This window comes from Mustela nivalis, assembly GCF_964662115.1.
Source record: "Mustela nivalis genome assembly, chromosome: 14".
NCBI lineage: Eukaryota > Metazoa > Chordata > Mammalia > Carnivora > Mustelidae > Mustela > Mustela nivalis.
This window is the reverse complement of record NC_139033.1, coordinates 32,107,356-32,174,685: the sequence shown is the minus strand read 5'-3', so window position 1 is coordinate 32,174,685 and position 67,330 is coordinate 32,107,356. Positions and strand designations below refer to the sequence as shown.

Sequence of the window (67,330 nt, the reverse complement as noted above, 5' to 3'; positions counted from 1 at the left end):
TGGCAGAACGCACACGAAAGGAAAACTCAGTGGAGATAATTCTGGGGCAGTTGGCATCTGTTGAGAATCTTCTCTGTACAGGTAGGTACCAGATGCTTGTAGAAATTACTGTGTTTATTTGCAGCACGAAAACCCTATCGGTACCTGCAGCCTCACTTAGCTTCTTGAACTTCGGCTAATTGCCTTTTGCTTCCTCCTCAACCCCACCCCCTGCTCGCTTTCTCAGCTTGACGGGCCAGTTGCCTGGTTGTCCTTCCCCCTACGTTCCAGGACCATGGGGCGCATTGCTGCAATTCTGTGATGAAAACAAGGAGTCTCTTTTATGTCAGGGACGTGGGCTTGCTGGTGGAATCCCGTCGGGAAGGCTGGGTGTTGGTGGGCTTCTCATTTTCCTTGCTGCCATGAGATGCCTCATCGCTCATTCTCGCGATAGTAGAGATCTCTGTGAGCATCAGAACCTCCCCAGAGCCTTGTTAAAACGCAGATCCTGAGGCTCCATCCCTAGGAGTCCTGATTTGTTATCTAGGGTGAGGCTTAAGAATAAGTATTTTGAGACAAGTGCCAGGAGTGATTCTGAGGCAAGTGTCAAGGATCCCACGTTGAGCAGCTATGTTAGAGCCCGTGGGGGCTGGTGTCTCTTCAGAGACACCTCGCTTCCCCACTCCCTGACAGTCCCTGTGAGTGGTATCCCACACCAAGAAGACCGTCAGAAGGCTGTCTTCTCGCCCTGGGGACCTTCTGTCGTCCAGACCAACACCTTCCCCCTCAGCTCAATGCTGGTATCGAGTTCTATCAGTCAGAGGAATCAGTCAGCAAGTTCTTATCAGGCTGCCAAGATTATGGAACCCATCATGCTCCCAGGCTCAGGCCTTCCCTTGAGAGACAAGAGTATAATTAAATGAAGTGTGTTCACAGAAGGGCAGTAATTAGAACAGTATTTTTCAGAGGGAGCGGGGGAATGAGTTGGTACAGTCTTTGGAAGTAGTAGACTGTGAAGACTTTAGAGACTCAGGTTGTATTTAATAAACATTCGCTGGTTAATGAGAAGTAAGTGCCAGGCATTTCCATATACATTGTTTTTGTTATAAGAAATAGAAATTCAGGGTGCCTGGGTGGCTCAGTGGGCTAAGCCTCTGCCTTCGGTTGGGTCATGATCTCAGGGTCCTGGGATAGAGCCCTGCGTTGGACTCTCTGCTCAGCAGGGAGCCTGCTTCCTTCTCTCTCTCTGCCTGCCTCTCTGCCTACTTGTGATCTCTCTCTGTCAAATAAATATATAAAATATTAAAAAAAAAGAAATAGAAATTCATACTTATGTACTTATGAATAAAATTCATACTTATGAAGTCATATTCTTTCCCTTGGCAGAAAGAACCAAGAATCCTTAAAATCAGTAGGGTTCCCTAAAGCACTATAGACCTAAGGTTTTCATCACAAAACCATAGCCTGAAGGGTATAGCGAGCTTGCCCAAATGTCCAGTGGTTTGCTGGGATGACAGCTGGGGATTGCCAAACCCAAATCCTCAGCAGAGTTCGGTGTTTGTTGACCATAAGCCATCACATAATAGATTAAGAGCGCTTCCTTGGGTTTTTTAATTTTCTCTTGCCATGCAGCTCTTTGAGTTTGAAAACCTGAAGACCTTCTTAAATTCTGGTCAACACATGGGTCAGGTATTTGCACCGACTTCACAAGGACAAAGGGCAAAATCACCAAAGGCGCATGCTGAGTCTATGGTTTTCTAACTTGTGTAGGAGGGAACCCTCATACAATTTGCACTACTGTTTTTTGGGTGCAGAATACAGGCATAGGTTTTTGAGGCAGACTTGATTTCAGAGTAGGAAACACCTGGATTGGAAACACACAGTTCAGCGTGTACTGCTTAGAGACCTTCGGCAGTTTACTCAACCTCTCTAAGCTCCCGTTTCCCAGCCAGCGACATACAGACTATTCCCTGCCTCGTATCGAGGGTTACATGAGATAAACTAACAAAACATCTTGTTTACTGCCTGTGGTTGGGAAACATGCAACAATATGTTACTTCTTCTTCCACTTTCCAAAATTCAATACCATCTGATAACTATTTCTGATAGAACTAACTTTCAAGAAATGCCAAAGGTTGAAGAAATTATTTAAATCACATCTGCTTTATTTTATTTTATTATTTTATTTTGTATTTCTGTGAATGGGGAAGTGTTATTTAATCATAGTCGGGGGACATTTTGATCCATGTTGCAGCACCCAGGGCCCTGTGGGGACTCAGCTTGAGAATCTCCAGCCAAGTGTGATTTTATGAATGGTGTTATTTCATGGGATATGGATGTTGGCCCGCTCTGCAAACCTGTCCTCACCCGGCCTGCACTCATTCTCAAGGTTAGGGTTGTTTGAGATCGAAGATATCATCTCCAAGGTAGAGGCAAATATTCCGGAAAACCTAGTGTGAAAGACTTTGCCAAAGGGTTGCTGCTATGAACAGCACCGTGGTTCCACTAAGGTGGCATAGATTCTGGCTTCTGGGCTCCACTGGAAAATGAGCATGATTGCAAAATAAGGACAATGGCAACCATAGCAGCAAGAGCAAACCCCAGCACCCTTCTTGCTTTTCAGGGACCAGCATGTGCGAAGGGTGCCCCTAAACCTTCCTGAGTCTGATAAAGTTGACCTTGGGACTAACAGAATTCCTTGTGACATGAATTCTTGTTATAAAATGAGTCCGCATGTATGTTTATTGTATGAATGACTCCAAACTTAAGTTCTCATGGTTGAGGGTGTGTCAGAAGATAAAATCATGAATATGGCCTTTAATGAGATCTTTCAACCTTGACATCTCGGTATGATCACCAGTCAATCCAGTTGTTGTCTTCCCATTGCATTCTCAGGGAAACAAATATGGCGCCCTATCATAACTTACACCAATTTCAATTTCAAGGCTGAAATTACAGAATGTCAGGACTGAGAGTTCCCATTGCTCAAACCCTTAATTTTACTGATAATTAGATGGAGCATAGTTTTAATCTTTTTAAAAACATGTTAATCCAGATACCTCATGACCCTAATGAGTATGTGCTGATCATCCTTGCTGACCCAGAGCTGGGCTTGGAGAGGTTCCTTTGCCTACCTCCATACATAATGGTGTATTTATAACTTCAGCAGCTTCCTACCTTCCCTTTCTAAAACTGGTGGTTTCTTAGATTTAAGATAGGTTTATGCACCTTGTGCCAAATGATTGTCTTTCTTCCCCCACCAAAGGAACACCAGGGTTCGGGTTTATTGGCATCTATATAATAAAAACTTACTTGAAAAGAAAGGTGTATAAGCTCAGTTTCAGATTTACTGCTCTGCTCTCTTCTCAATGGCTTGTTTTTCAAGTTCACTGTGGAGGAACTCTAGAAACTGCAATATACCAACCACAACTATCAGTGATTTTTAGTTTTTTTCTTGTGTTTTAATTTTTTTCAAAGCTGTGGTTCAGGTCAAGCTTTTGCTGTAGGTTTTCATTTTGCTGTATGTTTCCATTTTTCAACAATCCATCTAAATTGTGATTTGAAATTTTAAATTTTAAAGCATTTTGTGTCCAAAAGCCATTTGAAAAATGATGCTAAAGTTGAAAAAAGAATTTTTAAAAAAATATTTTTCTATGACTGAGAACTCACTGTAGAATTAGAAACAGTGATCCAAAGACCCATTTGATTGAACCTTATTTTGGGAGGCAGATAAACTGATTTGTCGGAGCTCATGGTTCTTTGTGTCATTAAAAGCAACTGTAAATCCATAGTAATTCATACTCTATTTTGAAAGGCAATGACTCACTAAAAAAAAAAAAAAAAACTACCTGTGGAGACTGCAGGGACTTACCAAGTGAGAGGACCCTGACTCTTTCATACCATGTCCTCTGCCCTATTGCACTATTAATTACACAGAAGGACTAAAATTTCCAAATCACTTAATACTCAAAAACAAAAATTGTTTTGTTCTGTGAGCTTTCATGAACAAGCATGGTTTTGGCCAGCACAGAAGAGCTAGACTTTGCAGATTTTGATTATATTCTTGTGTCCTGAGGATTAACTCTACTGGAATTCACAAGCTTCTCTCCTGCCCCCCTATTCTTTCTTCCAGCACAAAGTATAGATGTTGAAGAGACTCACAGCCAAGTAAAATCTCTAATAATTTGTACTCTTTCCTTCATATTCTTTTTTTTTTTTTTTTAGAGAGAGAGAGAGAAAGAAAGAACATGTGTGCAGGAGTGAGGGTGGGAGGGAGGGCAGAGGGAGAGGGAGAGAGAGAGAGAGAAAGAAAGAACATGTGTGCAGGAGTGAGGGTGGGAGGGAGGGCAGAGGGAGAGGGAGAGAGAGAAGCTTAAGCAGTCTCCACACCTGTACTATGGAGGTGGGGGCTTCCTGAGACTGGGCTGGATCTTGAAATCCTGAGATCAGGACCTGAGCTGAAACCAAGAGTCCAGGCTTTGATTACTGAGCCATCCAGGTGCCTTTGTACTCATTCATATTCTAATATGGAATCTCTGTACTTCGTCATCAGTACTTGTCTTTTGAGTTTCTTTTCCAGAGTGGTATGACTTTGTAACAGCACTTTTGTGCTGAGATGACTGGGTGGCTCAGGAAGGCAAGTGCCTGCGAGCAAGCTTATTTGGAAACTGAAGCTGTAAAACAGATCCATTCACACCACATCATGACCAACAAACAAGAGCAGGCCAGAGTCACATAATCATGGGGGACACCCTTAGATTTCCTACGAACAGAGGCAGTGTCTCAAACAAATGGCAATCCTTTTTCTTAAAAAATTTCAGATGAGAAGTTGAAAGCAAAATATAGATAAGCTATACTCAATTAGGTTTTTCTTTTTCCTAATGGTTTAGTGATTTTAAGAATCGCATATTAGAATGCCAACTAATAAATAAAGATGAAATACCAATTAGAAAAATTACCATTTTGAAATAGTTGCATAATAATTAATTCAAGCAAGAATCATTAATGGTTGCTAAAATCTGAAAATGTTTGATGAAGACAAGGATATTTACAGTTTCTAAATATTTCCTTCCTTTTTGTCTCTATAATAACTGTGGCTTATGTAGGAGAATGTCACTTTTCTTACAATATAAAAATATTTAGGGGTAAAGGGGCATGTTTGTGTGGAGATATCTATATATCTATATAGATATATAGATATATATATATGATGAGAGAATTACAAAGCAAATGAGACAAAAGGTTAATGATTGGTAAAGCTGGGTGAAGAGTATACAGTTATTCTTTGTAACTTTCCCGCAACTTTCTGCAAATTTGAAATCAGGGTTAAATAAAAGATAAAAAGAAAACCCATTTTCCTAGAAAAGGTATAAAGAAGGCCAACTTGATTTAATAAAAATTAAAAATGTCTATGCTTTGAAAGTGTAATCAAATTTAAGGTCAAATGATAGCAATGGAAAAACACAATAGATAGAGTTCATTTTGTTTATAATATCAAACAAAAATCTGTAGGTCAAGAAAATAGAAATAACTCAAATTTTAAGTGTAATGCATACAAAAATGCATTTAATAGAAAAAATAAATGCTAATGAATGTGAACAGGTGCTTAATTTATAACTAATCCAAGAATTAAATTAAAATGAGGGTAATCCCATTTTTACCATGTTTAGCAAATTTATAAAAATGGATAATGTTAGGAAAAATTGGGGCTTCCTTTTTTCTACTGCCAGGAAGGAAACATGGATGAGTAACACATTCATATTTTTCCACTCCCAACTCATTGTGCCCAATGAGGATTGGTTAGATTGGACAGAACCTGATCTATATTGGGCTAAGCTAATCAACATATTCTGTTGAGAGCTCCCATGTACTAGACACTACGTGGAACACATTATATACATACATTATATCATTCAACCCTTAAAATGATTTTATAAGTTGGTACTATTATTATTTCTCTTTCATCAATGTTTTAGCTTTATCATATATTAAAACTGATTGGCCAAGAAGAGAAGTAGTACCAACCAAAGGGGAAGGAGTTGATAATTCACCCAATAGTTCTGGGAACACTGACTAAGTAGTTAGGGGGTATTTGAGTATTATTTATATTCCTACCCCACATCATAGACCAAATAAATTCTTTTTTTTTTTAAGATTTTATTTATTTATTTGACAGAGAGAGATCACAAGTAGGCAGAGAGAGAGAGGAGGAAGCAGGCTCCCTGATGAGCAGAGAGCCCGATGCGGGACTCGATCCCAGGACCCTGAGATCATGACCTGAGCCGAAGGCAGCGGCTTAACCCACTGAGCCACCCAGGCGCCCAGACCAAATAAATTCTTGATGAACTAAAAAAAAAAGGTAAAAAGAAAACCTAGAAGAAACTGTAGATGAGTAATTACCTGTTCTCTGAAAGGGGAAAGACCATAACTATAAAACACAAAATTATCAAGGAAAAGATACACTTATCAGATAAAAAGACTTATTTGTCAGTATCATCCAGTGCATGTTTATATCGTGGACTGATTACCAGCTAGGATTTGTTTGGAGAGAACAGCTAGGGCCCTGTTAGAGAGCTAATGTGCCAACCTCCGAAGGGTGACATTGAATGTACTCTGAGTCTCTCCTACTAAATGATGTGTTCCTCCTGGGAGGGACCATGTTCTGCTCACTTGTGTGTCCCTGGTGTCTTGTACTGACCTGGTCCATCCTGTGCATTCTATTCTGTGTTTTGATAGATTGAGTCAACAGAGGAATGGTATTCAGGTGTGGCCAAAGCAACGTGATAGAAAGGCACAGTAGGCATGTCCTAGACTCGTGACATACATGGGTAATGAGAGAGTTGGAAGAGTTTAGTACTTTAAAGCAATTTGATTGACTGAGTTCTACACCCATATTTCTAAATTCACTAGGAATGTGGATGAACTGTATGATTATTCTATTGTGTCTAATAAATTGCTATTAGAAGTTTGGGAGACTAAGCAAATCAATAAAACTCTGATTTTCTAGAGAGTCAACTACAAACAAGTTATCACATCAATTATCTGAATTAAATATTGTCCTATGGAAACCCCCTTGTGTGGAGTTTAAAAAACCCCATGAAGATAGATTATATTTATGGAATTACATTCAATGACTGACCTTTCAAAATATCTTATTACTACTATTTAAAAATAGTATTATGTTTGTGCACTGAAAAGTGAGGTTTAGAGCATCAAGAAGCCCTTTTGGCTGAGTCGAGGGAAGGAGAACAGGGTGAGAGATGGAGTGTTATGTCATTGTGGTTTGGATTTGCACGTCCCTAATGACTAATGATGTTGGGTACATTTTCACGTGCTCATTGGCCATTTATCTCCTCCAGAGGAATTTCTGTTGAAATCATTTGCCCATTTAAAAATTGGGTTATTTATTTTGTTATTGTTGAGTTGTAAGTGTTCTTTATACAAGTCCCTTACCAGATCCACGAGTTGCAAACATCTTCTCCCATTTTGTGGGTTGTCTTTTCCATTTCTTGAAGGTGTCTTTGCAGCTTAGAAGTTTTTAATTTTGGTGAAATCCAGTATAGCTCTTTTTCTTTCGGTTCTATTTTGTGTGTATGTGTGTGACATATAAGGAACCACAGTCTAACCTAAGATCATAAAGATTCATTTCTATGTTTTCTTGTAAGAGCTTTTGAGTTTAGCTCTTATACTTAGGTCTGATCAATGTTGAGTTCATTTTTGTGGGTGGTGTCAGATAGGGTCCAGCTTCATTCTTCTGTTGGTGTAATACTCTGGGTTTAATTCTGAGTTATAAGAAAATATCTCATTGCTATAATGGAAGCCCTAAGGAGGTGAGGCAAAAGTTAGAGGTCAAAGGTGAGGAACGCAAGGACTACTGGAATATGAAGCCTCGGCTTTCTAGACACATATTAAAAAACTCAACAAAATTATATCCTTTCCTGTGAGGCATTAAAAGGGAATATGTCTCAAGAGGACTAAAACTGAAGATTGTAGTGATAGTTTCACAGGTGTATAGTTATCTTCAAGCCCATCATGTTATATACATTAAATGTGTATAGCTTTTTTTAATGTCAGGTATAGGTCAATAAAGTGGTTTAAAATAAATTAATAAGTATGGAATTAAAAAATAAAAGAGCAGGTTAGGTCAAAAAGAATCTGATTTCCTATTGTGATCAGATCCCTTGAATTATTACTTTTAAAGAATTTATTTATTTGTGAGAGAGGGAGGGTGCAAGCATGAGCAGGTTGGGGAGGCAGAGAGAAGCAGATGCCCTGCTGATCAGGGAGCCCGATGCGGTGCTCGATCCCAAGACCCTAGGATCATGACCTGAGCTGAAGGCAGATGCTTAACTGAGCCTCCGAGGCACCCCTCCCTTGAATCATTGAGCAGAAGACAAATGCATCTTGGGCTCAGCAAAATAATGGTCATGGTTCTTGTTATATCATGGATGAAGCAGAGAGATGCGTTCTTCCCTGATCCCTCTGTCACCAACTTTGATTCGAGGCTCTCTTCTTTGCCACCCTAACTTCTACTGTTAGTGGCACCAAAATTTGAAGTGGACACATATTGTTCATAATTTTGGACTTTGCTTTTATCATCTGGCATTTAAGAAACCAGAAGGTTCAGTAGGTTTTGGTGAAGAGAAGGAGTTTCCATTTTTTTGCGGACTAGGTCAGTGTTATGCAATGGGGAAGAATTTCTGAGAGAAGAATTTCTGCAAATATCCTGATGCTTCTCTTAAGTTTGAGCACAGTTATTAGACTGAACCGACACATGTATTTCTGTTGTGGGGGTTTTATACATAACCATGTGCCTTTACCCTCAGTGGTTGTTGCCTATGGACCTCGCAGTATCTGAAAGGAGAAAGTTTACTTGAGAAAAATAGAATGAGGCAAATCTTACTTAACACATAGTTTATTCACTCTTTCCTCAAAAGTCTAAAGTAACTGAATTGAATTTTACAGGAAAAAGTTCTCCTTGAAAATTTTTCTTTTATTTCTGGCCAATATTTAAACTATGGACATTCTTCCTGGAGGCTGGGACTACCAACCATTCTCTCTGTAAGAAAAAGAAAATCAAGATTCCACACTTACCAGAGTCATTTCTTCTTCCCTTGAATTCTTTCCTTTTGGTGACCATGGCTCTCCTCAGGGGCTCCCATAATTGCCCATAGTAGCCACAGCCAAGGCCATTCCGAAGGCTCAGTCAGAGCCAGTAAGAAGGTGTGAAACCAGAAAGCGTGTTTTCTTCCTTCTTGCATAATTTTTCAGTACACCCAAAAAGGCTCTTTAAAAATCTATTCAAAAGGAGGGGGATGATGAGAGGATGCACAAAATAGTCTCACTTCCTCCACAAAACTGAGTAAGCACCAGGAAGTGCTGCATGTTGTGGGGTTTTGCCACCATCATCTCCAGAAATAGGGAAAGTTCTAGGATGTGGGAGAGCAGAGGGCATCAGGAAGGGATGTGGGCGTCACCAAAGACTTTGTCTTCTTGTCCGGCTGTGTCACTCACTAACGTTTGCCCCCTCCCTCTCCTCCCTCTCCTACTCCTCCCCTCCTCCCTCCGCTTTCAAACAAAATGCCACGAAATCCTGTCATTTTGTTTAGGTACTTACATGGATATCTAGTGCCCAGCTTTTCTAAGGGAGTTATATTCCCAAATCCCTGGGAGACAGATAGTGGTGGAGTGGTCATTCTCCCAGGAACCCTCATGGTAGAAGGGAGAACCAGCTAGGTAACTTCATGGATAACCCCCATGTACACGACTTTTTTTTCCCCCAGTCTAATTTTGTGCAATAATATAAGCAGATGGATTAACTTTTTGAGCCTCATTTTCTAAGTTTTGAAATGACTTATCCTACATACGTCATGGTTGGCCACTATGGGATGCACAGAATTGCTACAAAGTGGAAGATATCCAGGGAAAATACAAGAAAGCTAGGCTCCAGCCTGTCTTTGGTGTTTGCTTAGGAATTCTCTGACATTAAGAAGTCAAACCCTGTCCCCACCCTGATGGGAGAGACTAGTTGAAAGCTGATCAAAATCTGACTTGAAAGAATTGTAGATGGTCTAAACAGTCACTCATGTAGTTGCGCAAAGTAGTGATGTGTGTAACATGAGTGGTAGAGGATGCTGAGCTTTTTCAGTGTTCTCTCAGGGAGCGTTCTTAGGAGGGAGAAGGCTTGGTTACCAGGTTTTAGGAGAGGAAAAACTGGATAGTAAAGAACAGTGGAATGGAAGCTCCATCAGTGGTGGGATTTCTCTGGAGTACATTTGCCATGGTATTATCAGGTATAAAAATGTTAATACATTTCTTTTTTTAAAAAAAGATTTTATTTATTTATTTGACAGATGGAGATCACAAGTAGGCAGAGAGGCAGGCAGAGAGAGAGGAAGGGAAGCAGGCTCTGTGCTGAGCAGAGAGCCCAATGCGGGGCTCGATTCCAGGACCCTGGGATCATGATCTGAACTGAAGGCAGAAGCTTTAGCCCACTGAGCCACCCAGGTGCCCCAAAATGTTCATAAATTTCATCCATTAATTTATTGCTTAGATATCTGAGCTAAAAAGACCATCTGAGATTCAGAGAACAGGCTAAAACCAAATACTTTTAGTAGCAGTATTTATATAAATTAGAAACCACCTAATTGTTGAATTAATAAAAGAATAGATGAGTAATTTATGGTACATTCATGTAGTCCCTAAAAGTAATTGTTATGAACAGAATTTTAAAATATGGAGAAATAATTAGGGTGAAGTATTAAATGAAATAGATGGAAGATAAAAAACTAGAATGTAGTGTGAGCTTAACTATGTAAAAACAGGATGTAAAGAAAAAAAGAAAATTGTGATTTGATGAACTTGTAATTACTTTTTATTTACATGACTGAATATATTTAATTTTCTCAAATAATCTGTATCATTTAAAATTCATTTATAGTCTACTATCCCAAATTTCTTTCCTTTTTTGTTTTTTGAAAGATTTACTTATTATTTGTGATAGAGAGAGTCGAGGGGTGAGGAAGGGCAGAGGAGGAAGAAAAATCTCCAGCAGACTTCCTGCTGAGTGCGGAGCCCAGCACAGGGCTTGATCCCAGGACCCTGAGATCATGACCTGAGCCAAAAATCAAGAGTTGGACACCGAACTGACTGAGCCACCCAGGCACCCCTATTATACCAAATTTCTATTTTTTCTAATTCAAATTCACTCTAATTCATCTTTCTAATTCAAAACTTTTGTTACTTTTGCAGTTATCTTCTTAGTTACATTCTGTGGGCTCAATTTGACTTATATAAGAAAACCAATTTCGTACTTGCAAGTTACATGCTACTTTAAGTTCCTTTAGATTCTCAGATTCTCTAGCATATAGGTTAGGAGTTCACCATTTTAACATTCCACAGAATTTCAGAGTTTTCTTTTGTAATGGGATAAAGTCTTCATTTCTGATATAATTATAGATAGTATTTGCTCCTCAGTTATGACTCTCACTCAGTCACAGCTCAGGGGTGGGTTTTCATGGAAGATCAGGTACACTGCCCTTGAATTACGTAAAGAGGAAGGGCCTTTCTATGGAAACTCAAGGCCACAGCTTTGCTGTAACCTGCAAAATGGACTAACTGGCCTCAAAGCAGTTTAAAAAAAAAAATAAAAATCCTCCTAGGAGGTGTCATTTTCCTTCACAATATACGAACCATGTTTTTGAAAAGGACCCAGTGTTTCTCTATGGTGATAGGTAATACTTGGTGAGTTTGTAGGTGAATTATTTCCTCTGAAATAGCCTTACTCTGGGAGAAAGAGCAAGACCACTGGGGAAATAGGTCAGGTGAAACTTGGGGAGAGGGAATGAGGAGGAAAGAAAGACAGAGAGAAAGAGAAGGAACAGAGGAAATCAAGGGAAGAGGGGAGAGAATTTGTCCATTGGTTGGGTTTTGTCTGAGGGGAGAACAACAAGTAGTGATTGGCGAGAATGCTCAGTGAATTGTTCTAGATAGCTGTGGAGTTGCATCACGATGGGACTGGTGATACGGCCACAGAGAACATGGTGTGTAATACCCGAGTCTTCTCTCTCAGCTGCACTTGCCTTCGCTTCATACTTAGCTCAGACCACAGAGGTCTAACTAACTCAGTCCATTTGCTGGGAGTTGGCTGGGACACGCTAGGAAAACCATTCCTCTTGGGTTTTGTGTATTCTGTTTACAAACTATGAACTTATGGAGGTTCACAGTGCTGAAAGGTCTTTCTAAGTTGTTTGGGGGGAGAATAAGGAACAGAGAATGGAGTCCAGGGTTTTCTAGCAACCCTTTCTATACAACTTTTTTTTTTTTTTTTTAAGATTTTATTTATTTATTTGACAGATAGATCACAAGTAGGCAGAGAGGCAGGCAGAGAGAGAGGAGGAAGCAGGCTCCCCACTAAGCAGAGCCCGATGCGGGGCTCGATCCCAGGACCCTGAGATCATGACCCGAGCCGAAGGCAGAGGCTTTAACCCACTGAGCCACCCAGACTAGCAACCCTTTCTAAAGGCTTGCTTTATAACCCATGGTTTCCCCGAAAACAGCAGGCTGGTGGACAAATTCTTAAAGAGAGGCTGTACTCATGGAATGATCTATTCTAAAGGAGTGATAACTGACTTAGAGATAATTAATTTAAAATTCATTGAGCTAATGACCATCAATGTAGGTCTTTTTACCCCTCCTCTGTCTTATAGGTTCATCATTGTGATTCATAGTCATAATTAGAAAGTCACAGAATTACTTGCTCAACACCTATCCTTACCAGTTTTCATAGGCTGTAGGACTTGGCTGCTCCCTCTTCTGTGTGATAATTGAACTGACTTTGTCAGAGCACAAACCTTAGCTGGGGCAGTTCTCACTGGCTTCCAGGTACGTACTGGGAGGTGGGTGAGTGGTTGATGGTACAGGTGACTTTGGGGATAGTTGTCCCAGTGCTGAAGCGAGATGTTTGAAGATCTTTATTCTTGGCATAGAGTGCAAGAGAGGTCCTCCTTTATCATCCTGTCATCCTGCTACTTTGCAGCATCATGACTATGAACAACTTAAAGTGTCCAAGTCCCAGCTCTCTCGTTTGTTGGGAGAACAATGTCTTCCTCCCTGGCTTATTGGAGGAACCGAATGAAGTAATGATGTGGAAGGATCTGTGACATAGTGGGTCCTCTGGAAATGTTTATTACATTTAGATGCAGGTAAGACAGTCTGGGCTGTAAGCTCCTGCTGTGCTAGGAGACATGAATCGAGGAGCAATCGAGCTCCTGTTCACTGGTTATGCCTGACACATGGTGGGCATGCAATAAATAGTTACTTACCAAATGAACATCTGGGCTATTATTTTAATGTGATGTTCAAGGGGTCTAGAGTTTTTCCTGGGACCAAGGTCAAACCGAAATGAGTATTTTCAATTTAAGAAACTGTATTTCTTATCTGTATTATAACGTTTGTTTTTTATAAGGAGAGGTTATATATCTAAGGCTATAACAATTTCATGGCTGTTAAAAATGATGATGTTTTATCATTAAAGCAAGGATCGGCAAACTTTTCAGTAAAGGACCAGACAGTAAATGTTTTTGCAGGCCCTGTGGTTTCTTCACAACTGCTCAGCTCTGCCATTGTAGCTGGAAAGCAGCCATAGATAGTAGTAAATGAATGGGCATGGCTGTGTGTCGATAAAAATTCATTTACAGAAGCAGGAAGTGGGCTGGATTTGACCTGAAGGCTGTAGTCTGGTTGAAGCTCTGATTTACAATTACAGAAGAAATAGAGAGATGTCATATAGATCTGGCTCAGAAATGAAAAGAAAAACCATTTATGCTGTACTAATTCTATATAATTATGCTAGTAGTGCTAATATTTGTATAACACATTAGAGCAGGGGAAGCCATATTATTATTACTATTTTTTTTTTTATGGGTGGGAAAATTGAAATGCAAGAGGTATTGCATTTAGTTAGACGTCCGGCTAGTAGGATTCAGCACAGGGTCCGGAGGTTCTGATTGCAAATGTGCTGCTCTCTCCATGTTGTATTCTTTGCCATCCTGTAACTTTGGCCGTCTTTGGTCTCTGTGTCTCTGTCTCTTTGGGGCAGACAGCTGATGTTGTTTCAAGCCTGGAGGCTTCAGTCGGGATCCAGGAGAACGGAAGGCTTTGATGGAAAGGCTGATTGATATCTCAAGGGTGATTGCAAGTTTTAAAACAAGCTTAGTGTGCTTTAGGGTTTACTAGTGTTGCTTTTTGTTGTTTTCATGGCATATGTATATATTTTTGATGTTATACCAGCCTTTTAAGTTTGGAGGATAATATGATGAATGTGAGGTCAATCGTCTACTTTAGATAAAGGATGCATTTTTTCGTTAGACCAAAACATCTATGCTGATATTTTCCCCATAAACATTCTGTTTCCCCAGCAATGTGATGTAAAATTAGATGGAAAAAGAGCCCTCTTATGATATTTCAAAAACTCACCTCAGAGAGAACGTTAATCATACTGTTTTCCATCACAAGCTGGCAAAGACTTTGGTGAATCGTTCTGGGATTCCTGAAGTTTTAAGTCCAGGCCGAAAAAGACTAGTTACTAAAGAGTTAAAAGATTGGTTCATAACTGAGGATGAGTTGTAACACACCTAGGAGGAGCCACCTAACTCTACCCTTGATGAAATCACGTTCTTACAGCCTGTTGACACGGAAAACCCTCCTAGCTTGCCTCGATTAGCAGCTCGGGCACGTGAATGACCTCCAAAATTCCTTCAAACTCTAGTGTAACTCTCTGGTGCTTTAAGTCGTTGATATTGGAGAGACTGACTTTCTTCACTCAAATGAGATGATGTCGGTGAAATCACAAAAACAATGCTTGGCACATAGTAGGTGTTTGATGAATTCTCACACCCTCCTTAGTGATTCATTACGCTCTTTCCCTTAAGATTTAGCTACATTTAGCGGGGGATTGCATCATTCCTGATTGACCAATCACACCACACCAAATTTTTAGCCTTGTAGGGCACGGTCATCTGTAGTCAGATCTTTGTTGGGTTATTTGAAAGGATAAACAGATCCAATCCTAGATTAAAGATATTCAAATAAGCTTTGAATCTGTCTGGGCACCCGGAAGCCCAATGTGGTGTGAGTATCAGAGCCAGCAAGGACAAACGTGACAATCCGAAATCCAGAAAACCAGACCAAAATAAAATAAAATAAAATAAAATAAAATAAAATCACCCTGTTGTAAATGTAAATAGTATCCTTTTTGAAAGGTAATGCTGGACAGTAGTCGTGTGCAATAGTTATTGATCAACTAGCATGAAATATTAACGGTTAACCTGTTAAAATTTTCCAACCATTTATAATTCTTAACCAGTGATGAAATTCAACTGAAAAATTATGGTTTTTAGAATTTTGTGGAAGGATTTAGAGAAAAAACCCACAGCAATTTTCAAATGAAATAGTGAAGATAATTAACAAGATACTTGGTTTTCTATGTTCACTATTGATAATTGAGAGACCTTCTTGATGCTCAGCTGTGAATTTCTATTGGTCAATATCTTGCCTTATAAAACTGGCTTTTACTTGTTTCAGTTACACTCTAGCTGCACAAGTAGCTTATATTCTCTGTGTACATAAACATATAATATAGATAAGAAGCTTATGTTCTCCACAATGGCTACATACTCACTTTAAAAAGTTTTCTTTTGAATTTCCCTGTCTAATATAATGATATTTATAGGGTTGGGGCTCAGAAATCTTGTTGTCTGACAAAAAGTTAGAAAAGGAAGACAGAGCCTGTCAAAAAGGGAACTAGGCCAGAAAGAGTCATCATTCTGTCCTTAAATCATGTCCATTCTGCAAATTTTCACTTTTTTCTCACTTTCCTCTAGTTTCAACCTTTGTTTCTGATTCACGGACCCCCATGTTTATAGTCATAAATGAATCAGGATTGTAGAGTGTTAGAACTAAAAGCAACATCAGAAATTATCTGGCTCAGTTTTAAAACTTTTGTTTTTTTCAGTTGTGGAATATATTTGCTCCATGAAAACTTTATTAAAATCCTGATAAGAAAAAGAGGAAGAAAGAAAGGAAAGATGGAAGGAAGGGAGAAAAAGAGGGAGGGAGGGAAGGAAAGTAACGAAGAAATTGAGAGGTCTGGAGCTCCAGAATTCCTTGAGGAAATAAATAGGACAAGCAGAAGAGCAGTTCACATGGTGTGGAGGCAAAATTGGGCAGACTTTCTGGAGATGCTGGCATGGAGTTGATCAGTTCTTTTCTTCTTAGAAAATCAGTTTCCTTCTAGAAAACACTCCCCATTTCATCTCTCTGCCAGTAGGCCTTGATAATTTCTACCCACTGATTGGTATTCAGCTATTCTAGTTGATAAATTAAATAGTACCCCCCATCTTCACTACAGGACTGTTAAAGGAAAAAAATAGCAATAACAAACCATTTATAATAGTTTAACATGCATTTTGCAGATCCTATGGAATAAGTAAAAAAAAAGTTAGAATAATATAGAAATTGGAGTATAAGAGAATGTCCAAGACAATGGTTATATGAAGCAAAAATAGTTCTCTTCTCTCTTTAGTGTAGGGATTTGTGTTGAAAGGTGTGGATCAAATATTACGAGGAGGTCTCTAAAAAGAGACCCCTTTGGAAATTGCAAAAAACCCCCCCCAAAAACAAAAACCAAATATAGTAAGTTAAATATTTAATTTAGTGGAAAGCATAGAATGTGTGAAGTTGTTAAAAAAATAATATGTATATATATATGTACCATACATTTGTGTCCTCCCCCTTTTAATCAATCAATGACAATTTTACCCTGGATTCCAAAATGGCACTTGGAGAGGTGCCATTGTGGGAGGGGCAGAGATCATAAATTTCCATTCCTGCCAGGGTGTGGATTGAAACTTACCTGACCAGCTGTTAGCAGCAACTCTGAAGACAAGAAGGTAAATGCAAGCATTACCAAATAGCATTTTTAACAATGAACATTGCATTGGAAAGTAATAGAAACCCAAAAAAGATTTAATTGAAACCAAAGGGCATGCTATTTTTATGAAGTCAATGTCTTTTAAAAAAGAGCCGTTTGTTTCATGACATGTCGAAGTTTTTGTAAATGTGGCAATGCTTGCTGGGAGATATTAACAACATCTGTCACCTCATTTGAGGCCTCCACGTACCCGGTCAGATGTCTGATGTATCTGATCGATTTTCTAAAAATGTGGATGTTTGGATAATTTTATAAAAATCCTTTCCTACTTGACAGATTGTATGTTATCTTTTTATAAAGTCTGTAATATAAAATGGTATAATATTTAGAATACTTATATTTTAAATAATAAGAGTTTTCATTTCTCTTTTGTAACTTAAGTTGGAAATGCTCTTGGTTGCATCTTTCACAACTATTTCTCTGTTTCTAAAGACTGTTTATCACTGAGTTAGTTTTAGCTGGATCTGACTATTTATTCTAGCTATAGCATCTATCTGTATAGAGTTGGAACTTCATTCTTGGGTTCTTAATAGCTTTTTGGGAATTATGAAAATTATAAGACATGAAATATTTTGGAAATAGAACTTTTTTTCTTCCCACTGTATAGGAAGAACAATTTCCCCCAGAATATTTTGGGTTGTTAGAAAATCTATCTCATCTAAATTTTTACACTTTTACCATAAAGGAAACCAATTTTAACAAGTGAACTATTTCTAATGCATTGGAAAATGAATCAAAATTTGATTCTGCAAAGTAGCATCTTTATTGATTATAGCTGCCTGCAGAGTGTATGCAGAATGAGTATGAAATAGTGAGTCATCATCTAATATTTCTTATTTTTTTTTGAAGGATTTTATTTATTTATTTCTTTGACAGACAGAAAGAAAACACAAGCAGGCAGAGAGGCATGTGGTGGGGTGAGAGAAGTAGGCTCCCTGCTGAGCAGAGAGCCAGACCTGGGTTCGATCCCAGGACCCTGAGATCATGACCTGACCTGAAGGCAGAGGCTTAACCCACTGAGCCACCCAGGTGCCCCTCATCTAATATCTCAAATGTCAGAATTATTTACAGTGAAAAAGGGGCAGATGCTAGCAAATAAAACCATAAAATCTTATGAAATGTTCTTATGTGCCACTATTTGTATTCTTTACTGATGGGATACAAAGATGAAAATGAAACTTGGAACCTGCCTGCAAGTGAATTATGTTTTGGAAGCAAAGACAGAAATAGAAAAAAAATAGTTACCTCACAGAGTGATAAGGGAAACAAATATGGATGTTGTGTGTTTATTATCTGTGTCTATACCTACATTATTATCACAAGATTAGAAAACATGTAGAAAATGAAGGCCAAACTGTGGAAAGAACCTAGAAGTTCATCAACAAATGAAGGATAAAGAAGATGTGATATATATATATATATATATATATATCGGACTACTATGTAGCCATCAAAAGAAACGAACTCTTGCCATTTGTGATGACGTGGATGGAGCTAGAGGGTATTATGCTTAGCAAAATAAGTCAGTTGGAGAAAGACAACTATCATATGATCTCCCTGATATGAGGAAGTGGAGATGCAATGTTGGGGGTTTGGGGGGTAGGAAAAGAATAAATGAAACAAGATGGGTTCGGGAGGGAGACAAACTCTAAGAGACTCTTAATCTCACAAAACAAACTGAGGGTTGCTGGGGGGAAGGCGGTAGGGAGAGGGTGGTGGGGTTATGGACATCAGGGAGGGTATGTGCTATGGTGAGTGCTGTGAAGTGTGTAAACCTGGTGATTCACAGACCTGTACCCCTGGGGCTAATAATACATTATGTGTTAATAAAAAATAAAACAACAACAACAACAAGAAAATGAAGGCAATTGATTTGTCAATATTGTGGGAGCAAAATTCAAATTTATCGTGCAGATGGCAGAATACTATTAATGATATCTGATATTCTGCCATCTGCATCATAAATTTGACTTTGAGAACCGAAGTCCTTTTTCTTAAAAGCTAAATAATGAATCACTTACTTGGAAAGAACTGTAGACATAAGTATGATAATATATTATTATTGATATCAAAATGAGTTTTATTTTCTGAATAAAAATTGCCTATTGGCCCCACTCTTTAAACTTGTGGTTGGTAGGTGATATTGAGGACAGTAAGTATGAAATGACCTAAGCCAGATCTAATTTGGGATAAAGTTGTTTGTAATCATGAAGTTCCAATCTCTGTTCATGACACATTTGCATAGGTTTCAAAGCAATCTGAAAAAATCTTTGAGGAAATGTTCAGTCTAGAGAAGCAAGCCCCTCAGCAGAGCAGAGGAGTCTTGGAAGAACAACCTGGTACTGGAGGTGCCCCTGGGCAATGAGGGGTCCAGAGTAGTCCTGATGGGCACTTAGTGCTGGCCATTGGTCAGATACACCAGTGAAACCAATAATACATGTTTTATTATTTTTAATCAGTATTTGCCTTATTGGTTTCTTATTTATTATACATACATCTTCTTGTCATGAAGCTGTGTGGTGGGTTACTAGAGCCATGGTCTTGCAGAGCACAAATGCCATCTGCCCAAGATGGCAGCATGATGTAGAAGGAAAGAAGGTGACCAAGCCGATGGATTTGTTGACACAACTGGTCAACAAAAAGGAAGATAATTTCTGATTTACGGGTTGCTTGAGAATTAGAGACAACATTTGTGAAATGCCAGGCACATGGTAGGCAAATTAAATGGTAGCTATTATAAAGTCATTATAGGTGGAGTAGTGCTAATTCTTTGAGCTGGATAGAGTTTTGAGGGACCTTGCTATTTTAAAGATTATTTCAAGTCTGTTTGGAAATAATGATGACTGAAGTAAATTATGTACAAGTGTTTCAAGTTGTAGCTTATTAAGAAGCAGCTTACTCAGCAATCCGCCTTTAGACTCAGACTTCGCCAAACAGTAACTTCTTTGTGAAGTGCATATTTTCCATAGCGGATGTTAAGTAGCTATTGTTAATGCTTGGGGAACTCCTAATTGCATCTGGAGACTGAATTTCACTTTGAGATGTTATTCTTCAAATTTTCCTCTAATCTTAGTTCTTGTGTTAAACACAAATAAATTTTCAGTGCTCTAAAATTTGTTGCCATGTTTAGTAATACATCTAGAGTACATTTTAAAATTAAACTTCATCCATACATATAAAATTTATGTATATTTACATATAAATATACATACATAATAAATATATAGAGAAGTTCTGTGTAATTGTACTGTTATAGACTCTTCTCATCCATCTTCGTTCACTCAAGTTTGTGCTTATGAGATCCACATTATAATGGGGCACTAGAGTTCACTCAGACATATTGCTGTGTATTCCATTGTATACCTGACCCACAAGCTATTTATTTATCTTTCTGATGATGGACATTTGGTTTGTTTCTGAATTTGGGCTACTATGAAAGTGTTTCTATGAACTTATTTGTATATACCATTTTTTAAAATCTGAAAGGTATTTTGCTACACACCTCTGAAAAATATCTGTTATGGTTACATTTTAGTATGATGATGATTAGATCTCTACTTTCCATTTATTGCTAAATTGGTCCCATATGTAAATCCAGTGGATTTGGAGACTGGCTTGGTCATACTATTTTCAAATTAGTACCGATGTAAAGGGATTTTTGATGAGGGCAAGAAAACAGACCTTAGAGATTTTCCTCCTTTATTTTCTGTTGTAACAACATAGCATGGCTTTTACTGACCACCAGAGTGTCTCTCTAATGAATAAGAACAGTGTTAATTAGCTTTAAAATGTTGAAAACATGATATTTTTAAATTACTTGCTTGAATTTTACTAGAGGAATACTAGAATAAGTCTTGATGAGTGCTGTTTAAAATCTTTTTCTTATGTAATACTCTTCTGCTTTTTCTATTTCTTTTTTTAAAAGATTTTATTTATTTCAGAGAGAGAGAGAGAGATTGAGCATGCACATGAATTGGGGGAGGGGAGGGGCGGGGGGGGGGTAGAATCTGAAGCCGGCTCCCTGCTGAACACAGAGCCCTACATGGGGCTTGATCCCATGACCCTGAGATTATGACCTGAGCCAAAACCAAGAGTGGGAGGGTGAATCAACTGAGCCACCCAGGCGCCCCTGCTTTTTCCATTTCCTTTTGTAAATGAGTATGGGATTGCATGATGCTCTCAGATCATGGGAGCTGCTTCTGTTGAGGTACCTGCTTTATGAGATGGTGGATTTCTCAGAGGTGAAAACTGGGTCTCAGTCAGCTCATGCTACTGTGTGCAGTGACTGTCCTCATGGGATAAGTTTCGAAATGGTTATCGGGTAATTAGGTTACAGTCAGATTTAGCCAGTTTCTAATTCAAAAACAAACAAAATGACAACAGCTCTCAGAGGTAATTATTGGATGGCCTTTTAATCTAGTTACTAGGTACTCATTTTTCTATATTTTAGAGGTTTATAGAACACCAGGAAAGATTCTCCTGTAATGAATGCTTACATACAGGCATCCAATACCAACTGCAGCTTTTAGGCTGTTCGTCCATGAGGACCATTCTCACCCCTCCCTTGGAAGGTGGGCAGAGTTATGCTATATAGACTCTAATGGAAACTTAGAACCAATCCACAGGGTAGAGCCTGATGAGGCGCAGAAAAGTAAACTGTTGCTGGGTGAGGACAAGATTGTAGTTGGAGCCAAGTTAGGGAATGTGTGAAAAGTTCACAAAATTTAGTGTAGTTTCCTTGTTCTTTAGGCACCAATGGGCAGACAGTGTGGGGGTACACTGCAGCTCCCAGAGTGAATAAGGGTAGTAGCTGAATTAGAAATGGGCAGAAAGCAATCTTTTCCAGGAGAGAGCAGGTCTGGGCATGGAGAGGTCTGAGCCTTGCTCTTCTCCGGCCAGCTGTGTGATTGTGTGCAAGTCACTGCTGCTTCTGGCCTCAGGATTTTTGGTCTCAAGAAGAAGGGAGTTGGCCTGCATGAGCCATCATGTCCTTGGTAGGTAAGACTCCAGGCTGCTCAGTTCTGTGCATGTCACACCAGAAAGGAACACCCTTCCCTCTGATGCCAGGGGCACATCCGTGAACAGAAACAGGCTAAAATTGAGCAAATAGCTGGCACATTTAAAAGAACCAGGTTGGGATCATTCAGTTTTCAATCCAAATCCTATCTTTGTCTTGAGTTTTTTGTCTCTAGCCTTCTTTTATAGTAGTGAACAAAGAGCCAGAGTATCCACTGCCTTTTCCTTTGGTGCCAAAGATTTGTGTCAAATAGCAACCTTGATTATATGACTAAGACTTTAAAAAAGATGAGACTACTTTTTATCCAAATTTTATGATTTAACACAAGTCTGTGAAATCCCCTTGACTCAGAACATATTGAATTTATCTGATTTCTCTAGTTCCTTAGTAAGTTAGTTACTGAAGTAGTGCTAGATACTGTTGTAGAACATTTTGGATGTGAAGGAATTTTCCACCTAAAGAATGTAGATTCTTGAGGTCTGAAACATTAGTGAATTTCCAGACAAGTTCAGGACATATGTTTCTTGGAAAGCATCTATCTGAACCCAGTTTTAGCAGCACAAAATGAGAAATATGCATCACATACAAGTTTGGCAGGAAAAATAATATAAGCATAAAAATGGACTCTAAACTGAACAGGGGAGAACACCAATATATAGTGGGTATGTGTTTGACCAGTCTGTCCTACACTGAGGACAACTTAGGAGAAATAGTAGATACAGCAGAAAGAGCACTTAGTTTAGGCCAATATGTGTGATTCAATTCTTTGATTCTTTTCTCATTGGTAGAAAGGGAATGACAATATCTACTCTGTAAAGTTGTAGGGTTAAAGCTAATATATGTAAAACATATGTCTGGCACTTCTAAAAATGGGTATTTAATATTTTTTTGAGTTAGGTTTTATAGACTAAAAAAGCCAGTGTTAAGCTGGAAAGATTCTAAAACCAATGTACAATGTTCAATTCAGTGCAATAATAATTTCTTAATACTTTACTATGTACCACATGTCTAATGATTAAAAAATAGACATAAAGGGGCTTAAATTTCCATCTTGGAAAATATGCAATACATTGACAAAAAAAATATAATACATTGGCAAAACATTGACAAAAAGCCAAAAGAGAAAGCATTTCTTTTGGGATGGTCCAAAGTGAGATCTATGTAAGATTTTCTTGATACTTCTGGAACATATTATTGTTGAGAGACAAGGAATCTGTCATGAAGGAATCACTCCCTTATTTGGTTCCATATCACTGTGGTTCTACACTGTCAAGGGAAGGTATTAAATCTAATGACTTCTAAACTCCCAACATCTTTCAAGATCAATGATCTCTTGAGCAATAATATCAATGTCTGACTGAAGCACCTCAAGGCTTACAAGTTGCATGTGGAATGGGTCAAAGGAGGTGAGAAGGTGACAAAGTACATGGCCCATGACAATTTGCTGGGTATTGTCAGTCCAAGGATGTTGAGGGGAGAATGCTGGCAAAGGACTTGAGCAGAACCATGTATAGGCTGTGAAGAAGGAGGTGGGATATAGTTTTCTTGGTTGCAGACTTGACCATGAGGACATGGTTGCTTGTGACTTTGTTTTACCTAAATAAAGGAAGTTTTACCACAATAGAATCGTATCCCCCACAGACATGTCTAAGACCTAATCCTTGGTACCTTTGAATGTGCTTTTATTGGGAAATGGGGTCTTTGCAGATTTAATCAAGTTAAGATGAAGTCATACTGGATTAGTGTGGGCCCTAATCCAATGATTGGTGTCCTTATAAGAAAGGGGAAATGTGGACTCACACAGAAGACTAGGGAAGAACACCATATGGAGGCATAGACTTATGGTGCCTCTCTAAACCAAGGAATGTCAACAGTTGCTGGAAACCACCAGAAGTTGAGAGAGAGGCAAGAAGCAGATTCTCCTTGACAGCCCCCAGAATGAACCAATCCAGCCCCCAGAATGAACCAATCACTGAAGGAGAATAAATTCTTTTTTGTTTAAGCCACCCAGTTTGTGGTAATTTGTTACAGCAGCTTTAGGGAACTAAATCGTATCACTAAATAAAAATAGACCTCTGTCTGTATCAGTATCAATATGGACATCAATATCTATATACCAAGATGATGATGACCTTAGTTTTTGAGTTTTTAATAACACGTGGAATCATTATATATGATTATATCTCATGTGTTTAAAATAAAAACTGTTTATTTATCTCCTTCTGACCGTAATGTTTTCTCTGTGTTGTTTTGTGTTTGGTTTTAGGCTGTCATCAATTTCAGGATGGACTCTCTCGTGGCAGCCAACACCAAATTTTGCTTTGATCTTTTCCAGGAGATAAGCAAAGATGATCCTCATAAAAACATCTTCTTCTGTCCTCTAAGCCTCTCAGCTGCCCTTGGCATGGTCCGCCTGGGGGCCAGAAGCGAGAGTGCACAGCAGATCGACCAGGTGTGGCTCCGGTATCTCTGGGTCCACCCTCAACGGCAGACCCTAGTCCTTCTTCTGCAAGCCTTGATGCTCACTGAGCCTGGGGCCTGGGGGGAGATGCATTTGCCCTGGGGTTTTCATTTACATCCCACCTTGCTCTCTCTTCAAGGCTCAGTGAAACCTCTGTCTCCTTTACGGCACTTCTTCAGCCTCCCCAGACTCATAACTTCTCTCAGTCACCTTCTCTGTCTCTGTGTGTCTGTCTGTTTGCCCGTATATCTGTTCCTCTTCTGCTCTATAATTATCCATCCTGATATCACTAACAGTATTTCTTATCTGTCTATGTGTTCTTTCATTCCATAAATAGGTATGTAGTAAGCACCAATTATGTATCCAGTGGAAAAGATCTTGGTGTCCTTCTTGACTTCTCTCTTTCTCACTTCACATCTAACTCCAACAGGCTTTTCTCTTGATACACAACCTGAACGTAGGTGCTTCCCGCTGTGTCCCTGAGTCTGACCCACCACCATCCTTTCTAACCTGGATGCAACTTCCTCATGGGCTTCCTTGCTTCCGCTGACAGTCTTCTCTATCTGGCTGCCAGAAAGATCCTTTAAAGCCTCAGGCAGAGCCTATTTCTCATCGTTTGAAAACCTGGACTTCCAAGTTAGCTGATGATAGAAGCCTGAGTCCTTACAGTGGCCCATGAAGATCTAGTGTCTGACTTCCCATTAACTAGGTGGCTCCCTCTATCACCCTGTCCCCTCCCCACTCCTCTAAACATGCTGGCCTTCATGTTCCTGGGTAAGCTTGCCCACTCCTGCCTTAGGGCTTTTGCTCCATCCCCTTTGCCTAATGGCTTTCCCCCCAGATAACTGATCTATAACTTACTTTCTCCTTCAGGACTTTGATCAGAGTTTACCTTCCCAACCGGTCCTTCCTTCACCTCTCAATCTAATGCTGCATCCTGACTCTTCACCCCATAAAATGACTTCTTACCCTACCTACTTTTCCCTGACATGGCATTTTCCATCTTCCAACATAATGCACACAGTAGCTCATTACTATGTGCCTACCTGGCTAGAATTCTCCAGATGGCAAGAAACTTTGTCCTAGAACCATGCTTGGCTAATAGCAGCTTCCAATACAAATCTGTAGAATGAACGAATGAATGTGACAAGAACAACTTCCCAAATAATCTGCAGGCTCCCGAGGTTGGTCTTATAATTTCCCTGGATCTCATACACAGCACAGAGGTTATGCAGACACCTGTTTGTTGTCCCTAATATGGAGGAGTTGAATTCTTGGATTAAGGTAGAATGTGTTTGGAGTTATTCTGCTTTATTAATTTACTTCTATTAACACTATCCCATTAGGAGAACTTAGGTTTAGACTGTCATTGGCATCCTCCCCATCAGGTGTCAGAGGTTCTTTCTCCAAGTACTTGGGTTTCACTTGCCCAGCAAAACAGTCCCGAGCAACTCAAGATGTGCCTTTGTCTCCTACCTTTCCTGCAATGCTCTGGGTGACTTGTCTTTCACTGCTCTCAGTTGCTTCATTGACTGAAAGTTCTAGATCAGTGCTAACACAAATATAATTCAAACCCCACATGTGATTTAAAAAAATTTAGCAGCCACAAGAAAGTAAAAAAAAAAAAAAATTGGTGAGACTCATTTTAATAGTATATTTTATTTAACCCAATATACCCAAAATATCATATCAACATGTAATCAAGCAAGCAATTTAAATGAGATATTTTAATTCTTTTTTTCATACTAAGTCTTCACAAATCCAATGAGTATTTTACACAAACAGTCTGACCAGCTCCACAGCCATGTGTGTCTCGTGGAGACCCAGACGTACTTTTGGTTTGGTTATTCATTCTTAAGTGCAGACCCCCGGGGGTTGCATGCAGTTTACTTCTCTTCCATTCCACCTCACAACCAAGTCAAAAGGATCATCCGCTATGCTTTGCACTGTCATTGCGGGGTTGACTCTGGAGTCCTTGTCCCTGCCACACTATAAAAAGGTTCTGAAGCTGTTCAGATTTCCCGGTTCGAATCATCTGAGAAACCCCATCGCTGTCCTCACGCAGGTACTACACTTCAATGAATTTTCCCAGAATGAAAGAAAAGAACCCGATCCCTGTCTGAAAAGCAAAAAACAGGAAGTGCAGGGGGACAGCCCTCTGGAGGCACAGAAAGAAACAACGGAGCCTCTGACCCTACAGGTGAGCCACCATGAACTCCTGCCCCTCTTCTTGTGAACTGCTCATCCTGGTTACGCTCTGTTTGGCAATATGTATCTTATATGTCGGTGGCTGTAAGCTAGTTTCCTAAAGAGTAGGATTTGGTATCTTCTACTCATGATAAAGGCAGTTAGAGGAAAGCCCCAGAACTCAACTACTTTTCTGGGTCACAGGTCCCCGGGACGGAGCACAGTGGAGGATGAAGGGCAGTAAGGGGCAGGAATCAGCCGTGAGGGTCTTACTCTCTTTCTCTACCTCTCCTTATCTATTTCATGGGGAAATATTACTTTTATTGGTTGCCTCATACCAGGAGTGGGAAAGATATTCTCCAGGTTATGTATCCCTGTACCTTAGAAAGTTTAAGAGGAGGGTAGAGAGAAGATTGTCTTTTTCTTCTGTATTTTTGAATATAGAAGAAAATGAGATGCACTGAACTCAAACAGTGTGCACTGCTGAGTCCCCGGATGTACCGTTCCTGGAGGACCCTGATACCTAGTGGGAGCAATGATCTTCCCCTGGGACCCCTTCCTGCCCTCCATCCCTCTCTTCTTCTCAGCTTGCTCCCTCTCGTGGTAACGACATGAAATGACAACGTGCTCTGGTGGCCTTTTGCTCTCCGGATCCGGTCCCATTTTCTTTCTTCTTTTGTCAGGATGAGTCTTCCAGTGATGAGAATGGACTGCTCAGTTGCTACTTCGGGAAGCTTCTCTCCAAGATAGACAGGATCCGGGTTGATTACACCCTAAGTATTGCCAATAGGCTTTACGGTGAGCAGGAATTCCAGATCTGTCCGGTGAGTTCGGCATGGCTGGTGATTACAACTATTGTATGGCAAACGTTGTAAAAATCAGGGAGTAGCTGGATTACTCACCGGGCACCTGGACCACAATCCTGTCTGACATGTACTGTAATATACCGTGGACTGGGGGTTCCCCGGGACCCACCTCTTTCTCTCCCACACTGTTGGTTGCCCTGGTTCTGCCAGTTTTCAACTTGAGCAGCTTAGGAGGCCTGTTGTGGGTGAAAGGGGGTCGTGTGACCCTAATAACTTTGGAGCACACGTGGGTTTGGTAATGACTTTCTCTGTTGGGACCGTCTTTCCCAGTAAAGGTGCCTGGTAGATGCACTTGGTAGTTCTTCTTCCTGTCCCTCCCCGCCCTTCCCCCAGCACATCTTTAAAATCCCCTTTCATGCCACCCCGAGGCCACCCCTCAATAGAATTGTACTCAGCAGCACCGAGGTATAGCAGAAGGAGTCTGCGTTTGAAGCCAAAGGGCGTCTGGCTCCTCCCTGTGGCTAAGCAGCGCGTACCTACAGCAAGACCCATCAGGTTCCTCTCTCACCGTTGCAAGGAGCCACATACTTAGCAATGGGCATGAGGGGTGTGACCATAGGCAAATGTGTGATGCAGGTGGTTAGGCTGGTTTAGTGAGGGGGAGGGCTTAGCCTCCTTTGGCCAAAAGAAGTATGTTCTCTCAACAGTGACAATGAGCTTTTAGATGTTGTCTTTTTTTTTTTTTTTTGAACTGGCTTTATTGAGGTATAACTTCATATATCATACAATTCACCTATTAAAATTGTACACGCCAGTCATTTGGGTATATTACCCTGTAATTGTGGGAACATATAATGTAAAATTGGCTATTTTAATCAGTTTTAAGTAAACAGTTTGTTAGCCTTGATCACATTCACAATGTTGTGCAAACATCACCCAATTTCCAAAACGTTTTCATTGCTCTGGAAACTGTTAAAGTTAAGTAGGGCTTTAATTCTTAAAAATAGAGGCATTTTGTAGCTAAATCTCTCAAGTAACTTCATACTGATGTAATAGGGTCTCCACAAATGGGACGTTCAAGGATTTCTGGTAGCAACAGCTTGTGCCCTTGTAACTGTAGACTGCTTCATGAATAGACATTCTTATTTCTTTTTAAAAAATATTTTATTTATTTATTTTTGAGAAAGAAAGAGAGAGAGAGTGCATGCAGGGGGAGGTGCAGAGGGAGAAGGAGAGGGAGGGGAAAGAATCTCAATTAGACTTCGCACTGAGCGCAGAGACGGACGCGGGACTCGAACTGAAACCAAGAATTGAAGGTTTAGCCAACTGAGTCACCCAAAAATCCTGTGAACAAGCATTCTATATCCTGAATTGTCACCACGATGAATGAAAGGCCTGTGGCTAATTAAGAGTGGGGGATAGACAGAGACCACGAGCGTCCCATTTAAATGACCATCTCTCTCATTAGACTTCTCCTGACTGCCTCATACCTATTAGCACAGTTATCTGATTTCACTGTATTATCTCTCTTTATTCCAATTTAACAGGAATACTTAGATGGTGTGATTGAATTTTACCACACGACCATTGAAAGTGTTGATTTCCGGAAGGACTCCGAGAAGTCCAGACAACAGATTAACTTTTGGGTTGAATCTCAGTCCCAAGGTAAGAAAGACCAAACACATTGTGGCTGGTCTTCTTTTCCATTTAAAAGGACGGTGTCTCAGATTGCAAGTCTGTCATGACCAGGTACTCACATGCATGGGCCGTGTTCAAAGTCTGTTTTGCAGGTGCACAGTTACACGCTTAGATGCTGTGTTTCTCCTTTGCTCCCTCATAAAAGGGGAAATCCGTTCAGCCAAGGACACGCCAGTGGGATGTTAACTATTTCCAAATTTTTTAAGATTTCATTTATTTATTTGCCAGAGAGAGAGAGCGCGCACACAAGCAGGGGAGTGGCAGGCAGAGGAAGAAGCAGGCTCCTCTCTGAACAAGGAGTCCAATGCAGGACTCAATCCCAGGGTCCCGGGATCATGATGTGGGCTGAGGGCGGACGCTTAAGTGACTGAGCCACCCACGTGTCAGCTGTTTCTATTTTTAAAAAAAGTGTCAGTAGAAACATTGCAAAGAGAATCTAGTTATTCAGAAGGAAATGGAAATCATTAAATCCAATTTTTTTCAATGTTTCACTAGGTACATAGGTGTTTTCTGGTTGAAGGGTTTAGAGATAGCGATGAGTAGTGAAATTTAGAATTCAACATAAAATGGAATAATTTTTTTAATATAGAACTCCCCTGTCTGGCCTTATCCTGGGAGAAGCACCCAAATTTGAAAATTATTTCTCCGAACTTGGTCCATATGCTGCAAAAATGCCCATTTCTTCAACGTTCCACTCTGTTGCCAAGAAGAAAGCATGTTCGCTAAAAAAATGTATACTAAGGCGCTCGTTAACTCTCCGGCAGTATTTTAAGTGTAGGTGATGTCAACATAGTCTTTTATGATGGAGTTTAAGTTGAAGTCTTGCTGTAGAAAGCTCTAGTCATCTTTAAGGACTAGGCATGTATTCAGATAACCAATGGTTTGGTATTTTGCATGGAGAAGAATGCGTACTGCAAATGGGTGAGTGCCTGACCATGTGGGATTTTCCAGTCTGGCTCAGGGCTGTGTTATGGTGCAAGGGGCCTCAGAGCTGGACCAAGAGTGGGAAGGCCCCAGGACTGATCTCAGCCAGCCTTGCTGATTTTTGGCTGTGTGGCCTTACCTCTCACTAGCTGTGGTGTATTCCTCTCTAAGAAGGGAAAACAAGAGGCGCCTGGGTGGCTCAGTGGGTTAAGCTGCTGCTTTCGGCTCAGGTCATGATCTCAGGGTCCTGGGATCAAGTCCCGCATCAGGCTCTCTGCTTAGCAGGGAGCCTGCTTCCCTCTCTCTCTCTCTGCCTGCCTCTCCATCTACTTGTGATTTCTCTCTGTCAAATAAATAAATAAAATCTTAAAAAAAAAAAGAAGGGAAAACAATACCAACTTCTCATAATTGACATGCGATGGCATGGGAGGAGGCATCTGAAAGCCCCTACCGACCTGACCTAGAATATTTATTTGCACTTTTGTTCATATGTAAGCATATACTGTTTGCTGTGATGAGCACTTGAGATAGGAAGTTTACCCAATAGTCCTGTTTTTCAAGGAGGTTATAATATAATCATGTGGCAGGGTCTACTTTGAAAGGTAAATCATGGAGGTGAGGAGGGTAACCTAGTGATGGGTTTTAAAGAGGGCACAGGATGTGATGAGCACTGGGTATTATTCAGAACTAACGAATCATTGAACACCACATCAAAAACTAATGATGTATTATATGTTGGCTAATTGAACTTAATTAAAAAAAAAGACAAGTAAATAATGGCATAGGATGTCTCATGGCAATTTCCAACCACAGTGACTCAGGGAATGGAAGGAAATTCCCTCAGTTTCAAGGCTTTAAAATGGGTCCTTCTTGGGGTTGAGAGACAGTGTGTCTCCCCCACGATACACCCCATCGCCTCCACCACATCCAGGACTATACTGTGAGTGGCATCATTTTCTTAGGTTAGTTCTTGAATCAGACATGCCCTAGCCTTGGGGATGGGAAGCAGCCTTCAGGAAAATCTGTCTACCTGAATACTTCTGGTACAATTCACATTCAGGATATTCTCTGAAACATTTTTTAAGGTAAGATCAAGGAACTCTTCAACAAGGATGCAATTGACAGTGCGACGGTGCTGGTGTTGGTGAATGCTGTTTACTTCAAGGCCAAATGGGAAAAATATTTTGACCCTAAAGACACAGTTGATGCCCCTTTCTCTCTAAATGAGGTATGATATTATAGCATGTGGTTTTCTAGATATTTCTCTCATAATTTCCACTAAGAAGTATGACTTAAAGTATGTGTACTCAACTCTAAAACATAGGCCTCTGGGTTACAGCATACAATATAATAATATTTTGTTATTAGAAAAATCAGTGTCGGAAGTTTGTTGACCATCTTGGTGCCAGGCACCACCTTGAGCATTTTCAATTCATTATTTCACTTGTTCCCTGAAATACCATTATGGAAATGGATGTTATTATTCCCATTTAGGAGTTGAGGGGCAAGAATGCAAAGGTTATGTTACATGGCTAAATTCATGCATTAGCATTCACATCTGTGAGTATTTATCTCAAAAACTCATGTTCTAAGCCACCGAACTGTAGAATGGAGAAAAGGGAAGGTTGGGATCCCAGCCCACCACCTGTCAGCTGTGTTCCTCTTGCAAGCACTGTGCATTTCATCTGTTGATTGATGACCTCTCATAAACATGAGGTGTCTGGGGTGGTGGCCTTTGATCTGATGGAAACCTATGGAAGAAGTACTGTGATTCAATATGTAGATAATTATCATTTAACCAAAGCTCCAGGCCAGCGAAGGTAAGAAGGGGTCAGGAGATCAGGTGAGGCCAACAGATTGGGTGGTGCAGACACAGAAGGTACAAAGCTGGTGGGGATGTATCCTTTGGCTAGGTTGCAGGGAGAGCCTGGATAGATGGTTTACCAACGAGTTGTCTTGGGAGCTGAAGAACCTATGAAAACCAAGGGAAAATAAGGTGTTGGCAAGGACGCGCTGGTTGATCAGTGGGCAGAGGACTCATGGGTTGGGTCACTGGGGTGGCTCAGAGCTTCTGGTGAAGATGCTTCTTATCTTAGTGGAGCCCCGTTTTCAGGAGAGATGAAGGCCATGGGGGTGCACGAGCTTCTCATGACTGTTCCATGACTTTCTATCTTGTCCACTGCAGAATGAAAAGAGGACTGTGAAGATGATGAACCAAAAGGGCCTGTTTCGAATCGGTTTCATAGAGGAGTTGAAGGCACAGATCCTTGAAATGAGGTATACCAAGGGGGCACTCAGCATGTTCGTCCTGCTGCCTTCTTGCTCTGCAGATAATGTGAAGGGCCTGGAAGAGGTAAATCTTCACTTCACTGTCTCTACAAAATACTTCACTGTCAATCTTTGGAGAGCAGCCCCATTAACCACCTACCTGCCTGAGGAAGGAGGGCACCTCAGTTATCAGAGATATCAGAGAATATGTAAGAATCTGAATTCAATGAGAGAGCTCGTCCTCATTGGTTTAGAAAATGCCAAAAGCCTCGGATAGGGCTTTCTTCTCCCATCTCACAGCTCTCTGCGGTGGTTCTCCAGACCAAGTGATCTGGGCATGGAGTGATGTGAGACTTGCTGCAAATGCTCAATAGCCTGACTTCTGGCCTCTTGCTTGGACTCTTCTGCTATGGCTCATGGAACGGAGCTGTTAGCTGAACTCTGTTTTTGGGTGCAAGTGCCTTGACAGGGTGGAGACCTGGTACTGGGATAAAGTGGTTGTGAGCTGGGGATCAGTGAAGTCTGGGGAGCCTCAGTGGTGTGTTGTTCTGTACAATGAAGAGATGGAGACAGAGGAAGAGAGAAATACCCGGATAGCGAATCACAACAATAGCCACGATTCAAAATGTATCGTGTGCTGGCACTATGTTAATTACTCTACATACATCATTTTGTTTAATCCCTCAAGAGCCTAATGGTATTATCTCCATTTTATAGAAGAGGGAATTGAACCTCAGAATGTTAAGACTTGACCAAGCTCACTCAACTTGGTCAACGGAGCTTTGCTGGGCTTTGACACCCAGACACCAGTCTGTCAGACACCAGAGGATACCAGAACTCAAATTGTCCTGTGACTTCTAAAGACTCAAGAGAATTGCTTGGAGGGATTTAAATGAGATCAGAGTAGGTTGAGGCTTAGGGAAGGATCTTTAAGATTGTTACTGGCTGTTGAAATATACTCAAGCCTTTTGAAGTAATTGGGGCATCCTTTGCTGGTTCATAATATGACCTTAAATATTATTTCCTTCCTTTTGTAGCTTGAAAGGAACATCACTCATGAAAAAATAGTGACCTGGAGCAGCTCAGAGAATATGTCAGAAGAAACAGTAGACGTCTCCTTCCCGCAGTTCACCCTGGAAGATAGCTACGATCTCAATTCTATTCTACAGGACATGGGCATCACGGATATCTTTGAGGAAGGGAAGGCTGATCTTACTGGAATCTCTCCAAGTCCCAATTTGTACCTTTCAAAAGTTTTCCATAAAACCTTTGTGGAGGTGAATGAAAATGGCACCCAGGCAGTTGCTGCCAGTGGGGCTGTTGGCACAGGAAGGTCCATACCTTCCTGGGTGACGTTTACTGCCGATCACCCTTTTCTCTTTTTCATCAGACACAACAAAACCCAAACTATTCTATTCTATGGCAGGGTCTGCTCTCCCTGAAAGGAGCACACTGTCTAGTAACCCGGGAGCTGGAAGAAAGTGGCCGAACGGTCTCCCGCTGGCAAGAACGTGAGAATTTGCGTTCTTGCTGATATCTAAAGCTGACCGAATTCTGCCACAGCTCCATGCCCCCTTCCTCCTGCCACTGGCCTGAGCTTGTCCTGATCCTTTTCTCACCCTGTAGCTGACTTTCATCTACGTCCATTAATACCAAAGTCTCTGGCTCCCTCCCTAACCTTTTACCACATTAAGCTTTCAAGCATATAATTCACCCTCTGTGACCTTGAAGGTCAGTGTAATGTAATGTAATGTAATTCCATATAAAGGAATCCTGGAAGTTCAAGTCATTAGACCACTTCTAGGGGAGGATAAATTCAGAAACCACTTTAACATGGGCAACAGGAGGAAATGTTTAAATGGAATGTGTTTTGGAAATTCAGCTCTATTTCTATGGTAGTTAAAACCAGGGGTCACTGCTGGCCAAGACGCCCTGCCTCTTTCTCTCCCATCTTCTTCTACTGCATGGAAGATGCCCTGTAAGATGCTTCTCACCTAAGGGAAAATCCACCCACCAGGGGTGGATTTAAGTGAGAGCTCAAGGACGGAAGCCTGCCCTGACCAGCACTCGTTCTGCGGAGGTCAGGACATGTTTTGCGAATCTGACATTGACCTAGGGGAGCGGCAGTGGATTTAAAAATTAGTCTCAGCTTTCCTTATTGAGTCTCCTTGGCCATCATCATGAAGCATGATCCTCTGTGTCTTTTCACCCCTTCCTCAGAGAATTCGCCTCTGTAGTTACTCTTAAATACCCAACAAGTTAGGTGGGGGAGGGGAGCGCTGCCCCCCCTGTAGACTGCTGGCTCCCTAACCCCCTCAGTCAGGAGTCTGCCACATGGACCTATCTCCTCCTGGAGGCCTTACGCTGGGTCACGTCCGGAGAGCTGGCCTGGGTCTGGGCATGATGCATGTGGAAATCTTTGTCAAGAAGGCTGTTGGCTTCATATCAATCTCTAGTCTACTGAAAGCCAGATGCCCAAGTGTTTAAGACTCTAGAACTGGGACTTTCGTTCTCTGATACGTCTGTCTGAATTCTTGATCTCTGCCTTAGCTGAACGCTCTGGAATGACTATTACCAATGCCTAACTCAAGGAAGTGGAGAATCATTCTGTCAAGGTGAATTTCTGGTCCTGGCCGTGGCCCCATTTCCCTGCCCTGCCCTGCCCTATGAGCATCCTCCTCCCAGTTGCCACCATGTTGGTTAAGGGTGGCTGGTGGTTTTTGCAAGAGAAGGTAGGTTAAGTTCAGCTGGTTAAGTCATGCTGGCCCCCGTCCCCCCATTTGCCTCTATATTAATGATTTCTTTGTGCTGTGAAGGACAAGTTCCATGTTCCTCATACAGGCTTCTCATTGTCAAAGGTTGTTTGTGGTATAAAAAATTTCTCCTTGATAATGTGAGGCAGCTTGAGGTGGCTCTCCCAAGTCCTTTCCACAGAAGGCATGTCCCATGGGTCAAATTTATGTCAGATAATAAAATATGTAGTCACTTCTGTGGTTCTTTTTGGGGCTAACATTTTGAAGATTCCATGCCTGACCTGTCATTGCTGTTGGATATAACTATGACCTTTGTGAAGGTTTGGCCTTGTCCGGCATCACTATGTTCTTATTCTTTTCCTTGATAAACACATCTTCTCATTGTATTGGGTTCTCTCAGAATTTTAATCACAAAGGGAAAGTGTATCTCCTTATAAAAATGAGAGTGAGAGTGAGATTCTGTGAACCAGTAAACTTACTAATCTTCAATTGATTAAAATGTTTCTTCTTAGTAAATAAAACACTTCTGTCAGGTAAAATGTGTACATTATTTTATGTGCCAACTGACTTTTTTAGTGACCTAAACCTAGCTTTAATTTTTTTCATCCCCAAATATAGAAATACATACTCTATAAAATTAATCATTCATCTCAATTATGTTGGAAAGATGTATCTTGTGCCAGAAAATCTTTCTTAACTTTCTACCATAATTATATATGAAGGCATACACAAAAGATGAAAGCTTGCAATGATTCTAAAATCTAGGAGTGATATCCAGTGGATCATCAAACTTGGAAGACGTTTCTACTGACTATAAGTTAAGAGCAGGAAGGAAAACCTCAACAAGTGGTTCCCTGTATAGTGCCAGCCCTGTGTCACTCAGCTTTGTTCCCCCCCATTACTGGCTTCACTGGGGTTCAGAAACATAAGAGCCTTGCCAGCTTAAATTCCAGACAGCTACTTCTCTCCTTTGTCCTTGCTGTGGTCTTAGCCTCTGTCTTTCTTGTCATTTTTTTTTTTTCTTTTTGCCGCCATTTGAAGACTGACTGATACTCCTCCAATACAACGCACAGGAAAGTGAAGAGAGGATATTGGCATTTTCTACCTTGGGCAGTTTAGACTTCACAAGGAGAGTATTTTTGGTGGGACAAAGACAGAAAGAATGCTGGTTGCAATGTTGTTGGGTTTGTATACTTCATTTGTCCCCTGTCTTTGAAGTGTCAGAGAGTCTGACCATACAGGGAAGAGAGGATTCTAACTTAGTTCTGTGGAATCAGTATATGGAAGCCTATGAGAAACTGGGAATTATGCTCAAATTTAGGAGTTCTTTTCTCTTCATTCTTGTGCCAGTGAGACTGACCTTTTAATATGGCAGCCAGAGGCACAGAGAACATGCAAGTCCGTGCATGTTCTGTAAGTGCTAGAAAATCAGCCAGAGCATTCAAATCTGGGAAGTGAGCTCCTCCGTTTCTAATTCATGATTCCCTCCACCCAGCAAGGTTGACAGGTAAGACAAATGAGGCAATATAGATTCCAAAATAACTGATTCATTTTTAGTACAAGCATTCTGGGAAGAGAACCACTAACGTGTCATACTCAATAGGCTCTCTAGTGCTCTCCAGGTCACAGGATTTGTACATTCTATTTTATTTTGACTTCAGCCCTCCTTATGATTTCATACATTACCTCATGCATCTTTCCCCCTCAGACTCCTCCCCAGCTTCTTCGTGAGCTGGAGCAAGCCAGGACACATGTTGCTTCATCCTTGATTGCTGTTTATCTTTTGCATTTGGATGTGTGGCCTTTTTTTTTTTTTTTTTTTTTTTTTTTTTTACAGTATCATTAACCTTAGGTGGAGGCCCTATGATTGGGATGATGGGTGAGGAAACTGTGTGGTGTCTCATTGGGTTTCCTTGCTCTGTAGTTGAATGCCAACATCAGACGTGTTCTTCATTCACATTACTCGTGTTGTGTTCTTGTTTTTCCAAATCTACTGTGTTATTCTTTTTTTTTTTTTTTAAAGATTTTATTTATTTGAGAGAGAGACAGTGAGAGAGAACATGAGCAAGGAGAAGGTCAGAGGGAGAAGCAGACTCCCCATGGAGCTGGGAGCCCGATGTGGGACTCGATCCCGGGACTCCAGGATCATGACCTGAGCCGAAGGCAGTCGTCCAACCAACTGAGCCACCCAGGCGCCCCTGTTATTCTTTTTTTTTAAACTCAATATATAAAACACAAGATTTTATTTAAGAGACACACCTCCTACCAATGTATTCTATATGCTTAACATTTAATTAAAAAATTCCCATATTCTCATACACTGTTTTCCTTCAAAATTATGTCATCCATCATATGCATCAAATAATGTTTTAGCCACGGTTGGGTGAAAGGACTTGAGAAGCAACCAAATGCACAACAGGGGATCTGGTGGAAACCCACAAACCTTTTGTTGACACATATAGGTTTTGAATAGATCATTCCAGGTCCGAGGTTATGTAAATGAGGAGAACATATAGAGCTTTAAAAAAAGTTTGTGCCCAGTACGGAATGAATACATCAAAAAAAAAAAAAAAAAAAGATCTGAAGCTTCAGAAAATGACTTGTGGCAAGAACTTGAAGAGAACCTTAGAAAACTTTTTGGGATGATTGACAGGTTTGAAGAAGGCAGGACATTTGTGGAATTGGAGAAGAAATCTATGAAGATAAATGGTAGATAAATTGTGACAAGGTGTGAAAAAACTGGATGAAATATAAAAAGACTGCCAGGGAACTAAAAATACAGTAGCAGAATTTAAATAGAATTTAGAGGCAGTAAAGAAGCAAAACTGATGTACTGGAAAATTTAATTAGTGATGAATAGGGTGTATTTCAGTGTTTGTTTTAGAATATATAGGAAATAATAAAAGGGAAATTCATGGCTACAGAGAACAGAGAACAAACCTAAGAGTTAGGTGTTTCTGAGAAAGCAAGCATATTAATTGGCATGAAATTAATAATCAAGACACAATTAAAGAAAACTTTCTTACCTTGGATAGTCACCTGATTACATGGATTGATTTCCAAGAAAAGTAAGCAAGAATAGACTTGCTAAGAAACTGTAAAAATAAAAGGCTGAGAAAATAATTCTGTTAACATTTGGGCAAAAAAGAACACGTTCACATAAGTGAAGGATAAATAATCAGAGGCTCCTCAAAAATTCATGTTGTGTTAAATTTCTAGGTTTAAAACCTAGCCTACAGGTTTGAGAGAAAAATACAGGATTAAAGAATTTCCTGTTCAGTCAAGTTGTAAATGCAACAGAAAATCCTTCCTAGCTGTATTTCTGCACAGGTGACCATGGTGTGTTTAATCCCCAGCACCTGGCACCATGCTATAACTACCAGAGGAATTGAAATTGAATTCATGTTGCTTTGAGCAAAATCCAATGCAGTCAAATTCTCCAAAGGTAAAGAAATACATCTAGTAAAAATATGATTTCAACTGACAGCCAAAGTAAGAAGAGAAATTCTTAATTTTAAGTTCTAATTATGTCCCCAAATTGTTGGCAGTTGTGACTCTTCCTTTTGGCCCTATTTTTTTTTTTTTTTAATGTTTGGTTTAGGCATAGGGTGAGTTTCAATATCCAGAAGACTACAGTCATGAAATCCCTGAACTGGAACAGTAATAGTTCTTGAAATTTGTTGAGTACTTACACATACTGGTATTGATCAAAAACCTTTATATGTGTTAGCCCCTTTAACCCTCTCAATCTTCCTCAGAGGTGGGTTATCATTAGTTAACAGATCATAGTGGGTTATCATAGTTAACAGATAAGGAAACTGAGGCACAAGATCACCCAGGTCACAGATGATTGGACTAGAGTTTGAACTTGGCAGTCTGGCTAGATAATATACAGTAGATTTCTAACCACTACCCTTTATATTCTTCCAAATAGAAATAAGAACATAAGAGGGCATTTACTTCCATTTTTAAAATTTTGCAAGTATGCCCTTTGAGGGCTGAGATAAAGTTTTAGGTTCCAGTGTGCTTTGAGCTTTGAGGTGGAAAATTCAGGGGGGCAGAAGGAGTATGGGGTGCGCAATCATCATGATGCCCGGTTCAAGTTCTTAAGTAGGAGTCACCTGGCAGGTGTGAGTCTTCCTGCCCTAACCCTGTGCCAAGCAACTGAGTGGCAGAGGTCTTTGTCCCCTGGCTGTAAGCAGGTCCACTTGAGTCACAGATGCATCACCATGTCCCCCAGGTGACCGCTACAGTCACAGAGGAGGACAATTCCCACTCAAGGAGTACAAGCTGCTAGGATCCTTGCCAGGAGCACATACAGAACCTTCCACTCCTAAATTGCTAACACAGGCAGGGGTAACTGCGAAACAGCATTCATGGACAGTCTAACGGGGAAACTCAAAGACAGAGATAAGTGTATGACATAGATTAGCAAATGTCTGAAGGAAATAACCACATGAAAGCAAGACATCAACCTCAACAGAGTTAATAGATTAGATAAAATACCTTAAGACATATAAAGTGAAGTTAAGATACTCATTTAGAATTCTTGGAAATAAGCTTAATTATTATAAAAGATCAGTAAGTGGACTGAATAGCAGAATGAACACAGCCAAAGAGACAGCTGGAAGAATGAACCTCGAAATTCTACAAAACGTAGAAGAGACAGATAGATAGAAGGTACTTAAGTATGTTAAGAGCCATGCTAGGTAGTGAAAGCAGCTCCAACATTCATCAGTGAGCATTTCAGGAACAGAGCTGAAGGGACTACTCAAAGATAAAAGAAAAATACAGAGAATTGAAAAAAACTCATGCCGATTGAAAGGGACCATTGAGAACCTGCACTTCCACACTGTGGCTAAATTATTGAAGATCAGGGAAAGAGGGCAGTATTCTAAGAGCTTTGTGAGACAAGAGAAGTAGAATTCATAAAATGGAATGAGAATCAGATTGAGTTTAGGTTTCTCTTTGGCCCTACAAGATGACACAGGGCAATATTTTGGAGTTCCAAGAGAACTCCAAGGAAATCTAACTGAAGTATGTACCTATATAAACTATTAGTCACTGGTGATAGCAAAATGCGTGAACAAGGGGGCACCTGGGTGGCTCAGTGGGTTGAGCCTCTGCCTTCGGCTCGGGTCGTGATCTCAGGGTCCTGGGATTGGGCCTCGCATCGGGCTCTCTGCTCTGCGGGGAGCCTGCTTCCTCCTCTCTCTCTCTCTCTCTGCCTCTCTGCCCACTTGTGATCTCTCTCTGTCAAATAAATAAAATCTTTAAAAAAAATGCGTGAACAAGGGCTCTTAGTTGACTATCTGTAGACTTTAACCTGAAGCAAGCTCTACTACAAAAAAGCCTTAAAAGATGAATTGGAGAGGAAAAAGTGAGCCATGCATAACTGTGATGCCAAAAAAGAAAAAAAGAGTAAAATGTGACTTAAGCTTAAATGAGTATTAATTATTAAAAAATGAGGATTCACATGATCTCAACATGAGAAGTAGGAGACGGTGGGATTGAAGAGTGAAGAGTGATTGACTTCAGACATTAATAGAAATTTATGTTTAATATTTGTGTTAAACCAAAGGTTAACCAGTTGGAGAGTTGAGATAGAATGCACAATTGCTGAAACTTTAGGGAAAAAAGAATGAAAAATACTTGATCAGTTCAAAGAAATATGATCACTAAGACAAGAAACAAGAAGGCATAGTGTATACATAATGTAAAATAAGGTGGCAATAAGTCTAAGGTCCTAGAGATGTGGGTAAGTTAAATTCCACAATCACAAGACCACTGAATTAAAAAGACAAAGATTTATTTATACACTATTAATAGGACATAATAACAAAAATATGAGGATTAGAGTAACGATATAAGAGAAATACCCAAGAAGCATTAACAGAAGAAAAGTAAGAATAGTAACAATAACACCAGATGAAAATTTGATCAAAGCCCCAAACAGTAATGAACAAAGATAATCATGACACATATTTCTTTTTGTTGTTGTTGTTCATTTCCATTCTAATTTTTTGCAATTATGATTTGAAGCATTCTTTGTGTTCACAATTTTTAAAATGATTTTATTTATTTATTTGAGACAGAGAGAGAGAAAGAGATTCTGCTAGGCACAGAGTGGCTCGATCTCACAACCCTGAGATCATCACCTGAGCTGAAATCATGAGCAGATGCTTAACTGCCTGAGCCACCCAGGTGTCCCCACAGTGCTTTTTAAGTGGTATTTAACTCATAAGGTAAAATGTTGTAGCTTTTTTTTTTTGGCTCATGGTTGATTCTTTGGGGAACATTTTTATGAACTGAAAAGTTTTGATTTTCACTATTTTCTTCTTATAGTAGTTTTGCATGTTTGTTGGACAACTTTTTCTGTTCATTCTGAAATGTATAGAATTTGGGGGCTAAAAAGGACTAAAATGACATTACTTTAGGAAGGCAATGTTTCTTGGTTCAAGAGTACCCTCTTCTGTTGGAATAGTAAAGTACAGCTTGTAAAACAAATGGTGCCTTACTATTATGCCTGTAGATTTGAACTACGTGTGCCAATATTTGAAATCAGGTGGCTTCCATTAAACTTGATGGAACAGTTCCACCAGAAGAACAAATATTGATAAAGGAGACTAACTCATTATGCAGAGATTTAATGATCATCTTTTTTATTGCGTTATGTTAGTCACCATAAAATACATCATTAGTTTTTGATGCAGTGTTCCAAGATTCATTGTTTATGTACAACCCCCTGTGCTCCATGCAAAACATGCCCTCCTTAATACCCACCACCAGGCTCACCTAACCCCCAAACCCCTCTCCTCCAAAACCCCCCAGTTTGTTTCTAGAGTCCACAGTCTCTCATGGTTCATCTTTCCCTCCAATTTTCCCCAATTCACTTTTCCTTTCCTTCTCCTAATATCCTCTATGTTATACCTTATGTTCCACAAGTAAGTGAAACCATATGATAATTGACTTTCTCTGCTTGACTTAGTTCACTCAGCATAATCTCCTCCAGTCCCAGCCATGTTGATGCAAAAGTTGGGTATTCATCCTTTCTGATGGCTAAGTAATACTCCATTGTATATATGGACCATATCTTCCTTATATATACATCTATATGGACCATGTCTTCTTTATCCATTGGTCTGTTGAAGGGCATCTTGGCTCTTTCCACAGTTTGGCTATTGTGGACATTGCTGCTATGAACATTGGGGTACATATGGCCCTTCTTTTCACTACATCTATATCTTTGGGTTAAATACCCAGTAGTGCAATTGCTGGGTCATACTGTAGCTCTATTTTTAATTTTTTAAGGGAGTCCATACTGTTTTCTAAAGTGGCTGCACCAACTTGCATTCCCACAAACAGTGTAAGAGGGTTCCCCTTTCTCCACATCCTCTCCAACATTTGTTGTTTCCTACCTTGTTAATCTTTGCCATTCTAACTGCTATAGGTGGTATCTCAATGTGGTTTTAATTTGAATTTCCCTGATGGCTAATGATGATCAACATTTTTTCATATGTTTGCTAGTCATTTGTATGTCTTCTTTCTAAAAGATTCCAAGTGAGTTAACCAATAGTTTACCAAGTAAGGAAGTCCTCCAAGATAGTTAGCTAGTTACCCAAAATTTAAAACAAACAAAAAAAAAGCCGCCTTATACACCAGCAATAGCTACTTGAAAGTTCAACATTTTGGTTAATTCATTGCATTTAGTTCTATTTGAGATTTTCTCATTATTCATTCATTTGTTTATTTATAATCTGCATCTCCCCAGTAGAATGTCAATCTGATGAGAGAAGTGCTGTTTTACATCTTATTCATTGTTGTTTCTCTGTACTTAAACCAGTATCTGACACAGGGAAATGCTTAAATAATACTGGTTGAATAAATGAATGAGTGGAAAAACCAAAGACCCTATTCACAAAAATATCAAAACTATAAAATATTTATGAATAAATCTAAAATACATGTGTTTCTGTGTGATGAATAACACAAATATGGAAATATTAAAAATATAAACATAGAGTTCAATGATTTGTCAAACAGTGAATATCCATGCAACCACCATCCAGGTAAAAAAATATATATATAACATTATCATTACTCCAAAGCTTCTCCTGTTCTCCCATATCGCTTTCCAATTCTAACTTTCTTTGTCCTCTTCAAAGTATAACCGTTATGCTTACTGGCAGCACTATAGTCAAGTTTTGCCTGCTTTTGAACTTCATATAAATAGAATCATACAGTATATATTATTTTGCATTTGGCTTCTTTTCATCAATATTGTTTTTAATGCTCAACCATTTTGTCATCTGTAGCTTTAGTTCATTCCTTATCGTGGCTGTGTATAATTTATGTCTATGTTCTACCATCATATGTATCTTTTGGTGCCCGTGAGTGCACCATTTCTGGGTATGTATCTGAGGTGGAATTTCTAGGTCATAGAGTATGTATATGTTGAACTTTAATAAGGCCTTTTGATTAGTGCAAGTTTTACCTTTTATGTAGTCCAATTTATTAAACTTTACTATTCATGCTAATGTTTTGTTGTGTTTCATTTAGCTCTGCAGGTCATTTAGTATTGATATTTTGCATATGGTATGAGGCAGTAGTCAAGATTTATTTTTTCCTAATGGTTATCCAACTGCCTCTGCAGCAATACTTGGAAAAAAATTGAGTGAGCATATATGCACAGATACGTTTCTGGGCCTTTCTTCTGCCCCATCCTTTGGCCAAATCACATTTAATTATTTAATGACAAACACTCTCCAAGAGTGTTTTGGTTATTTTTGGCTTTCTGAATCAGCTGGTCAATTTTTTTGAAAAAACAAAACAAAACAAAAAACCCCAAAACCCAGAAACTCCTGGGATTTCAACAATTGGTTTTCAACCAATTTTGACAGAATCGACATCTTTGCAATACTGAGTCTTCCAAAGCATAAATGAAGCATAGTCCTCCATCAATTTAGGTCTTCCCAAGTTTCCTGGATTATGTTTTGAGGGAGGCTTACTAGAAATGTGATGTTTTGGGTACTCTTTCAAAGAATACACTTAAAAATTTTTCATTTTCTAATTGTATGTTGCTAGTTTATAAACAGTATTTGATATTTTTAATAGTCACCTTGTATTCAGCAATTTTGCTATACTCACCTTTAAATTCTTATAATGTGTGTGTCAATTCCTCTGTGAATAATTTTATTTTGTTTTGGGTCTTGAAACTTATTCAGTTGCGTTGTCACATTTGCTGAATTCATCTTTTTTTCCCCCCTATTCTTTCTTCCAGCCCTGGTTCAGTTTTGAAGGGGAGCAGTGATAGTGGGCATACTTGTTTCATTTTTGCTCACAAAGACAAAACTGGTTTTCCATCTCTTTATTTCCTCCATTCCTTTCTATCTGTGAACTCCACTGAGGAACGTGTAAGAGGAACATATCCCTGGCTCAGTATGTAAAGCTGACAATATCTCCCACATTGATCTATCAGTTCTAAATGTTCCAATCTAAATCTCCAGGGAAATTTCCATAGGCCTTGGAAAAGCTCATCTAAAGGAGATTGTGTGCAAGAATTTCCAAGGAATGTTTAGAAAGCAAAAGCAGCGAGAGAGCTTGGGATAGATATGAAGATGCGTGGTCTTGGTTAGCTTCTCTAGAAGCAGTGCTGCACATCGGAGTTCTTGTTCAGGGAGTTTTCTGGGTGGGGAAGAGAGGAGAGGGTTTCCTTGAGAGAAGCAGGACAGGGAAGGGAAACCTGTTCATCAATCATGTCTCAGCTACAGGCTGGATTCACTCTGATCCTGTGGTTGAAGCTCTGGAGGACAAATTACACTACGAAATGAGTCCTGTTTTGTCGCAAGGGGACTGTCCTGTCCTTTTATATCTTTATGCCAGTGAGTCACAGCTGAGGTGTGCCCTGGCTGGGGGTGGCGTGCTGCGTGGCTCCCACTTGAACTGTCAACCAGAACGGCAGCCTGGTGACAGGAGCACTGGCTGGCAAAGGGAATCTTCTTGGGACCCAGCAGCAGCCATTACATTAAAGGCTTGAAGAAGAAAAATGTCACATGCCAATATCAGTCACAGATGTGCAGAGGTTGTGTCTAAACTTGGGATAGGTGGGGAACCCCTGAGTACTCTGGGTCAGGGCTTAATTATTTTCATGTCCTCGCTCGGAATCACTGGAACCACTTTTATGGTTTCCAAGTGTCAATGTATTTTCTACCGTTGGGACATTTTTGATACTGGGAGGAGAGAGCTGATGAAATAGTAGGTTAGGGAGGGGTCCAGCCATTGGAGGTTGTGATGACATTGAAGATTAGGTTTAGGAAGAACAAGGATGAGAATCTGTAACCAGAGGGGGGAATTTTGGAGGTCAGTAATTTCCAGTAGGAGCAGTTCCTGGTGGTGATGACACCCAAAGGGTGACCATGTATGTGGATCACAGAGGAGAGGGAAGGGGAGGGTCAGGAAAGTGTGAAATGCCTCCAGCATGGATTGTGAAGATATACAGAGGGGTGGTGGGGTTAGAGAAGACAGGAAGAACTTGTGTGTGCAGAGTGGTGGGTGGGGGGAGATATGCTTGGGGAAAGAAGGGGTAAGTCTCTAAGGGGAACACTGAAGGTGATCAAAGGAAGAAATGCTTCATGTGGAGCAAGTGCATGGCACGAGGCATGGGGACCTTGCTTCCTGAACCCAAGATATGAGTAGCGGTCTCAGGGAAGAATGTGGGATGTGTGGTCCACAGGGGAAAGCTAGGCCTCCCTGTGAAAGTGCCTGGTAGAGGAAATGCATTAGGATAAAGCAGACAGACGTCTTGTGGAGGTAGGTGGGCCATTGAACAGGGGATCTAGGGTCACAGAAAAAGAAATTAGAAGACAAATACTGATAGGGATGTTCAAACATAAAGAATTATTGCCAACTCAAAGATTTCATACCATTTAAAAAAACCCAACATCTTCATTTCAATGGCATCCAGTCTTAACTCCATAACCACGTGCTGATTCTTTCCAAATCTTACTCAATTGGTGTATCTCTCAGTGACGATGAGAAGGTAAAATTAATTAAATACTGTTTTGAGTTTGCTTAAAGAGCTATAATCAGAATATTAAAAAACAGAAGGTGAATTGTGAATGTTGAGATTGGCACATATATTACCTGTGCCCTTAGAAGGTGTATCACTGAGCTACTTCCTTTGGCAGACTTGCAGGTGAGAGGGAAGAGTTAAGATGTCCTTCTATGATTTGTTTCTTGGAAACAATGACAAATCTTCATACCCTTTACCCAAGACTAAAGCTGAGAATAGTCCAAGAACTGTTTATTTTTTTTAAATTTTTATGTCAATTCATCAATTTTTTATGTCGATTTATTTAACATACAGTGTATTAATATACAGTTTCAGAGGTAGAATTCAGTGACTCATCCTTTACACACAAAACCTAGTGTGCCCTCCTTAATGCCCATCACATTCCCCCACCAATCTCCCATCTAGGACCCCTTGGTTTGTTCTCTATAGTGAAGCATCTCTATGGTTTGCCTCCCTGTTTTTCTCTTGTTTTATTTTTCTTTCCCTTCCCCTATGTTTATCTGTTTTGTTTCTTAAATTCTCCACATGAGTGAAATCATATGATATTTGTCTCTCTCTGATTGACTTATTTTGATTAGCATAATACTCTCTAGTTCCATCCACATCATTGCAAATGGCAAGATTTCATTCTTTTTGATGGCTGAGTAATATTCTCTCTCCGCCCCCCCTACACACACACACACACACACACACACACATCACCTCTTCTTTATCTATTCATCTGTAGATGTACATCTGGGCTCTTTTCCATATTTTGGCAGTTGTGGACATTGCTGCTATAAACATTGGGTTGGGTGTGTCCCTTTGGATCAATATGTTTGTATCTTTTGGATAAATACCTAGTAGAAACATTGTTTCTTAAATGAGTTAGTAGAGACAATAGGGATACCTCTGGATTAGCAGAAAATAACTGGGATTTGGAGATGTAATTTATTGATTATTTAAAATAGTGTTGCTTTCCTGAAATCAGGGAGCTTGTTGGATGTTTATGAATTATTGGTCCTTAGCCCAGTGTTTGGTACATAGTAGACACTCAGCGAATGTTTACTGAGTCAACTAAAATGAGGGATTTCATAATTCGTGGAAAGAATGCTTGGGAACAAGAGTGGTGGGTGGTGTGTATATGTGTGTGGTCACTGCCTGCCCCAAATTTCTCACTAATTTTTCTGGTTCTTTTCTAGCAAGATAGCTTTCTTTCATTTTCTTCTTTTCATCTGATATCTTAAAATAATACAACTGCTAAGTTAACTTTATTGCAGAGACTGGGCTTGTCAGGACGCAACCTTGTACACCCACGGTAAGTAAAGTATGCATTAAATCAGATCTTCGTCAAGCTATAAACCAGTGGTTTCCAACCTTGGCTGCACATCGTAATCACCTGGGGTGATAAAAATTCCAATGTCTTATTCTCACCCTAGAAAATGCTCACTTAAGTTGTCTGGGCATTGTTTTTGTTTGTTTGTTTCCCAGGAGATTTTAATGTGTATCTAAGATGGAGAACCAGTGCTCTGAACAATTTTTTTCCAGAGGATCCCTAAGAACACTGGGGAGGAAGGCCCTTTCATAGTCTTTCCACCTGGGCCAAAATTCACTTGGCCATTTTGGTCCTGAGTTGAGCTCCTGCTTTTAGTCTTATTTTGCTGTCTGGTTGATTTTTATCTCTTTATACTTGGAATTCCAAAATCCTTTTTTTTTTTAAATTTTATTTATTTATTTGACAGAGAGAGAGAGAGAGAGAGAGAGATCACAAGTAGGAGGAGAGGCGGCAGAGAGAGAGAGGTGGAGGAAGCAGGCTCTCCGCTGAGCAGAGAGCCTGATGTGGGGCTCAATCCCAGGATCCTGAGATCATGACCTGAGCCAAAGGCAGAGGCTTAAGCCATTGAGCCACCCAGGCGCCCACCAAAATCCTTTGTAAGGGAATTCAAGAATTTACACTCTATTCCTCTACGTCATAAGGTGCAGCCTTTTTGAGTTCCCAGAACAATTAGCTGACAAGTGCATAACTTTATGGCTACGAGTGGAAGAAATAGGAAATCCAATCCTCTGTTTTGTCAAAAGCCTTGTATCCTAATTTTTATTAGGGAAATCGTCATTGAGAAATCAAAGGTTGTTTCACTGGAAAGGCAACAATAATGACTAGGGAGAGGCAGAGCACTATAAATTTAAGATCTCAACAACTCATGTTACATGTGTTTCCTGGTTTCTTGTCAGCCACCTCTGTCTCTTCAAAAATCAGGTAAGTTCTTTCTTTGGCTTTAGCTGAAGACTTCTGTGTTTTAAGAACCCTTGAGGTTTGTTGATTTGAGAGAAGTAGTTTTGTTGTGCATAGTTTTCCTTGGGCTGGTTTTATTTAATGCAGAGCCTACAGAGCCATGACAGTGTATCTTCATCTTGTTTGACGGTAAGTTAATTCATTTTATTTCTCGGTTAACTTGCAAGGAATTCCCACAAGGCAACTTGGGGGTTTTAACAGCAGATGTAGAATGCCTTAGCAGGGATGGGCCCTTGACGGCCAAAACCCTTCAAAGTATTTAAGCTTGCAAAAAATTTTGTTCTGCATTAATCTCATTCTTGTTTTAGGATTTTTCTGAAAGCCTTTGTAAAGTACTTACAACATATCTGGTGGGGAAGAAATTATAAAGTGTGTTTTATTTATTTATTTATTTATTAAAAGATTTTATTTATTTATTTGACAGAGAGAGATCACAAGTAGGCAAAGAGGCAGGAAGAGAGATTGGGGGAAGCAGGCGCCCTGCCAAGCAGAGAACCCGATGCGGTGCTCGATCCCAGAACCCTGAGACCATGACTGGAGCCAAAAGCAGAGGCTTAACCCACTGAGCCACCTAGGCACCCCAAAGTGTGCTTTATTTATTTTGGTAAATATTAACTGCTCTTCAAAATTATTTCTTTTTGTGTGAGATAACGAAAGTAATATGAACTCATGGTACAAGCCTGAGACAATATAGAAAAGTATAGAAGAGAAAACACTCTCACTCCTACTTAATAATCCACGGCAAAGAGTTTTATCTTTGTCCCTCAGGGAAAGTTCTGCCCAGAGTCAAGTTTGCATGCAGTTAGGGATTGGGGTTTCAGAGAATGAATGTAACATGCCATTCGCTGCACTAGATCTCAATCTTGAGAAATAGAAAATATTGAGGAGCCAGTATTGGCTTTATTATTTTAAGGCTGGATTGGAGAACACTGCTTGGACCTGAGGTCGGCAGGGATTCCTAGGCCTTCCCCTGGTCTGACCATGGGCCAGCAGCTGGACAGCAAGACAGGAATAGGCAAGGGCTGGGCCTGCCTGGGGAAGATTAGCACAGGAGGAGGCAGTGGGCAGGCAGATACAGGCAGGCTCTGGGAGAGGACAAGAGAGAAGGAAACCATTTAGGCGTTAACCCTGCTGCCTGGGGAAATGAGAACAGAAACACTGTCTGCTGCCAGACTGAGTCTCGTCTCCTGCTCAGAGAAGACCGAGAGAGGGGGGAAAAGCTGACTGCAGTGAGTTTTCCCTGGCAGGGTGAAAATCTCTATTTTTTGAATCACTGCAGGGAGGGGAAGAGAAGCAGGAAGGGCTCCTCTGATAGAAAGCAATTCAAATAAGTGAGATGTTCTTGTTTGGTTTTTGACTGTTGTTCCAGATCTTGCTGGAATCTTCATGGATTCGCCTGGTGCAGCATACACTCAGTTTGGGTTTAGTCTCTTCCAAAAGCTGAATAAAATACAAGATGGCAACATTTTCTTTTCCCCTGTGGGCATTTCAGCTGCCATTGGCATGCTCGTCCTGGAGGCCCAAGAAGCTGCCTCGGTCCAGTTACAGAAGGTAGGGAGGCTCTCACTGCTGTCCCACACGGGCTGGTTGCTGGGGGCAGCTAGCCAGCGTTACTTTGAAATGGGGTTGGGAAACCGAGAATGCATATGAAGACACAGAGCAATTTCAGATCTGTCAGGGAAGTCCTCCTCCTTCTCCAAATACCGCCATGCCATCTGTTCTCTGGTGCTTGAAATTCCTTTGAGTGGGGATTGATGTGGCCTTGTTCAAAGTCATTAACCTCATAATTAAATATAGAGTGTGAAGAACAGAACCTTCTGGAAGATGTTGCGTAGTCCCCACTGGGCCATAAATGACACATCAAATGTCAATACATGAATGGCCAAACCACTGTAGGAGAGATCAATGGGCAGTTGAGACCTTTGCATGATTTTGCAAAGGAGAGAAATATGACCTGTTTACCACTGACGTTTCTTTAACATTTTACTAATTCTGTGTGAGGATTTCTCTGTTCTGACCACAACCAGACTATTTTCTGTCCCTTCCAGATGCTTTTCTCTGAAAAAGACGCAGAGGGCTCAAAAGTCAAAACCGAAGAACAAATGGTGAGGAGACAGGTGTTGCAACCTTCAGGATGGCTGCTTCGTTGATGTGGGCTCCCTGGGAAAATGTGTAGGAGAGCTAATAGTTTATACTTATTTTTAAGCAATTACAAACACTGCAGCCAAGTGGGGTTGCTGGTATTTTACAATAATACACTCTTAATATTAAGGGAGACTTTTAAAAAAAGATTTACTTATTTAGATAGGGGGAGAGAGCATGAACTGGGGGAGAAGCAGAGGGGGAGGGAGAGGGAGAGAAAGAGCCCACGATGTGAGGCGTGATCTCAGGATTCTAAGATTGTGACCCGAGCTGAAGCCAAGGATCAGATGGTCAACCGACTGAGCCACCTACGTGCCTTGAGGAGACTTTAAAGCGCTTTGACCACTCTGATGTTAAGTGTGCCTAGACTGCAAAGTCCCTATAGCAGTGTGAATGGGTTTAAGAGTTAAACAGATTTGAGTTTAAATCCTGACCCAGTGACTTAATAGCCATGCTACCTTGGGTAAGTTATTTTCTTTGAGCCTCCATGATGTGTCCAGTGGAGTATCTGGAACACACTGGTGACTCACCTGGTAATGATGGCGGTGGTAATAGGCAATGCTATTACTACATTCCATTTTTATTTTAAACCCCTTATTGATATTTTATTTTAAAAATATATTAGCACAGGACCACTGACTTCTTAGGGTCTCTTCCAGCTCTAGGGATGTAGTATTCCTTACCTAAAGAATAATATGCTCAAATGTGGGGAAGTTCATTGGTCAGGGCTGGAATCTGGAGATGGTTAGAGGTCTCAGGAGGGGTACATCTGCCTGACAGTAGTCATAGCTCAGTCCCAGTTGCTCATAAAATCATAGCTCCAATCACCTAGCAATATGAGCTGTTCATTTCACAGTCCCACATGGCCAGGTTGTCTGGTTGACTTAGTGGCATATGTGGAGAGTCAGGCTTCCTCACAAAATTTGTGCAACCAAATTGGGTCACACAGCTGCTCCACTGTCCACTCAATCAAGAAACACAGTTGTTTTCAGAGCCTTCTCCCTCTCAAGTATAGTAGCTTGTACAGAATCTTTATGGGAATTAGAAAAACAAACACCCCATTGGATAGGTGCCCACTCCTGGCTTGGTGATGGGGCTAAGGGTTGAATTCCAACTTTGTGCAGGTCACAAACTGTATGGCTCTGCATAGCAACTCTGTCCATTTCTCAGGACTTTTCTGTGAGCCACAGAGGTACAAAAAAGAATAGAATTACTGACTGAAAGGATATTAGGACTGGGGCCTGTCTTGGAGGCCATCCACTCTAATCTCCTTTCTTAATAGATGAGAAAACAGATGAGTAGAATGGGCTGCCCAAAGATATGCCAGATGTACATTTGATTATATTACATGAATTCAGAGTATTCTGAGCTTTGCTTTTAAAAACTGAATTTCAAGATCTTAGTAGGAGATCTTGACAATTTTAAGATTTGTTGAAGGAAAACTGCTCCACTACTCACACTTCTGACACCAAATGTGGTTTTTTTTTTCCTCCTCACATTAAATAATTGTGATATTAACTGCCTGCAGTCAGAGCAGACCCCAAACATTAAGGGCTCCATTCCATGAGACTTGTCCTACTTTAGATGCCAATTGCAAGGAAGTGAGTTCCCAGATTACCCACACTTCTCTCCAACTTGGCTATAAATCGCAGGATCCCATTACCCCCTACTTAGGTTTGATAGTTTGCTATAATGGCCCACAGAACTCAGGGAAACACTAGTTTACTGTAAAGGATACAAATGAACAGGTAGATGAAGAGTTATATAGGGTTAGGTCTCAAATTGTCCCAAGAGCAAGAGCTTCTATCCCTGCAGACTTTGGAGTTATCACCCCCCGACCCAACACATGAATGTTAAACACTGTAGTTCAGGGTTTTTTATGAAAGCTTTATCATATAGGCATGATCAATTATTAGTTATGTCTCTAGCCCTTCTCCTTTTCCTTGAAGATGGGAGATGGGCCTGAAAATTCTAAGCTTGTAATTATGGTTTGGTCTTTTCTGGTGACCAGCTCCCCCCGCACTCCCCTTTGAAGCTGTTCAGGATCCTACCAAGAGTTGTTTTATTAGAAGAAAAGATGCTCCTATACGAGGAAATTCCAAGGGATTTAGGAGTTCTGTGTCAGGAACTGGGATCAAAGAGCAAATATTAAAAACAAAAGATACTCCAGGTACCCCTATCACTCAGCAAATTACAAGGCTTAAAAATTCTGTTAGGAATTGGAGAAAGAGACCAAATATACATTTTTTAATGTAACATATGTAAAATATTTTGTTAATTTTAGCCATGTGCATTGGCCAATCTCATACAATCGTAGAGAGAGTGGGACCTGACCCCACTGGCTTTGAAATCCCCAGTCATTGATATTCATGTACAGTTGACCCTTGAATAACATGGGGTTGAATGGCACAGGTCCACTTAGATGAGAATTTCCTTTGGATAAATGTAACACAGTACTATAAATGTATTTTCTCTTCCTTAGGATTTCCTTAATAACATTTTCTTTTCTTAAGCTTACTTTAAGAACACAGCACATTATACATATATATGCATACATATACATATGTACATATATGTATATACATATACATATATTTTGTTTTGATTTTGAAGATTGACAAGATTGACAAGACAGAAGAAATACATCACCAATTCCAAGAGTTTCTGGATGAGATAGGCAAACCCACTAGTGATTTTGAACTAAAAATAACCAACAAGCTATTTGGAGAAAAGACATACCTCTTCCTTCAAGTAAGTTTTGCTGTGTCCACCACATATGTGAGTGGTATTCATGAATGGCCAATGGCCCTTCTGTGACTGTGGGTCCTGAAGACATACTTCCTCAGCTGATGGCCTGGTTTAGCCCATATCACTGAGTGTGCTCCCTTGCCTGTTCTCCAGACATCCAGACCGTTTGGGAGTTTCTTTTTTTTTATTTTTATTTTTTTTTTAAGATTTTATTTATTTATTTGACAGAGAGAAATCACAAGTAGATGGAGAGGCAGGCAGAGAGAGAGAGAGAGGGAAGCAGGCTCCCTGCCGAGCAGAGAGCCCGATGCGGGACTCGATCCCAGGACCCTGAGATCATGACCTGAGCCGAAGGCAGCGGCTTAACCCACTGAGCCACCCAGGCGCCCCTGGGAGTTTCTTTTTAATTCTGGCAGTCTAATTCGGAGTTTTGCCTTATCCCTATTGCACCTGAAAAAAACATGTATGGAAGTACTCAAAGTGATTTGCCCGGGTCCCAAATTCCCTGCTAACAATATTAGTTATCTTAATGTAGAAACACATTTATTTAGATATGTAAGAAATATATAGATTGAATTTTCAACCTTTGTATTCTTTCTCTGTTCCTCCTGAAGAAATACTTAGATTACGTGGAAAAATATTACCATGCCTCTCTGGAACCTGTTGATTTTGTAAATGCAGCAGATGAAACTCGAAAGAAGATTAACTCCTGGGTTGAAAGCCAAACAAATGGTAGAGTATGGATCAGTCACTGAACATAAAACACTTCTTTTTTTTTTTTTTTTTTTTTTAAAGATTTTATTTATTTATTTGACAGAGAGAGATCACAGTAGACAGAGAGGCAGGCAGAGAGAGAGAGAGAGAGGGAAGCAGGCTCCCTGCTGAGCAGAGAGCCCGATGCGGGACTCGATCCCAGGACCCTGAGATCATGACCTGAGCCGAAGGCAGCGGCTTAACCCACTGAGCCACCCAGGCACCCCATAAAACACTTCTTGAGTATCTGCACTGAGAAAAGACCTGAGCTTGACACTGCATGTGGGGCCAGGCTGTACAAGATTTGGGGAGGTGAAGACTTGAGATAAATTTTTCAGAGTTAGAAGGGCAGCACTGGGCACGAGGAATGGGAGAAGACCCTACAGATGGTGGAATGGTCTCAGCAAATGGGAGGTTGCTGAGGGGCACCAGAGAGGCACCAAAGAAAGCCAACTTCTTGGAAACACATAGTGGAGAATGATTTGCATGAGGTTGTGGATCATGGTATCTTTGGGGCTCCTGAAACTGGACTCCTGTCTCTGTTGGGTTCACTTCTTTTCCTTTATATCAGATCCTTCCTTTCTGAATCTGGGTACATAATTGGAAATGTCACAGGGTTTATCCTTTCTCTTTGTCAAATGAGAAACTTTCATTCTCTTCCCATCAAGACTTGCCTTTTACTACCTGTAGCTGAGGCTGCCCAGGCTTCATCTCCACTTGAGCGTTAAGCAATGGTGATAAAAACTTTCAGCCTCATCCACAACAGAGAGCTTGACAGAGCCTTCACTTCTTCCTCCCTCTTTATCCCCTAGCATGAGGCAAATGCTCAAGAAATACCAGATGGGACTATTAATATGGAAATAGACCTTAGGGAGCAAGAGCTGATACTTTAGTGTTAGAGTTTCAGAATACATTTTTAAAAAATTCCAGTTATTAGGAAGACATTATTATTTTGCAGTCCATTTTTGGGTCTTTATACTTAGTCCAAAAAATGAAATAAAATTTGAAAGAGCAGGAAAAAAGAGGGCCTGTCAAATGGTTGATTGAAGGCAGTATTTAGTGTGGAATAGACTAATCCCAGGGATAAAAACATTAGCACCTTTTCCAGTAATAGAATAAATCTCTAAGTTTTGGGTGGTAACTATATCAAATGGGTAAAAATAATAACAGGTAACACTTACTAAATTCTTCTTAAGAGCCAGATAACTATAAGTGCTTTACACATATTAAGTCATTTATTCCTTGCAAAAACTCTATGAGGCAGGTTTTATTCCTGTTTTACAGATTTGGAAACTGAGGCACAGCGAGCTTAAATAACTTGTCTGAGATTCCTCAACCTGTAAGAGGCAAAACTGGATGCTAACAGAGGCAATCTGATCCCAGAGCTTGAACTCTTAACCATCACACCTCAATATATCCAATGGGATAAATAGGAGATGGGCAAAGTGAGAACCTCCCTACGATTCTGCCAGCAAACCTGTTGTCGGCAAGGCCTTCAGGTGCTGACCTGGCTGAGTTTTTAATGATGAGTCAAGTCCATCTGCATCATATCTGCCATGCATAGCACTTGTGATTTTGAAGATGGGCCAATTTTTTTGTTGTTGTTCGTTTGCAGAAAAAATCAAGGACCTGTTTCCAGATGGTTCTCTAAACAGCTTCACCAAGCTGGTGCTGGTGAACATAGTTTATTTTAAAGGGCAATGGGACAGGGAGTTTAAGAAAGAAAATACCAAGGAGGAGGAATTTTGGCTGAATAAGGTATGGTCCTTTATTTATTTATTGTGTTTATACATGGAATATAAAATCTAAAGTCATATTTGAGCAAATGTGGTAGATAGCAAAGGCGACTCTGAGGCTCTGATCTTTAGCATTGTTTTCTGTTGAGCTAATTATTTTGCTGAGCTAACTTGGTCATCTTATGCCTCTTTTGATATGGCATGCTCTGTTACTTTGTTGCAGAGTACAAGCAAATCTGTGCCAATGATGACACAGTGCCATTCTTTTAGCTTCACTTTCCTGGAAGACTTACAAGCCCAAATCCTGGGGATTCCATATAAAAACAACGACTTAAGCATGTTTGTGTTGCTGCCCAATGACACTGATGGTCTGGATAAGGTAAAAACCTTGTGTCTCCCCAATCTTACTTTCATTTCCTGAAGCTTTGAATCCCAAAGCTAGTTTCTAGGTAAGCCTGGAAACAGGACTTCTGATAGGGAGCTGGCATCTGGCAGTGCCAAGCAGAAAATATCTCTATAGATGGATGTCTTCTTTTAGACATCCATCTATAGATGGTATCAGGTTTATTGGAAACAACCAGAGTTAAAATACTTGGGGATGAGCTAAAATGAACAGTTAAGGTCATACGGGAATTCTAAAGATCAGCCACCTTTCTGAGAAATGGTTGATCTCTATGCACCTTTTTCCTAGAAAAATTGCATTTGCACATACAGCAAAGTTTGCATCCTGTTCAGCAGGCTATTAGACCTCCTGAATTTCTGTCTTGGGCCATTAATTTCTTTTTAAAGATTTTAATTTTGGGGGGGCAGTATTAGGTTTACAGCAAAGTCGAGAGAAAGGTACAGAGATTTCCCACGTATCCCCTGGCCCCACACATACATAGCTTCCCTCATCAACATCACTTATCAGAATGGTAATTTTTTTTAACCAAGGATGAACCTACATCAGCACATAATCATCATCCCAAATCCATAAGACCTTTAATCTTGAACCTCTTGATTTAGTTTTTTGATTTAAACTTAGACTAAGATATCACTTAGAATGGGTCCAGTACATGGAAGTACTCAATAAATGATACTCTATTATTATAATACTAGATGTTGTTCTGCTGCTGTGAAACATCTCTAGTAGCATTATATGTTGGAAAAATTTGGGACAGCAAAATGGCAATAAATATGAAAGCTTTAAGAGTATTTATACTCTGACCCCAAAAATCCCAGTTGTGAGGATTGCCTTAGAGAAATAATTTGAAAGAAAAAAACTGCCTTCCTCACTGAAATCAGTAATTTCTGCCCTAAATACACTAGGATACCTAGTTTGAAATTTATCATCATCATCATTATCATCATTATTTTGGGATCTACAGTATCTATCAGCATCAATCATGCTGGATACATACTAGAAGACTGTAAAGTGAATGGATGAATATTTGGCAAAATTTATGAGCTTGATGGACTTATTATCCACCTGTTTGAAGATATTCAGGAGAGATACAGCCTTGTGAAAAGTTTACATTTAAACAAGTAACATGGACATTCAAAGAGATTGCAACTATGTACAAAATATATATAATATATAAATTATTTTAATTATAAAATTTTAGTTATATATAATTCATATAAATGTACAACTTAATATAAAAAACTGTATATCATATATTCATAAAAGACTACAGGGGAACAGTAAAAAATGAAATAATATATATTAGATTGATAGAATAAGAACTCATTTCTCATCTTTAAAAATTCATTTAATACTACTGAGTTCTCACATATACACAGATTATTTATTTATTTATTTTTAAAAGATTTTATTTATTTATTTGTGAGAGAGAGAGAGTGAGCACAGGCAGAGACAGAGAGAGAAGCAGGCTCCCTGGTGAGCAAGGAGCCCGATGCGGGACTTGATCCTAGGACGCTGGGATCATGACCTGAGTTGAAGGCAGCCGCTTAACCAACTGAGCCACCCAGGTGTCCCTCACATATACACAGATAATTGAAATAAAGAAGTATAAGCCAAGTGCTTGCTATATAAAGACAAGAGTCTAGTGAAATAAAATTTCTATTTTTATTTATTAAAATTAGTAATTTCTGATACAAATCAGTGTTGCAGTGTTTCAACTTTGTATTGATAACGTATCACTTTCCCCTCCCCATTTTTCTTAATAGATTATAGATCAAATAACTCCAGAAAAATTAATAGAGTGGACAAGCCCTGGGCATATGAAAGAAAGGAATGTGATATTGCACTTGCCCCGGTTTGAAGTGGAGGATGGTTATGATCTGGAGGCCGTCTTGTCAGCCATGGGGATGGGGGAAGCCTTCAGCGTGTGCAGAGCTGACTATCCTGGGATGTCCTCGCACTCCAGGCTGCACGCACAGAAGTTCCTGCACAGGTCGTTCGTGGTGGTAACCGAGGAAGGCACGGAGTCTTTCGGCAGCCACCGGTGTGGGCTTTGCTCTCACCTCAGCGCCAGGTTGTGAACATTTTCATTGCAATCACCCTTTCCTGTTCTTCATCAAGCACCAGGAATCCAACAGCATCCTCTTCTTTGGTAGATTTTCTTCTCCTTAGGATAGTCATTGCTTTGGCAGAAAACGAGTGGTGGGGTATAATTGAGACTATGGAAATAGCCCAGCCTTCAAAAATAAATTGTTTTACTTGCTTGCATTCCAATCTTACCATCAAAATCAGTGATTTAATGACTATAATAGGGTGCGTTGTGTTTATAATTGTCCTTAAAAGTGAAATGTCTTTCTGCTTGTGCTGTGTATCAAGTGAGTTAAACCAAGGCTCATTAGTAATTTCCGGTTGATTGCTTCTGAAAGTAAATCAACCTCTTATAGTTTCGTGCACGGATGGTGAGACACAGATTCTTCAGTAAAGACTATGGACTAATGTTTCTGGGAGTCGCTCTGGTTCTAATCGTGTGACATAATATACAAATAAAACAATAATTTACTCAATTCATGTGTTACTCTCTTCTTTTTCAGCAAATAATGTGGCCAGCTGCACAGAATTTAGAAGCACATTAGCAAAACATAAAGCTTAAAGCCAGAACAAAATAAAACAGTGTATCAGACAAAGAGGATTCCCATATTTTTACCCTCTCTTCTATGGAGAGTAACTTATCTGTTGTCAGTTGTGGAAGCATTTTGATATTGTGAAACAAATGTGATTTTGAGAAGATAAATATTATAGGTGATCACTATTTGTACCTGTCACTTTTTAAAAAAATATTTCTTTTCAGCATAACAGTATTCATTGTTTTTGCACCACACCCAGTGCACCATGCAATCCGTGCCTTTCTAGAATTTCATTCAAATGGACTCATATAGTATGTCCTCTTTTGTGCCTAGCTTCTTTGGTTCAGCACTGTGTTTTTGAGATTCATCAATGTTGCTGAGATACTGGTAGATTGTTGCCTTTTATTGACAGAGAGTATTCCATTTTATGGATAAACCACATTTTGTTTATCCATTTACCCAATGATGAGCTTTTGTGTTGCTTCCAGTGTTCGGCCATATGCATAATGCTACTAAGCAAATGTGTGTGTGTAAATCTTTCTACAGACATATGTTTTCAGTTCTTTTCATTTAGACATGTAGGAGTGAAATTGCTGGGCCATATGAGAAGTGTATATTTAAGTTCCTAAGAAACTGCCAAAATGTCCTTCATGTTTCACTCCCACCAGCAACATATGAGCATTTCGGTTGTTCTGCATCCTCACCAAGGGTCGGTGTGGTCAGTCTTCATTACAGACGTTCTAGAGGTGTGTTGGTATTATCTCATTGTGGTTTTAATTTATGCATTTCCCTTATGACTAATGATGACAGGCATGTTTTCATGTGCATATTGGCCATGGGGATATCTTCTTTTGCAGTGTCTGTCCAAACTTTTGCTCATTTTTATTATATTGTTTTACAGTTATGGATTTCTAATTGCTTTTAATATATTCTGAATAAAAATTCCATGCCAAATATACGGAATGCTTTTCTTTCTTCCTTGTCCCCCTTCCCCCAGGATCCAGTTCATTCTGTCTTAGGGAGATGGTCCTGAGAGTGGTGGGTGCCATCCTGTGCTAGAGGAGGGAGGGTCTGAGGGTCAGTTGAGGCTCATGGCGGGATGAGGGGGCTAGGGCACCAAGCCCCTGGAATGCCCTGAGGCTAGGCAGAGGCCTGGAGGTAGCTGTAACAGGCTGTGACAGGTGCCTCTGCTGCCCAGAGTAGAAGGCATGGGGCTGGGACTGGGTCATAGACCCAAGCCACACGGGTACCCCAAGAAGCAGGGCACAGGGTCGTGTGACACAGAACGTGACACTGAGGCACACAGCTCATGAGGCACAGGCCCGAGGGACGCCTACCCCTGGCCATACACCTGGACAGAATGGTGGTGTCAGACCACAGGGGACACATGGTACAACAGGACTCGATGGCCACAGGTGACTGACCCAGACCGCACAGTGCAAGGGATAGGGAGAGGGGGCCGTTTGGTGGGACTGGTCTGCAATCATAAGAAGACAGCAGGGGCTGGGCTAGAGGCACCAGTGCCCCCCCCCCCGCCCCCGGCAGAGACCCTCTGGGGCTCAGTCAGCCCTCCACACTTGCCTGAGTTCCACCTCATCACAGATGACCCACAGGACGGCCACGTCCATGTGGTCCCAGCCCAGGCCCAAGCGGGGGTCACTACCCTTGGAGAATGCCTCAAGCTCTTCCTCCCTCACAGTGCGCAGGCGCGGTCCCATACCTCCAGGCTTCCATGCCCCGCATCCGGTCCCGAGCATCCCGGGGTATGTTCACGCGAGATCTGGGAGCAGCGCGGGAGCCACGGGTCAGGGCCTCGTGGAGTTTTCTCTTATGTCCCCGCTGCGCTGGGACGTGCTGACTTGTCCCCTTCCACCCTTTTCCCCACAGAATCTCCATGACCCCATGAAAGAGTCCTCTGGATTTGGGGTTGGAGGAACCTCTGGTAGTGAGTGGACTTCACTGTGATCTCCAGGAGGCGCAGGACCACCTCAGCCTCGGCCCCAGAGCTGCTGGCAGTGCTGTGGCCAGGGCGCCAGCGAGTGGCTGCCGAGGGATGGAGCATTGCGACCTGATGGCCACTTTGGGATGGAGCCACGGGACCCGAACTGCTGGCACGTGCAGTCCCGGAAGCCCAGGTACACCAGTGCAGGCGGCCCGCGTAGCTGCAGCTGCCTCTGCGCGTGCGCGGGGTGGGGAAGGTGGTGCAGGACGCGATGCGGCCTCCAGGCTTCCTGTGGGGACAGGGCATGGGGCCTCCTGGCTGCCCTGCCCGCTGCCACCTTGTCCTGGCCAGGCACGGAGGGGCGGGGCGAGAGGAGAGACCAGCGCCCCCACAGTGGGATGGCTTACGTTTTGGTGAAGTCCAGTTCACTACTTTTTCATCTTTTTTCTTTAAGGGCCTCTTAGTGTCTCCCCCTTCCTCACTTTGGTTTTACTTAAGAAATCTTTGCCTATTTCAAATTTGCTGAGACTACTTGTGTTTTTTTCTAGAACTTTTATGGTATTAGCTTTTACATTTAGACATGTGATTTATTTTGAATAAGTCTTTGTCAAATAAGGGTTAAGGCACTTTTTTTTTTTCTTTAAATGTGGACATTCAGTTGTTCCAGCATCATTTCTTGGAAAGGCTATCCTTACCCCAATAATTAGTTATCTTGGAAACTGTGTGACATATCCATGTGTGGGTCTGTTTCTAGGTCCTCTGTTCTTCCAGTAATCTATACATCCATTATATGCCAATACCTCCCCATCCCTGATAACGGTCCTGTCCTGAGGTTTAATTTGTCTGATATTAATAATATAACCACTCGGGCTTTCCTGTGACTAATGCTGGCGTGGTATTTTTTTTTTTTTCCATCCTTTCATTTACCCTAGATGTGTCCTTATAGTTTAAGTTTTTTTTTCCCCCCTAATAGACATCATATAATGGGGTGTCGTGATTATCTTATGGAGGTAAAATGGACCCTTCTCCAAAAAAATTGAGACTGATAATACCAGGCCCACACCAAGATTTATTACTCCAATAAAGAGACTTTCTGGGGAGAGGGTGGTATGGTCCCAGGCTTCAGTACCAGGAGGGCTTTTCTTGTGGTTAGGAGTTGGCCCTGGATGAGAGTCCCTGTACATCAGGGCTTGCTTTGTTTACCCTTCTTGCGGGTGCCAAGGGAGGGAGCTCAAGTGCTTTCTCACCAGCTAACAGCAGCTGTGGGGTCAGAGGGAGAGAGCCCTGGGCCTTGAATGCTGTCAGCAGTCCAATACCAGAAGTGGAGCTGGGCTCTTTCTTACGTTGGGTCTTGCTCTTTTATATAGTCTGACAATTTCTGTCCTTTAAACAGAATATTTAGATCATTAGTGTTTGCTATAACTATCATTGCATTTGGGTTTAAATCTACTATATTGCCATTTGTTTTCTGCTTGTTTTACTTGTTTGTTGTTTCCGTTTACTGACTGAGAATATTTAGTATTACGCTTTATCTCCAATATTGGCTTATGGGTGGTTGCTTTAGAGTCTATACTATGCATGTTTAAGCCTTCACTGACTGTCTTCAGGAAATGCTGTATACATAATTGTTAATGTGACAGCTTCAAGAGAGTGTACTTCCATTTTATAATCTCATCTCTTTTGCTATTGTATGGACAGATTTTATTTCTCGGTTTCTTATAATTTAAAATCCCCCCCCCTTTTTTTAAGATTTTATTTATTTATTTGTAAGAGAGAGAGAGAGTGAGAGCGAGCACAGGCAGACAGGGTGGAAGGCAGAGTCAGAGGGAGAAGCAGGCTCCCTGCGGAGCAAGGAGCCCGATGTGGGACTCCATCCCAGGACGCTGGGATCATGACCTGAGCCGAAGGCAGCTGTTTAACCAACTGAGCCACCCAGGCGTCCCTAAAATCCCTTTTTTATCCTTTTTTTTTTTTTTTTTAAAGATTTATTTCAGAGAGAGAGAGAGAGAGTGTGCATATAAGCAAGAGGGGCAGAGGGAGAGGAAGAGAGAGAATCTCAAGTAGACTCCCTGTAAGGCATGGAGCCTGTGGCAGGACTCAGTCTCAGGACCATGAGATCAGGACTTGAGATGAAACCCAAGAGTCAGTTGGAAGCTTATCCGACTGTACCACCTAGGTGCCCCTATTTTTCTGTTTCTTATAAACCCAGCAATAGATTGCTATTGTTTTTTGCTTTAAGCAGTCAATTATCTTTTAAAAATGAGTAAAACAGAACCTCCTTTCTTTGAAGTTGTAATTATCACACACATTTCTTTTTTAAAAATTTTTAATTTTTTAAATTAACATACAATGTATTATTAGTCCCAGAGGTACAGGTTTGTGAATCGCCAGGTTTACACACTTCACAGCACTCACCATAGCACATACCTTCCCCAATGTCCATAACCCCACCACCCTCTCCCTACCCGCCTCCCCCCAGGCAACCCTGAGTTTGTTTTGTGAGATTAAGAGTCTCTTATGATTTGTCTCCCTCCCGATCCCATCTTGTTTCACTTATTCTTTTCCTACCCCCCAAACCCCCATGTTGCATCTCTACTTCCTCATATCAGGGAGATCATATGATAGTTGTCTTTTTCCACTTGATTTATTTCGCTAAGCATAATACCCTCTAGTTCCATCCACTTCATCGCAAATGGCAAGATTTCATTTCTTTTGATGGCTGCATAGTATTCCATAGTGTGTGTGTGTGTGTGTGTGTATCTCACATCTTCTTTATCCATTCATCTGTTGACGGACATCCAGGCACTTTCCATAGTTTGGCTATTGTGGACATTGCTGCTATAAACATTTGGGTGTACGTGTACCTTCGGATCACTACATTTGTATCTTTAGGGTAAATACCCAGTAGTGCGATTGCTGGGTTGTAGGGTAGCTCTATTTTCAACCCTTTGAGGAACCTCCATGCTGTTTTCCAGAGTGGTTGCACCAGCTTGCATTCCCACCAGCAGTGTAGGAGGGCTCCCCTTTCTCCGCATCCTCGCCAGCATCTGTTATCACACACATTTCTTTTACTGTCCTGTGGCAGGGTTCTGGTGGAATGAAGCATACTCTTAATAATTGTGGAAAGTGTTGGGGAAATACAATTAAAAATAAAGTTTTCTTCCAACCCAGAAATTCTCTTGACAGAGGTAATAGAAAAAGAAGACACTTTTGTTATTGAATAAGCATTAAACCAGGATGTGATGCATATCACAGGCAATTTGCTAAGAGACTGCAAAAGCAGAAGGGAATCACATCCCGTTACGTATCCAAGCAGATGTAAGGTATAACGACGGATTCCGAAACAAGAAACACTAGTCCTCATGGAAGGGGACTTCAGCCCCATTTGTCACACATAGTTCATTCTAGATTCATCTGGGAATTGGGGAGACCACCTGTGTTAGCTAATTGGCTTTATTCAGAGGAAAACCAAACTTGTCCTATCTTTAAGATGGGAGGTAGTTTTTGAAACCCGGCCTCTGACTTAGGTGCCTGTCCTTCTACAGAATCTGGGAGATGGTGCTGGAGCCCATGAAGTGTACGTTTTAGAGATGCTTCCCAGGTCCTCGAGAAAAGGCATTCCTCAAGCAATGAAGCTAACGACGCTTAATTAGTTTTCAAAAGGATATAAAGTTATTTCAAAGAGGAGAAAGTACTTAGAATTCCAAATTTTCTTAGAATAAATGTTGTGAGAAAAAGGAAAGGAGAGGAATCTCTTACTGTCAACAGGAAGAATTAAGCCTCTTGTTTTTAATTTGTATTTGTCCTTGGAGTTGTTGCATTGACTTTGTGTTTTTTCACTTTATATTAGAGCAATTAGCCACAATCTGATTGTCACAACTATCTCTTAAAATTTTCTGTAAAACAATGTGGTCATTAATATACTTTCAATTCTTTTTTTCTTTGCACTCATCACACTGTTTTCTTTATTATTGTGCTTATTATCTTGAACTGGTATTACCAGATGTTTGGAAATAGTATCCACCAAACTCGTTTATTAGAATTACAGAGCATAGAAAATAGCCAATCTTTGGAGACTGTAGGATAATTGCAGAGTATACTGCTCTATTTAATACGAGTCATGTCTTACTCTAGCAGCAGATATTTATTTTGTACTTGGTTCCTGTCTGATAAATATGTATATTAAAGCAAATTATGATACTGCTCTAAAGCTATACTAAAATCATACTAGATTCTTTAACATATTAATCATAGTTATTGTAAAATTCCTCTATGATCTTTCCTACATCTGCATTATGTCTGAGTCTGGTTCTGTTGATTGCGTTGTTTCTGAACAGTGTGCTATTTTCTCCTTTGTGAGTGTTTTGTAGGTGTGCATGTCTCATAAATTTTTATTAAATACCAAACTTTGTGTGTAGTACAGTAGAGACTGAGGGAAATAGCATTTATGTCTGGAAATAGGCATGCCTCTTCTGCTATGCAGTTAGTGTGAAATATGGAGTCTTTCTAGGCAAGATTTGAACTGAGCTCAGATGTAGTTGCTATGATTGTCTTCAGTGCAGTCACGGCTTAAATTCCTATAGGGTTGTCTTGTGTTTAGTTTGGAGGCGCGATTGCTGGAAAGTTTTTTCCGTGTTTTTGCTCCATCCTCGGCCTCCAGTGTTCCTATGCATCTTGACCTCAGAGAGGGTCTTTCCACTTGCTTGGTGCCAGCAAGCCTGGGTTGAGAAGGGTGGTTTTTTCTTTCCAGAGACCGGAGGCCTCTCATAGTCCCCACATAGAAGAGGGTTTTTTCCCTTTTCCCTTATGGAGTCCACTGCTGCTACTGGAGTGATGGGGTTTGCTGCCTTGTCTCAGTGGCTAGTGCCTTTTGGTTCTAGAAGAACCAGGTGTGGCTTTTTGCCTGTTCTGCTTGTGGCCGCCATGTTGTTCCTGCAGACCCCCACCACTGAGGATGCCCTGCCCTGTCTTTCTCTGGAAGCTCCAGCGAACCTTTGCCATGAAGACCGAGCGAGTATGAACTCCCCTTTCGTCTCTGGCTCCCAGGGTTTGAGCCCTTGTGCTGCTCACACTTGACCTTTAGTACTTGTCTGAACATCGCTTGTCCTCCTCTGAGTTGTGCCCCAGGCAAGTCAGCGCTGTGTCTGTCTGTCTCTTCTTGGACGTGTTTGTCTTTCCTTAGATTTCAGGCTGGGTGATTCCCTTGCAACTATAGTTCTCTGATGAGTTCAGGAATTTCTTCCTTGTCCAGATTTTCCTGCTAGAGTGGACCAGCACTCTGTCTGGCTTTCTTTTGTCACAGTGGAAGCTGGAGGTGTGCCATTCTTTGAGATACCCGTCTCCTCCGTGCTCCTGAGCCAGATCAGGCCCAGGAAGTTTCCTGCTGACCCTGCGTGCTTTCCAGAGAAGGCATGCTGTTCTCTATATTCAGAGTGAGGCTCTTTCCTGGGGGCAGTGTGCTGCTGCTAAGCCTGGGCATTGCTCTTCTTGTTCTCACTTCCTCCAGGGCTTCCTGTGACCTAGCTGCTTTCCTCCTCTGCAGCCGTTACAGGAATTGTGAGGCCGTGAGTTATACCTGCCCCTAACTACTGAAAAGGGAATTTACAGATGTTTCTCTTCCTTCCTTCCTTCTTGCGTTCCTTCCCCTCCCTCCTTCCTTCCCTACGGCTCTCCCTTCCTTCCTTATAATTCGCACAGGAGAAGGGGGAGTAAGGTCCCGATATACTGGTATATACTGGATACTGATTTCCTTTTCTGTTGGAAATCCCATTTTAATTTTTTCTGTTCTTTCATTGACAAGATGAGTATCTCATCTACAGCTTGATCTGTGAACTTAAGCAACAGGAAGGAGTTCTCAGGGATAGCTAGATAAAATTTATGGTGTGATTTCCTTTATAAATCAATATAGTGATATCCCGGGTTTTGAAATAAGTAAATCAGACAGTTCTGGGTTTGGGTCATGTGAAATTCTTCTCCAGGAAGCATTTCTTGTTTCTCCCAAACTATTCTACCCAATCCAGTCTTCCCAGAGTACTTGGTGAAACTCTTTTATACTACCAGCTGAATTGTATTATATTGATATCAATATATTGTATATATATTGATTTTTTTCTGTATATACGAATCTCCACTGCTAACTATAGTCACGTTTGCATGCTCAGCATATAGACCAGTGTCTGGAAATGCAAGTGCTCAAAAATCTGATCAGTTCCTAGTTCTTGCACATCTTATATCCAGTGTTCCATCCACCGACTTCTTGTGGGAGTAGGGAGACAGCATCTAATGGCGACTTATCAGTGAAGACTGTAACTGTCCTAAGGAAGTGGAAATGTTTAAATGCCACATAATCTCTTTGTTGAGAGCTACAGTATATTCAGCACGGGGCTTGTTGATGATGCCAGGGGTAAGTGGGTTTGCGAATGGATACCCTCCGGCTTATGCAGTCAGTGCTTTCTGGGGACAGCAGATCAGGATAACAGAAGGGTGGCAACATGACATGTAGCATTAAATTGATCAACCCAGTGGAGGAAGAAAGCAAAGTGATGAACCCTAGTTT

The 67,330-nt window shown here is 40.7% G+C and overlaps 2 protein-coding genes across 3 annotated transcripts; both read left to right on the top strand.

Moving 5' to 3' along the window:
- Positions 1-16,877: 16,877 nt before the first annotated feature.
- SERPINB12 (serpin family B member 12) lies at positions 16,878-33,772 on the top strand (the record flags this gene model as incomplete). 2 transcript variants are annotated; one of them, XM_082700166.1, is made up of 8 exons in its annotated part: positions 16,878-16,928; positions 24,253-24,438; positions 26,513-26,647; positions 27,318-27,458; positions 28,988-29,105; positions 31,148-31,290; positions 32,248-32,415; positions 33,368-33,772. In XM_082700166.1, the coding sequence occupies 7 exons, from the start codon at positions 24,271-24,273 to the stop codon at positions 33,770-33,772; spliced, it is 1,278 nt and encodes a 425-aa protein (XP_082556292.1). The 2 variants fall into 2 exon arrangements, with proteins under 2 accessions (XP_082556292.1, XP_082556291.1); XM_082700165.1 differs by lacking the exon at positions 16,878-16,928 and having other exon boundaries at positions 24,271-24,438; positions 26,513-26,587.
- Positions 33,773-48,333: 14,561 nt separating this feature from the next.
- SERPINB13 (serpin family B member 13) lies at positions 48,334-58,772 on the top strand. The gene is given in 10 exon segments (XM_082700164.1): positions 48,334-48,390; positions 48,851-49,030; positions 49,796-49,977; positions 50,475-50,531; positions 53,191-53,319; positions 53,931-54,048; positions 55,685-55,827; positions 56,029-56,184; positions 57,975-58,238; positions 58,240-58,772. Coding segments are annotated over 8 exon segments (1,173 nt in total). The 5' UTR covers positions 48,334-48,390; positions 48,851-49,030; positions 49,796-49,812; the 3' UTR covers positions 58,381-58,772.
- The last annotated feature ends 8,558 nt before the right edge of the window (positions 58,773-67,330 follow it).